General features: G+C 45.0%; 2 protein-coding genes and 1 pseudogene across 2 annotated transcripts in view; 1 reads left to right on the forward strand and 2 right to left on the reverse strand.

Moving 5' to 3' along the window:
* Nucleotides 1-4,917: 4,917 nt before the first annotated feature.
* Acer1 (alkaline ceramidase 1) lies at nt 4,918-29,979 on the reverse strand. Its single transcript, XM_004655001.1, has 6 exons — nt 29,887-29,979; nt 17,418-17,532; nt 17,197-17,338; nt 16,481-16,618; nt 8,373-8,510; nt 4,918-5,086 (listed from the first exon to the last, which is right to left on the reverse strand). Exons 1-6 carry the CDS (start codon nt 29,977-29,979, stop codon nt 4,918-4,920), a joined length of 795 nt encoding a protein of 264 aa, XP_004655058.1.
* Nucleotides 29,980-57,490: 27,511 nt separating this feature from the next.
* LOC123455043 lies at nt 57,491-63,263 on the reverse strand (annotated as a pseudogene).
* A 2,932-nt stretch (nt 63,264-66,195) lies between these two features.
* Nucleotides 66,196-71,588, forward strand: part of LOC101612344 (caseinolytic mitochondrial matrix peptidase proteolytic subunit) — a 6,293-nt gene continuing 900 nt past the window's right edge. Inside the window, exons 1-4 of the mRNA XM_004655002.2 lie at nt 66,196-66,427; nt 66,499-66,570; nt 67,735-67,831; nt 71,210-71,397. Of these exons, the coding sequence (XP_004655059.1) occupies nt 66,242-66,427; nt 66,499-66,570; nt 67,735-67,831; nt 71,210-71,397 (543 nt within the window). The 5' untranslated portion in view covers nt 66,196-66,241. The remainder of the gene's footprint in view (nt 66,428-66,498; nt 66,571-67,734; nt 67,832-71,209; nt 71,398-71,588) is intronic.

Below are 71,588 nucleotides of genomic sequence, written 5' to 3' on the forward strand. Positions count from 1 at the left end.
ACCAGTTTGCATTCCCACCGACAATGTAAAAGTGTTCATCTTTTTCTACATCCTCACAAGCATTGATTGTCATTTGTTTTCTTGATGATGGCCATTCGGACAAGAGTGAGAATCTCAAAGTAGTTTTAATTTTAATTTCTCAGATGTCTAAGGATGTAGAACATATTTTTAGATGTTTATTGGCCATCTGTAGTGTTTCTTCTTTTGAGACCTCTCTAGTTCCATAGCCCCTCTCCTTTTTTTTTGTTTGTTTTTCAAGGTAGGGTCTCACTCTAGCTCAGGCTGAGCTGGAATTCCTATGTACTCACCTGTTTGCCACATTTTTTTTTTTAGATTTATTTATTAGAGACAGTGAAAGAGTGAGACTGGGCATGCCAGGACCTCTAGCCACTGCAAACAAACTCCAGACGCATGGAGAATCGAACCTGGGTCCTTAAGCTTCATAGGCATGTGTCTTAATCACTAAGCCATCTCTCCAGCCTGTTTGTCACATTCTTTACATCTGTAGGGTTTTGCTCCACTATGAACTGCTTAGTGTGGGGTAGAGTTTGACAGGTACTTATGGGATTGCCACACCCTTTACATTGTGGTTTTTCTCCATACCATCTGGTGCTGAGTAAGGTTTGTACTTTTATTGAATTTTCTGCCACATTCTTTTTTTTTTTTTTATTTTAATGCAAGAGAGTGAGAGCATGTGTATGTGAGGGAGAGAGAGAATTGTCTTCCACATTCTTGACGTTTGTATGGCTTCTGTCTCTTACGAGTTACCTGGTGTCGAGTGAGGTTTGTAGTTCTGTTGAAAGCTTCGCCACATTCTTTGGACATGTATGGTTTGGCTCCAGTATGTATTAGTTGGTGCTTGGTTAAGGTTAAATGATATTTAAAGAGACTTCCACATTGTTTGCATACATAGGGCTTATCTCCTTCATGAGTCCTCTCATATGGTTAGGAGTTGAGCCACTGTTGAAAGTTTCTCTACATTCTTTCTTTTTGAGAGAGAGAGAACTGGCTCGCCTGGGCCTCAGCCTCAGCAATCCAACTCCAGATGCTTGCGCCACCTAGTGGACATTTGCGATCCTGCGCTTGCCTCACCTTTGTGCATCTGGCTTAAGCGGGATCTGGAGAGGGATCAGACAGGCAAGCGCCTTAACTGCTAAGTCATCTCTCCAGCCCTTCTCTACATTATTTACATTTGTAAGGCTTCTCTTGACCACAGATACCATCATGGAAGGGTGGTTTTTAACTGTTTAAAGTTTTATTTACTTGAGACAGAGAAAGAGAATGGATACGCCAGGGCCTCCAGCCGCTGCAAACGAACTCCAGATGCATGTGTCACCTGTGCATCTGGCTTACATGAGTCCTAGGGGAATTGAACCTGGGTCCTTTGGCTTTGCAGGCAAGTGCCTTAACTGCTAAGCCATCCTTCCAGCCCCAGATGCGGTACAAAGATTCTCTGGGTATGTGACTCCGCCCTCTTTACTTTTCATAATCCCAGGGTTTTCTTTGTTTTGTTTTGCTCTAGAAATGTGGCCAGCTATGGCTTACACACAGCAAGATCCAGGGAAACCGTGTTTCTGTAGTTCTCCAACATCACATCCCTATGTAAATCTCACTAAGCAGACTCTAAGTATTCCCACTCCTCTGGAGAGAAATCAGCGGACACATCCTTGGATGACAGCAGCTCTGTGGCCAGGCGCGGGTGGTCCCAGCTACCTAGCCAGGCCCGTCCCATCCGAGGGCTGCCCGGTCACTGCTGACAGGCCACAGAGGGAGGCAGAACTCCCGACAGACAGACAGACAGACTCCATCATGGTGCACCCCACACCTTTTTTTGTTATTGTTTTGTTTGTTTCTTCATGGTAGATTCTCGCTGTAGCCCAGGCTGACCTGAAATTCACTATGTAGTCTCAGGGTACCCTTAAACTCATAGTGATTTTCCTACCTCAACCTCCCAAGTGCTGGGGTAAAAGGTGTGTGCCACCACACGGGGCTAAGAAAAATATATTTTTTTAAATATTTTTTGTTCATGTTTTATTTATTTATTTGAGAGTGACAGACACAGAGAAAAAGACAGATAGAGGGAGAGCGAGAGAATGGGCGCGCCAGGGCTTCCAGCCACTGCAAACAAACTTCAGAGGTGTGCGCCCCCTTGTGCATCTGGCTAACGTGGGACCTGGGGAAACGAACCTCGAACCAGGGTCCTTAGGCTTCACAGGCGAGCGTTTAACCACTAAGCCATCTCTCCAGCCCAGAAAAATATTCTTATTTATTTATTTGACAGAGAAAATGGGAAAGAGAGATAGAAGGTGCATACCAGGGCCTCCAGTCACTGCAGACGAATTCCAAACGCATGTGCCCCCTTGTGCATCTGGCTAGCATGGGTCCTGGGGAATTGAACCTTGGTCCTTTGGCTTTGCAGGCAAACACCTTAACTGCTAAGCCATCCCTCCAGCCCTAAGAACAATATTTTTATGTATTTAAAGTGTTGTACACCAAGAAGTTAGGTAATGTGTCCAGACGTTTATATAATGTCACCAGGTTCATAGGTACAGAAACCCATCCACCTCTTACTAGCCAGACATGGTGTTAACACGTCTGACTGAGGAGACTGAGGGAGGAAGGTCCCAAGTTCCATGGCAATCTGAACTCCACAGGGAGACCCTGTGCACAAACAAAATAAACAACTAGCTAAGAAAAGACCCCTTACTATCAGTTCCCCCTCACCTCTGAGTTCTGGGCACCACTGTTGGCTTGACTTACAAGCTGGTTTCCACCCCCTGGATAGATGCTGACACCTGCTGCCCACCTCACCCCAGGTCCATGTGCTGGCTACAGGGACCAGGGAGGTTACTCCTACCTGACTACTCATTGAGGAGGCTACTTCTGCACACATGAGCCCAAAGAACAACACCGTGATGTATTTGTTTGTTTTTCAGGGCAGGCTCTCACTCTAGCCCAGGCTGGCCTGGAACTCACAGAGATCCTCCTACCTCTACCTCCCAAGTACTGGGAAAAAAGGCATGCACCATCATGCATGGCTCTTTTTCTTTTTTGTTTTTCAAGGTAGGGTCTTGCTCTATCCCAGGCTGACCTGAAATTCACTATGTGGTGCCAAGGTGGCCTTGAACTTACAATGATCCTCCTACCTCTGCCTCCTGAGTGCTGGGATTAAAGGTGTGTGCCACCACACCTGGATTTTTCTTTCTTTTTTAAAATTAAAATTTTTTAAATTCATTTTATTTACTTGAGAGAGAGATAGGTAAACAGAGAGAGGGGGAGAGAATGGGCATGCCAGGGCATTCAGCCACTGCAAATGAACCCCAGATGCATGCACCACCTTGTGTATCTGGCCTATGTGGGCCCTGGGGAATCAAACCTGGGTCCTTTGGCTTTGCAGGCAAGCACCTTAACTGCTAAACCATCCCTCCAGCCCTTAAAAAATATTTTTGCTGGGAATGGTGGCACACGCCTTTAATCCTAGCACTCAGGAGGCAGAAGTAGGAGGATCAGTATGAGTTCAAGGCCACTCTGAGACTATATAGTGAATTCCAGGTTAGCCTGAGTTAGGGTGAGATGCTACCTCAAAAAACCCAAAAAATAAAATAAAATAAAGACTAAGCTAAGACTACAGAGTGAATTCATGAATTCCAGGTCATACTGTGATAGAGTGAAACCCTACCTTGAAAAAATAAAAAAAAATTTTTTTCTTTTTTGTTTACTTGCAAGGACAGAAAGAGAGGGAGGATGGGCACACAGGGTCCCACATCACAGCAAACAGACTCCAGACACACAAACCACTTGGTGCATCTGGCTTTATGTGGGTGCTGGGAAATCGAACCCGGCCATCATGCTTTGCAAGCAAGCACCTGAACTGCTGAGTCATCTCTGTAGGGACTCTGTCTGTATGTCTTATAAAGATGCTAGTGTCTGACAGGCAGGAATGAGCCTCTCTCGTTCTCTCTCTCTCTCTCTCCATATATATGTATGTATGCATACATACACACACATATTGATATAGATATATGGATGGGTGGATGAATGGGTAGGTGGATGTTTGGATGGATGGATGATGGACAAATGGACAGATGTTTATGAACCAAATTATTCCCCCACATTAGTTTATTTTATTCAACAGAACCCCATGAAGGAATTTTATTTACAAACAAGTTGATTGAGCTTCCAAACTCAGAAACACATTGTCACAATTATACAAGTTCAAAACTGTGGAGCAGAAATTCCAGTAAGTGCCTTTAGTATAACCCAGACCCCGGAGCAGAAATTTATGCATGGTTAGTTCTGACTCCATGCTTTTAGCCACCATGAGAAGCTTCTTCTTGTCACCAGCCCTCCACTGCTCCAAGGGCCTCGAAGGGCCACCCCAGCTCCTCTCTGCACCCCAGCTCCTCTCTGCACCCCAGCTCCTCTCTGCACCCTGTGTTCCATGGTGCTCACAGTACCCAATGAAGATGTGGTTTTCCTCATCCCTCAATCTCTAACCTCTTGCTCTCCGCCAGACCCTGGCCACATGTGCCATGCTCTGAGAGCTCTCTTCCCACCTGGGGGAATACAGGACTGTTCTCTGGGGTGACCCCATATTCCAGGGACATGACCATGGCTGAAGGCAAATCTAGAGCACCAGGAAAGCTACAGATACAAGATGTCAGGCAACAGGTCATAGAGGAGGAAGTAAGGCAGGGCACATGCTGGTTGTGGAGGGACAGCATGCCAGACAGCTCCCCAGAGTCACCTCACAAGAACTCAGGGCCACGAGAAAGTCATTTCTGCATGGAGCAGGACAGGAGCCTGAGGAACAGGAATCCAGGGACCATATAGGTCTGCCAGGCTGACATCCTGGCCTTGTCTTCTGTCCTAAGAGCACAGAAGACCAAGCAGGTGGTCTGATGATGCCACCAGGGCTCAGCAGTTCTTCTCATTCTCCTGGATCTCCACGTAGGGCAGTCCCACGGGCCAAGTGTCTCGTGGCCAGTAGTGGACCTTTAGGGTTTGGCCTGGCATCTCGTAGCTGGCGTCTACCAAGGCCATGGTGACGATACCATACGGGAAGGTGATGCTGATGAGGACGTGCCTGTGGGTTGAAGGCACGGACAGTGAGGGGTCAAGGGATGGGGGGCTAGACAGCGACAGGTCTAGGGTGGGAGAGCGGGTAGTGAGTGGATCAGGGATGAGAAAGAATGTAGTGAGAGGCCAAGGGATGCGGGGGCAGATAGAGACAGACTGAAGGAGAGGGCAGTAAGAAATCCAGGAAGGAGGGAGCAGGTGGCGATAGACTGAGGGAGGCAGAGGTAGGAGGATCGCCGTGAGTTCAAGGCCACCCTGAGACTACATAGTGAATTCCAGGTCAGCCTGAGCCAGAGTGAGACCCTACCTGGAAAAATAAAAAGAAATAAATAAAAGCAACAATGGGGCTGGAGAGATGGCTTAGCGGTTAAGCGCTTGCCTGTGAAGCCTAAGGACCCCGGTTCGAGGCTCAATTCCCCAGGACCCACGTTAGCCAGATGCACAAGGGGGCGCACGCATCTGGAGTTCGTTTGCAGTGGTTGGAGGCCCTGGCGCGCCCATTCTCTCGCTCTATCTGCCTCTTTCTCTCTCTGTGTGTTGCTCTCAAATAAATAAATAAAAGTAAACAAAAAAATTTTTAAAAAAGCAACAATGATCCAATATTGAAACTTTGGTTGTGATATTTCAATGAAATAACTTTTTAAAAATGTTTTGTAGCATTTTAAGTGTAACAACTATTTAGTTTGCCTTTTCATTCATTTTAAATTTTATAATTCCTTCTTGGAAAATGTAAAATAATTTAAATAGTATACTTGTAAATTGTAATGATGTAAAATCGATGAATAGGTGTATCTGTGTATATGTACACACATAAATGGCTTTTCTTAAGCAAGGACTTTTTGTGTCTGTATAAAATGTTTTGCATAAAGGTTTACTTTCTTTTTTCTTTAATTTTTTTGTTTTTTTTTTTAATTTTTATTTAAGAGTGACAGACAGAGAGGAGAGAGAGAGAGAGAATGGGTGTGCCAGGGCCTCCAGCCACTGCAAATGAACTCCAGACGTGTGCGCCCCCTTGTGCATCTGGCTAACGTGGGTCCTGGGGAATTGAACCTTGAACCAGGGTCCTTAGGCTTCACAGGCAAGCACCTAACCGCTAAGCCATCTCTCCAGCCTACATAAAGGTTTACTTTCAATAACAGTAAGGAACAATAAAAACATGATAAGTTGTTATAAAAAAAAAAAAAGAAAGAAAGAAATCCAGGGATGAGGAAGCAGGTGGTGACAGATGGAGGGACGAGGAAGAGAGCAGTAAGAAAACCAGGGCTGAGGGAGCAGTTGGTGAGGGGACAAAGAATGAGGAATGAGGGAGAGAGTGGTGAAGGACTGAAGGATGAAGGAACAGACAGTAAGGGGTTGAGGCATGCGGGAAAGGGTGGCATAAGGCCAAGAGATGAGGGAGAAGGTGGCTAGACCTGAGAGCCTCTCCTCGGTTCTTTCATTTTAAATTTTCATTTTATTCTATTTGTGTGTGTGTGTGTGTGGATGTGAGCTCCCCATGCACATGCGTTAAGAAGCCACAGGACATCAGGTGTCCTCTCTCAGTCTTCTATGCTGTTTCCTTGAGACAGTTTCTCACTGAGCCTGGAACCGGCTGCCCCTCAGTGCTGGGATTACAGGCATGCACGGCCCTTTGCAAATGCAGGTCCTCACACTTGCAAGAGAAGCACTTTATGCACTGAACTGCCTCCTCTGCCATCTTCTTAATTGTCATTGTTGTTCTTGTTGTTGTTATGGTTTTTCAAGGTGATATCTTGTTGTACCACAGGCTGATCTGGAATTCACTATGTAGTCTCAGGGCAGCCTTGAACTCACTGTGATCCTCCTACCACTGCTTTTAAAGTGCTGGGATTAAAGGCATATGCCACCATACCTGGCTTTCTTTTTTTTTTTAATTATTTATTTATTTATTTGAGCACAGAGAGAAAGACAGATAGAGGGAGAGAGAGAGAATGGGCACGCCAGGGCTTCCAGCCTCTGCAAATGAACTCCAGACGCGTGCGCCCCCTTGTGCATCTGGCTAACATGGGACCTGGAGAACCGAGACTCGAACCGGAGTCCTTAGGCTTCACAGGCAAGTGCTTAACCGCTAAGCCATCTCTCCAGCCCCTGGCTTTCTTTTTTAAAAAACTTGATTTGCTATTTGAGAGAAAGAGAGGCAGACAGAAAGAAAGAATGGGCATGCCTGGGCCTCTAGTCACTGCACATGATCTCCAGATGCATGTTCCACCTTGTGCATCTGGTTTTACATGGGTACTGGGGAATTGAACTTGGGTCATTTGGCTTTGCAGGCAAGCACCTTAACTACTATACCATCTTTTCAGCCCCTATTTTTTTTTTTTAATTATTAAGAGAGAGACAGACAGACAGAAAGAATGGGCACACCAGGGGCCTCCAACTGCTGCAGACCGACTCCTAGTGCATGTGTCACTTTGTGTATCTGTCTTTACATGGGTACTGGGGAATTGAACCCAGGTCATTAAGCTTGCAGGCAAGCACCTTAACTGTTGTGCCATCTCTGCAGCCCCTTTATTTTATTATATTTATTTATTTATTTTGGTTTTTCAAGGTAGGGTTTCACTCTAGCCCAGGCTGACCTGGAATTCACTATGTAGCCTCAGGGTGGCCTTGAACTCACAGTCATCCTCCTACCTCTGCTTCCCAAGTGCTGGGATTAAAGGCGTGTGCCACCATGCCTGGCTAGTTTATTTATTATTATTTTCTTTTGAGGTAGGGTCTCACTCTAGCCCAAGCTGACCTGGAACTCACTATGTAGTCTCAGAGTGGCCTTGAACTCTTGGTGATTCTCCTACCTCTGCCTCCCAAGTGCTGGGATCAAAGGCATGCGCCACCACACCCGGCTCCCTTTATTTATTTATTTATTTATTTATTTATTTATTTATTTATTTATTTATTTATTTGAGATGGGGTCTCCTGTAGCCCAGGTTGGCCTTAAATGCACTATGTAGCCAAGAATAACCTTAAATCCCTGGCCCTTCTGGCTCCACCTCCTCAGTGTTAGGTTTATAGGTACGTACCACCATGCCCAGTTGCATCACTGGAGATTGAACCCAAGGCTTTATGCATGCTGGGCAAGTGGTCTACGAACTGAGCCAGCCCCAGCCTTCTCCTGAATGCTCATAAACTCTGAGTATCTAAAGGGACTTCCCTCTGCTGTCTAGTACCAGGGTTGAGATCTTGTTCCCTCTACCACCCCTATATCCCAGGCTTGACCTCGAAGCTCTGACAGCTGAACTCTGACCCCACACTCCCAGGCCTGGGAGAGGTGTTTTTACCAGATGCTGTGCAGGTAGAAGAAATGAATCCGTTGCCAGAAGTTACAGAAGAGGCGGTCGCTGATCCAGCTAGTCAGGGCAGTGGCCCAAAGGACCACAGAGACTGAGATGAGGTGCCGGAGGTCTTTATTGCTGGTCCTGGAGATGAAAGGAGATGGGTCCGGAGTCAGGCAGCAGAATCCCAGGAGGCTGATGGGAAATTCCCCCAGTCTAAGAAGAGGAAGCTCAAGGGAGCCTAGGAGAGGGACACGACAGGGATGCCATAGTTTTGAGAATCCCCTAAAGGTGCACATGTTAGATTAGTCTTGGGCTGGGGAGTTGGCCCAGTGGGCAAAGCACTTGGCATCCAAGCATGAGGACCTGCGTTTGGATGCCTGGCAGCCATCTAACTGTCAGGCATGGAATAATGCACCTGCAAGCTCAGTGCTGGGGAGGCAGAGACAAGAGGATCCCTGGGGCTTGCTGGCTAGCCAGCCTCGCCTCCGTGGTGAGCTCCAGGTTCAGTGAGAGACCTTGTCTCAGAAAGAGGTGGGTGGGGGCTGGAGAGATGGCTTAGTGGTTAAGGTGCTTGCCTGCAAAGCCTAAGGACCCAGGTTTATTCCTCAGTACCCACGCAAAGCCATCTGCACAAGGTCTGGAATTTGTTTGCAGTGGCTGGAAGCTCTGGTGCGCCCATTCTCTAGCCGCTTCTCTGTCAAATGAATGTGTGTGTGTATGCGTGTGTATATGTATGTGTGTGTGTGTGTATATATGTGTGTGTGTATATATGTGTGTGTGTATATATGTGTGTGTGTATATATGTGTGTGTGTATATATGTGTGTGTGTATATATGTGTGTGTGTGTGTGTGTTGGTTTTTTTTTTTTTTTTTTTTTTGGACGTAGGGCTTCATTCTAGCCCAGGCTGACCTGGAATTCACTACATAGTCTCAGGCTGGCCTCGAACTCACAATTATCCTCCTATCTCTGCCTCCCAAGTGCTGGGATTAAAAGTGTGCACCACCACGCCCGGCAATAAATAAAATATTTTTAAGAGGTGGATGATCCAGGCATGGTAGTACATGCCTTAGTCCCAGTACTCTACAGGCTGAGGTAGGAGGATCACTGTGAGTCTGGAGCTACAGAGTCAGTTCCAGGTCAGCCTGGGCTAGAGTGAGGCACTGCCTTAAAACCAAAAAAAAGGGGGCTGGGCGTGGTGGTGCATGCCTTTAATCCCAGCATTCGGGAGGCAGAGTAGGAGGATCGCTGTGAGTTTGAGACCACCCTGAGACTACATATTGAATTCCAAGTCAGCCTGGGATATAGTGAGACCCTACCAAAAAAAAAAAAAAAAATGGCATCTGTGGTAGTTTGATTCAGGTGTCCCCCATAAATTTAGCTATCCTGAATGCTAGTTTCTCCAGCCAACGGCAGTTGAAAAATAAAGCCACCTGGAGACAGTGTATTATTGGGGGCGGGCTTATGGGTGTTGTAGCCAGTTTCCCTATACCAGTGTTTGGCACACTCTCCTGTTCCTATTGTCCACCTTATATTGGTGAGGGGGTGATGTCCACCCTCTGCTCATGTCATCATTTTCCCCTGCCATCATGGAGCTCCCCCTCAAGTCTGTAAACCAAAATAAACCTTTTCCCCACAAGCTGCTCTTGGTCAGGTGATTTCTGCCAGCAATGCGAACCTTACTGCAACAGCATCTGATGACACCTGAACTTGTCCTTGGGCCTCCACCTGTACATGCACACACATGCATATGCACCTGCACACACACAAACACATGCATGTGCGCGCGCGCACGCGCGCGCACACACACACACACACACACACACGGTCTGGCTGTTATCCAAGCTTTCCTCAAACCCCTCAGTCTCTCAAGTAGCTGGAACTACACATGTATGTCCTGTGGGAAAACGTGGGGCCTACTGTCTCTCTTATGTGCGAATGTGTGTGTGGCATGTGTTTGTGCATATGTCATGTGTGCATGCATGTGTCCACATGTATGTGGAAGCCATAGGACAACCTTGAGTGTCTTCCTCAGGAACTCCATGTAGACCCCTCTCCTTTCTAGGACCTCATCCTATAGCCCCAGGGGATCCTCCTACCTCTGCCTCCCGAGTACTGGAATTAAAGGCTTTGGCCACCATGACCACCCAGCTGTCATGCTCTTTTAAGGCAAGACCCGTACTGGCCTGGAGCTCACCAATTAGTCTAGCCTGGCTGGCCAGCAAGTCCCAGGAATCCTCCTGTCTCCACCTCCCCAGCACTGTGGATTACAGGCGCACTCTACTATCACACCCGGTGTTTTTTTTTGTTTGTTTGTTTGTTTGGTTTTTTTTGGTTTTTGGTTTTTTGAGGTAGGGTCTTGCTCTAGCTCAGGATGACCTGGAATTCACTATGTACTTTCAGAGTGGCCTCGAACTCATGACGATCCTCCTACCTCTGCCTCACAACTACTGGGATTAAAGGCATACGCCACCACACCTGGCCACACCCAGCATTTTTATGTGGGTGTGGGGGATCCAAACTCAGGTGCTCATGCTTGCAAGACACCCTACCCACTGACCCATCTCCCTAGCCTCTAACCAACCTTATCGCTTTATGACTTGGTTGAGCTCAGGTGTTTAGTAATGCAGGAGCAGAAAGCCAGTGTCTGATGAGTGCTTACAGCAGACCCTTGTTGAGCATTTAAAGGACGCCAGGGACATGTTAGTGTGAGCCTCACAAAGACTTCATAGGTGAGTAAACTGAGTCACGGTGAGGAGTTGATGCCCCAACACAACCCAGAGTTACATAGCTAAGTAAGTGACAGGGCTGGACCCTCAGCCAAACTTGCCTGATTACATACTGCTTGTTTATTTGTTTGTTTTCGAAGCAGGGTCTCACTCCAATCCAGGCTGACTAGGAACTCACTCTGTAGCACCAGGCTGGCCTCAAACTCACGGAGTTCTTTAAACCTCAGCCTCCACTGTGTGCCACCATGCCCAGCCCATATGGCTTATTTATTATTAGTTATTTTTATTATTTTTGTTTTGTTTTCTGAGGTAGGGTCTCACTGTAATCTAAGCTGACTTGGAATTCACTATGTAGTCTCAGGGTGGCCTCAAACTCACTGTAATCCTTTTGACCTTTGCCTCCCAAATGCTGGGATTAAAGATGTGCACCACCACGTGCACCATCACGCCTGACACGCTGCTTATTGTTATTTGTGCATAAACAACAATCCATTGCCGTGCTGATATATTGGGGTTTAAGGATGGGCTAGATGTGTGTGTGTGTGTGTATGTTAGAAAAGGGGGTACATTCTCTGCAGACCCTACCTTAGGACAGTTAAAGGCCAGAATCTATATTTCCTAGCAGCAGAGCCAGGCAGGAAAAAAAAAAAAAGTGTGTTGGGAACCAATAAGAAACCAGTTGTAGCTGGGCATGGTGACACATGCCTTTAATCCCAGCACTTGGGAGGCAGAGATGGGAGGATCGCTGTAAATTCAAGGCCACCCTGAGACTACAGAGTGAATTCCAGGTTCGCCTGGGCAAAAGGAAGACCCCACCTAGGAAAGCAAAAAACCAAAAAAAAAAAAAAAAAAATATATATATATATATATATATATATATATATATATATATATATATATATATATTTGTTTATTTATTTAAAAGTACAGCCTTTAACCCTATTGCTGAAGACTCCCATACTTGGGCTGCAAGGCCACTGAGATCCTGCTGGAACTGAGCTGATAACCTCCTCCATGTAGACCAGCTGACAGAAAGCTGGAAGAAGCCATTCTACATGCAGTTCAATGGGAGAAAGAGATACCACCAGTGAAGATACTCAACAGTGGACACTGCAAGCCTTATAATTGGCCAGCCAGCCCAAATGAGCCAACAGGTGCAATAGTGGCAGATCTGTCATGGTGGAAACCAACTGCCCTCCAATTGGACCGGAGGCCCGCTCCATGGGGGGGGGGGGGAACATATCCCTGATACTGAAAAGTTAAAACAGGGGTAGTTATGAGCCCTAGGAGTGTAATATCTGCTGATGTCTGGAAAAATGTATATAGTATACTTATCAAACTGCCCAGTAAGGACTTCTCTTAATATTTATACCCTTACATTAATGCTACTCTCACTTTTGGTAGAGAATCTTCTCTTTTCAGATGGCAGTGACCTTGGGATGACTCAGAAGGTATCATAGTGCTGGAAAGAAGTGACTGGAGTACTGAGTAACATCTCGATCACACCTTCCAAGGCTCAGGGTCTAATGTGGAAGAGGTGGCGAAAAGAATGTAAGAGCCAAAGGAAGGGTAGGACTCCTTACAATGTGCTCCCTCCAGAAATAAAATGGCCTGGATATCCATGACCTCATAGTGCCTGACACTACCTACACAAGACCATCATAAGAGGAGGAAAAGATCATGATACCAAAATAAAAGAGAGACTGATTGAGATGGGGAGGGGATATGATGGAGAATGGAATTTCAAAGGGGACAGTGGGGGGAAGGGAGGGTATTACCATCGGGTATTTTTTATAATCATGGAAAATGTTAATAAAAATTGAGGGCTGGAGAGATGGCTTAGCGGTTAAACGCTTGCCTATGAAGCCTAAGGACCCCGGTTCAAGGCTCGGTTCACCAGGTCCCACGTTAGCCAGATGCACAAGGGGGCGCATGCGTCTGGAGTTCGTTTGCAGAGGCTGGAAGCTCTGGCGCGCCCATTCTCTCTCTCTCTCTCTCTCTCTCTCTCTCTATCTGTCTTTCTCTCTGTGTCTGTCGCTCTCAAATAAATAAATTAAAAATAAATAAATAAATAAATAAAATAAAAATTGAGAAAAAAACTTAAAAAGAAGAAAGTTACCTTAAATATATACTAAAATAAAATGAGAAACCAAACTGACACTTTAGGAAATATCTCTATAACACACATAAAAGTCAAAATGAAGTAATTGAAGAACAAAAATATGCAAAGAATACAGAACAAAAGAAATTATTGGAAACTGCCAGTGAACAATGACAAATTACATACAATGGCAAATTCATCAAGATTGCAAGATACCTTTGGCAAAAAAAAAAAAAAAACTCTCAAAGCCAGAAAAACATAAAATGATAAATTTCAAAAATTGAATTTAAAAAATTGTTATATTATTGATATTGATATATTATAGTATATAAGATTATTATATACAGAAAGCTATCCTTTGATGTCAATGGAGAAATAAGGACTTTCCAAGATAAAAAAAGAAAATGTTAATAAAAATTGAGAAAAATAAGATAAAATTATAGTTACCAGCCGGGCATGATGGTGCACGCCTTTAATCCCAGCACTCAGGAGGCAGAGGTAGGAGGACTGCCATGAGTTCAAGGCCACCCTGAGATGACAGAGTTAATTCCAGGTCAGCCTGGACCAGAGTGAGACCCTACCTCGAGAAACCAAAAAAAAAAAAAATTATAGTTACCAAAAAAAAAAGTGTGTACCACCCAAAAAAAAAAAAAAAAAAAAAAAGCACAGCCTTTACCCAGTTTTCTAAAGAAGTAAGTGTTAGCATCAAAATGCAAAAATGAAGTCACCCCATGGTTTCTACGTGGCTTAGCCAAGCGTTCACTTGACCAGGGGCTTCCAGTGAATTTTGGCCAGTGGTTCCCAGTTAGTCTAACCATGTTTTCCAACATAGTGAACCACCAGTGGATTGGCCAGTGGCTTCCATGGGGGTGGGCAATGTGCAATTCCAGTAGGAATCAGTTGGAGGAGGGTTCCCTAAACTCCCTATTGTCCTTGCTGCCTCCCTGTGGGCACCTCAGGCTGGCTGCATCCAGCCACTGGAGGTGGCAGGGGCTGCCGCAGGGGCATGGTCCGTGAAGGGCGTCCACTGAGAAGGCTGTGATTCTCCCACCTCGGTTCCTGAGCGCTGGGATTACAAACAAGCACCTCCCTGCCTGCTCGCTCCAGCTCTGGCAGCGGCTCCCTCCTTCCTTCCCCTTGAGGCACATTTACCTTAGGCCTGTGGCTGCTCAGAGGACCCTATCTTTATCAGCAAAAGGATTCAAGAAAAAAAAAAAAAAGTACTCTTGGGTTTGGAGAGATGGCTCAGTAGTTAAGGCGTTTGCCTGCAAAGCCAAAGGATCCTGGTTGGACTCTGCAGGATCCACGTGAGCCAGATGCACAAGAGGGCACGTTCATCTGGAGTTCATATGCAGTGGCTGGAGGCCCTGGCGCACCCATTCTCTCTCTCTCTTTCTCTCAAATAAATAACTAATATATTTTTTAAATTTTTTTTTATTTTTATTTATTTGAGAGAGACAGAGAGAGAGAGAGAGAGAGAGAGAATGGGCACGCCAGGGCCTCCAGTCACTGCAAACGAACTCCAGACGCGTGCGCCCCCTTGTGCATCTGGCTAACGTGGGACCTGGGGAACCAAGCCTCAAACCCGGGTACTTAGGCTTCACAGGCAAGGGCTTAACGGCTAAGCCATCTCTCCAGCCCTAAAATATATATTTTTTAAAAGAATCTTTCAGCTGGGCGTGGTGGCACACGCCTTTAATCCCAGCACTTGGGAGGCAGAGGTAGGAGGATCGCCGAGAGTTCGAGGCCACCCTGAGACTACAGAGTGAATTCCAGGTCAGCCTGAGCTACAGTGAGACCCTACCTCGAAAAACAAAACAGTAATCTTTCTACCCAATTCTTCTCAGTTGGCCCCATTTAATAGCCCTCTTTCTTGCTGGGAGAGACCCAGGATGGGTTAAAAAAACGTAATTATCAAATGAACTAAATCCTGAACAATTTAAGGGTGAAATTATATGATATCAGGGGATTATGTAGCATATATTTTACTTGCAAAATGTGGGTGACTCTGGTGCTGTGTAATGGTGCATGGAAATTCAGAGAATTATCTTTGCATGCATATGAAAGGGGTAAGAATTGAGCTTGTAGTGTGTGCCTATCATCCCATCACCTGAGAGGTGATACCAGAACCAGTTCAACGTCTTCCTCAGTAACACAGTGAGTTCAAGGCCAGACCAAAGAAAAGAAGAAGAAGAAAGAAAAAGGAATGAAGGAAGAAAGGCAGAAAGGAAGGAAAAGAAAATTAAAGAAAAAGAAAAGGACAAGATTTTCATTCAGAGTAGGTTTTGAATCAAGGCAAGGCCCATGTGAACTTGGGGTAAAGGTCCCCTGTGTAGCAGCTTGGAGTCAAGAACTCAGGACCTGGAACAGCAGATAAAGTGGTTAATCTGGAGATTTCAGAAGCCCCTCAGCCAGGCATCTGAGGTCCAGGTATGAAATACAGACCCCTGCAGGCTATGTGCACCAGCCACGCCCCCAGCCCTCACTGTGGGTTCTAGGCTGTCACTCTACCTCTGACCACGCCCCCAGCCTCACTGTGGGTTCTAGGCTGTCACTCTACCTCTGACCACGCCCCCAGCCTCACTGTGGGTTCTAGGCTGTCACTCTACCTCTGACCACGCCCCCAGCCTCACTGTGTGTTCTAGGCTGTCACTCTACCTCTGACCACGCCCCCAGCCTCACTGTGGGTTCTAGGCTGTCACTCTACCTCTGACCACGCCCCCAGCCCTCACTGTGGGTTCCAGGCTGTCACTCTACCTCTGACCACGCCCCCAGCCCTCACTGTGGGTTCCAGGCTGTCACTCTACCACTGACCACGCCCCCAGCCTCACTGTGGGTTCTAGGCTGTCACTCTACCTCTGACCACGCCCCCAGCCCTCACTGTGGGTTCCAGGCTGTCACTCTACCACTGACCACGCCCCCAGCCCTCACTGTGGGTTCCAGGCTGTCACTCTACCTCTGACCACGCCCCCAGCCCTCACTGTGGGTGCTAGGCTGTCACTCTACCTCTGACCACGCCCCCAGCCTCACTGTGGGTTCCAGGCTGTCACTCTACCTCTGACCACGCCCCCAGCCTCACTGTGGGTTCTAGGCTGTCACTCTACCTCTGACCACGCCCCCAGCCCTCACTGTGGGTTCTAGGCTGTCACTCTCCCTCTGACCACGCCCCCAGCCCTCACTGTGGGTTCTAGGCTGTCACTCTACCTCTGACCACGCCCCCAGCCTCACTGTGGGTTCTAGGCTGTCACTCTACTGCTGACCACGCCCCCAGGCCCTGTGTTACCTCTTGAACTCCTGGTGCACTAGGTACAGGATGTGTATGGCAACACTATTGAGAGCGTAGGCGTTGATGGTGGGCTTCAGGAAGGACAGGAAGGTGCTGATCACAGAGATGATAATGACCAGGTAGGTAAAGTGTACCCTGGGCAGAAGAGAAGGTGGATGGATTCTGGCAGCACATTCTGGAGGATGAGGTGAGATCACTGTGCGGCCCAGGGGATAAGAAGAGGGAAGGGCTCCGCAAGCCCCCTGGGCTCAGGAGCGGCTTCTAAGTCTCCCCAGGTAGACAGAGAGACAGGTCAAGGGTCCCTGGGAGCCCGAGGGCCCAGGCAGAGACTGAAGGGAACACATTCTGCATAGAATGAACACAAGGGTCCGCAAAAGCTCCAGGGCCCAGGTGAGGTCAGGAGGACACTTAGGAGTACATGATGTGCTCCAAAAAGGGATAACAGGGCTGCAGAATTGCAAAGGGTCCCTGGGACCCAGAGAAGCCTAAACTTGGGGTCCTCAGGTGGTCATCACTCCAGGTAGCTCAGAATTTGGATTAGAAGGCAAAACAGGCAGCTATCTGGAAGCCCAGGTAATTCAGGCTTGGAGTTGATCTTTGGGTGGTCAGAGGAGGGACCCCAAAGGGCCAGGGTGAGAGGAGCAGGCAAGCTCAGGTAGTGCCACAGAGGACAGGGCTCAAGCCTGCCCTGTCCTCACCGCCCGCTGCCTCACCTGCTCCCCCGCAGGAAGGAGGGGTAGTAACAGCGGGGCATCCACAGGCTGTAGCTGCTGGCCAGCAGCCAAAGGATGGAGATCTCGTCCAGTAGCTGACCCAGGAAGCTGAGTGTCATGTGGAAATACATGGAGAACAGACCTGCAGGACAGAAGCAAGGTGGTCTAGAGGGTTGCCTGTGCCCATGCCACCTGCCCACGGGCACAGACCCCCCACCTACCTATGACCATGAAGAGGAGTGAGATGTAGTAGATGCCACTGGTGTACCTCTGGGCGTAGGGATGCATTAGAAACATCATGAGGGGACCGAAGATGAAGAAGAAGATGTTGCTGAACTGGAAGAGAGAGATGGGGATCAGGTCCGATGGGAGGGAGGGCCACCTAAGCTCACCCATCAGCCAGTCAACCACCTACACCTTCTAGGCAACTAGAGAACCTATCAGGCAGCATTCTAACTGATCCTTTCCGTTTTCTTTTTTACACGTGTGAGTGTGCAGTGCATTTGCATGTAGGTGTGTTCATCTGTTGGTGGGTGCACATATGTGCGCATCGAAGGTGGAGGCCAGAGGTCAGTGTCAAGTGCTCTTAGTCTCCATCTGGTTTCTGCATGTGTCATGTGGTGCATGTGTGGGGAGAGGGATATGCACGTGTATGTGCCCAGTCAGCATCCTGTGTGCTCCTGTGTGGTGCCCCTCCATCTCTCTTCTACCCCTTCTTCAGCCAGAGTCTCTTATTAATTCTGAAGCTTGCTAGGTTTTTTTGTTTTGTTTTTGTTTTTCATGAGCCCTAGCAATTCTCTGGTCTCTGCCCCCTACAAGACTGGGTTTGCAGACATGTGTGGCTGTGCTTAGCTGTGTATTGTGGGTTCTGGAGATACAAGTGGTGTGATCTCTCAGGCCTCCTCAGGCTCTCAGGCTTGCACAGGAAGGGTTGTTAACCACTGAGCCCTCAACTTTATTATTATTTTTCAAAGTAGGGTTTCACTGTAGCTCAGGCTGACCTGGAATTCACTATGTAGTCTCAGGGTGGCCTCCAACTCATAGCAATCCTCTTACCTCTGCCTCTCAAGTGCTGTGACTAAAGGTGTATGCCACCACATCCAGCTCTTGTTTGCATTAAAAATATACATATATATTTGTAGTTGGGCAAGGTGGCACATGCCTTTAATCCCAGCAAATGGGAGGCAGAGGCAGGAGGATCATCATGAGTTCAAGGCCACCCTGAGACCTACATAGTGAATTCCAGGTCAGCCTGAGCTACAGTGAGACTTTACCTCGAAAACCAATATATATATTATACTTGTAAGTCAGTAAGAGCAGTGGAGGCGTGGTCAGCAGTAGAGTGACAGGCTAGAACCCACAGTGAGGGCTGGGGTGTGGTCAGTGATAGAGTCCCTACCTAGGGAGAATGGGGGTGTGGCTCAATGCTGAATGTTTATCTAGCGTGTTGAGGTCCTGGATGTCTCCCCAGCACTGGAAGAAAACCAAGCCTCACTGGCCTGCAGCTACCACGCTGTGCCTGTGGAGGTGGGGGGAGGAGAACCAACCTTTTGGGTCCCTGAAGTCAGTGAACATCACCTGATGCCGCCTTACCCTTTCTCCTCATCCCTGAAGCTCCAGTTCCCACCACCCACACCTGCCCTCTGTCACATATTACAAACACACCTGCTTCTATTCTGTACAGGCTCAGGGATTTGGGTTCTGGGTGGGGTACCAAGAGCCACACCAGCCACAGGACATGACTGACTTGTCCGATTTGTAAGGAGTGTGATTGTTAGCCACTCAGCACGAGATAACCTCACAGCCCTGTGGTTGAGACACACTGGGACAGGCACTTGAGTACTGGGTGACCCTGAGCAAGGAACTTAGCCTCTCTGCGTCTTTATTCCCCCTTTGGTAGAGGACGTGAGAGAATTTACTTTAGGCTGAGCACGCAGGCCCACCTATGAGCCCAGCTCTGTGGATGTTGAGGCAGAAGGATGGCAAGTTCCAGCCCAGTCTGAGTTACATAGTGAGACTCGATGTCAAAAATCAGCCTGTATGGAGCTAAATAGAGCATTCTCAAAGGAAGAAATACGAATGGCATATAAGCATCTAAAAAAATGTTCTACGTCACTAGTCATCAGGGAAATTCAGACTAAAACTACATTGAGATTCCACCTCACTCCTGTCAGATTGGCCACCATCATGAAAACAAATGATCATAAATGTTGGCAGGGATGTGGAAAAAGAGGAACCCTTCTACACTGCTGGTGGGAATGCAACCTGGTCCAGCCATTGTGGAAAACAATGTGGAGGTTCCTAAAACAGCTAAAGATTGATCTACCATATGACCCAGCTATAGCACTCCTAGGCATATATCCAAAGGACTCATCTCATTTCCTTAGAAGTACATGCTCAACCATGTTTATTGCTGCTCAATTTATAATAGCTGGGAAATGGAACCAGCCTAGATCTCCCTCAACAGATGAGTGGATAATGAAGATGTGGCACATTTATACAATGGAGTTCTACTCAGCGGTAAAGAAAATGAAGTTATGAAATTTGCAGAAAAATGGATGGACCTGGAAAGTATTATACTAAGTGAGGTAACCCAGGCCCAGAAAGCCAAGCGCCACATGTTCTCTCTCATATGTGGATCCTAGCTACAGATGATTGGGCTTCTGCGTGAGAATGAAAATACTTAGTAGCAGAGGCCAGTAAGGTAAAAAGGAGACATAAAGGGAAGAGAAAGGAAGGGAGGAAGATACTTAATAGGTTGATATTGTATATATGTAATTACAATGATTGTAATGGGGAGGTAATATGATGGAGAATGGAATTTCAAATGGGAAAGTGTGGGGGTGGGGAGGGAGGGAATTACCATGGGATATATTTTATAATCATGGAAAATGTTAATAAAAATTAAAAAAAAAATCAGCCTGGCCGGGTGTGGTGGCACACGCCTTTAATTTCAGCGCTCGGGAGGCAGAGGTAGGAAGATCACCATGAGTTTGAGGCCATCCTGAGACTACATAGTGAATTCCAGGTCAGACTGGCCTAGAGTGAGACCTTACGTCAAAAAAAAAACAAACATAAAATAAAATAATAATCCAGGGAGGGAAGCTAGGGAGTGGCTCAATGGATGAAGCACTTGCTGTGCGGGCACCGGGACCAGAGTTCAGATCTCTGGCAGCCATGTAAGATGCCAGGCATGGTGGTACACACCTGTGATCCCAGTGCTAGAGATGGAGACTGGAGGAACTCTGGGGTTCACGGTCTAGCTGAATCAGTGAGCTCCGTGTTCAGTGAGAGACACTTTCTCATAAAATAAGGTAGAGGGCTGGGGAGTTGGCTCAGCAGTGAAGGCACATGCTGGCAAAGCCAGAGAACCCAGATTCAATTCCCCAGTACTCACTTTTAGCCAGATGCACAAGGTGACACATGTGTCTGGAGTTCATTTGCAATGGCTAGAGGCCCTGGTGTTCCCATTCTCTCACTCTCTATCATCTGCCTCTCTATCTTTCAAATAAATAAATAAATAAATAAAATGTTTATATTTTTAAAAAGAAAAGAAGCCGGGCGTGGTGGCGCATGCCTTTAATCCCAGCACTCGGGAGGCAGAGGTAGGAGGATTGCCATGAGTTCAAGGCCACCCTGAGATGACAGAGTTAATTCCAGGTCAGCCTGGACCAGAGTGAGACCCTTCCTCGAAAAAAACAAACAAACAAAAAAAAGTAAAAAGAAAAGAGAGCTGGGCATGGTGGCACACGCCTTTAATCCCAGCACTTGGTAGACAGAGGTAGGAGGATGGCCATGAGTTCGAGGCCACCCTGAGACTACATAGTGAATTTCAGGTCAGCCTTGGCTAGAATGAGACCCTGCACACCACACACACATATGAATTGGGTATGACGCACCTGCCTGTCATCCCAGCACTTGGGAGGTGAAGGCAGGAGGTTCTGGAGTTCAAGGAGTTCAGCTATATGAGACCCTGTCTCAATACAAAACAAAACCATCTGTCCACTCATGGCAGAATGGATGGCTGAAGGAGTCTTGGTCTCTTAGCAAAGACCTTCTTCAGACTTCTTGTAACCTTGACTATAACAGGGTATGCATCTTCCTTTCCCAAAGAGCAGTGGAGTGCTAAGGCAGAGTTTTCTGTTTATTTTTGTTCCCTCTGTGCTCCCCTAACCCAGAACATGCCTTCCAAGCTAATGACAGGGAGATGACCTCTCGATCATTGTACTGTCGACTTGGACCCTCCATCTTCCCCAGGAGACCAAGGGTGGGAAACCACTAACCCTCGTAATTCCAAAGGAGACAAGGGGCCCAGGAGCAACCATGGCAGATGCGTCTTCAGTCATCTCTCCATGGACAGACATCATGGGGTCCCCCTCCTTGCTGCTGTGGCTGGCGGGCTGGCTGGGTGAACCCTGTATTTAATTGTATTTTCTCTGTCTAGGGATGAGAAGGAAGCCAGGAAATCCTCTGTGCTTGAGTCTTCTTCTCCCATGTGATGTAGAGTAGGTCCATCCACTGCATGCAGCCAGAGGCTCAGAGACAGCTGGCTCTCCAGCCTGGGTCACAGAGCATTTGAGAACTGCCCAGAAGTGGTCAACAGCTAATGTTTTCTGGAGGAGGGGCGGTTGAGGAGCAACTGGACTGCTAGCAGAACCAGAATTAAGACACTGGGTTCCCATACGCCCTGGGCATTAGGGAGCTTTAAAAGTTCCATCCGGGTCTAGAGAGATTTCTCAGTGGTTACAGGCACTTGTTTACAAATCCTGAAAGCCTGGGTTCAGTTCCCCAGTACCTACATAAAGCCAGATGCACAAAGTGGTGCATACGTCTAGAGTTCGTTTGCAGTGTCAGGAGGCCCTGGCATACACATTCTCTCTCTGTCTGTCTGCCTGTTTCTCTCGGTCTCTCTCTCTCGCTCGCTCTCAAATAAATGAATATGAATATTTAATTTTTTTAAAAGTTCCAAAACATATTGCTGAAGACTCCACATACTTGGGCTGCAAGGCCACTGAGAAATCCTGCTAGAACCAAGCTGATAAACTCCTCCATATAGAACAGCTGACAGAAAGCTGTAAGAAGCCATTCTACATGCAGTTCAATGGAAGAAAGAAAAATCACCAGTGAAAATACTCAACAGTGGACACTGCAAGACTTATATTTGGCCATCCAGGCCAATTGAGCCAATGGGTACAATAGTGGCACATCTGTTATGGGGAAAACCAACTGCCCTCTAATTGGACTGGAGGCTCGCTCCATGAGAGGGAATACAGCCCTGATGCTGTAAACTTAAACAGGGGTAGTCATGAGCCCTAGGTGTGTAACATCTGCTGTTGTCTGGCTAAATGTATATGCTATGCTTATCAAACTGCCCAGTAAGCACTTCTGTTAGTACTCACACCCTTATATTAATGCCACTCTCACTTTGGGTAGAGAATCTTCTCTTTTCAGATGGCAGTGACCTTGGGACGACTCTGAAGGTATCATGGTGCTGGAAAGAAGTGACTGGAGTACTGCATAATATCTCTATCACAACTTCCAAGGCTCAGGGTCTAATGCAGAAGAGGTGACAGAAAGAATGTAAGAGCCAAAGGGTAGGACTCCTTACAACATGCTTCCTCCAGACATAAAATAGCCTGCATATCCATGACCTCACCATGCCTGACACTACCTACACAAGACCATCATAAGAGGAGGAAAAGATCATGACTTGAAAATTAAAAGAGAGACTGATTGAGATGGGGAGGGGTTATGATGGAGAATGGAGTTTCAAAGGGGAAAGTGGGGGTGAGAGAGGGTATTACCATGGGTATTTTTTATAATCATGGAAGTTGTTAATAAAAATTTGGAAAGAAAAAAAAGTTCCAAACCAGGGCTGGGCGTGATGGCACACGCCTTTAATCTCAGCACTAGGGAGGCAGAGGTAGGAGGATCGCTGTGAGTTCAAGGCCACCCTGAGACACAGAGTGAATTCCAGGTCAGTCTGGAGTAGGGTGAAACCCTACCTCAAAAAAAAAAAAAAAGTTTCAACATTACAACATTCCGGGCCATTGTGGAGGCTCTTGGTTTCCCACCAGGAATAGATGGTAAGACCCTTTTGCTAAAGACTCCATATACTTGGGCTGCAGGGTCAGAGAGAAATCCTGCTAGAGTTGAGCAGAAAACCTCCTCCATGTACACCAGCTGACAGAAAGCTCGAAGAAGCTACACTGCATGTAGTTCAAAGGGATAGAGAGAAATCACCACTGGAGATACTCAACATTGGACACTGCAAGCCTTAAATTTGGCCAGCCAGGCTAAATGAGCCAATGGGTACAATAGTGGCACTTCTGTTATGGGGGAAACCAGCCACTCTCTAATTGGACTGGAGGCCCGCTCCATGAGAGGGAATACATGACTGATACTGAAAACCTACGACAGGGATAGTCATGAGTCTTAGGGGTGTAATGTCTGCTGGTGTCTGGCTAAATGTACATGCTATGCCCACCAAACTGTGTGGTAAGCACTTCTCTTAATGTTCATGCACATATATTAATATTAATGCTACTCTCACTTTTGGGTAGAGAAGCTTCTCTTTTCAGATGACAGTGACCTTGATATAACTCAGAAAGCACCATAGTGCTGAGAAGAAGTGACAGAGGAGTGCTCAGCATGGAAATATCTCTATCACATCTTCCAAGGCTCAGGGTCCACTGAAGAAGAGGTGGTGGAAAGAATGTAAGAACCAAAGGAAGGGTAGGACTCCTTACAACATGTTCCTCCAGACATAAAATGGCCTGGGTAGCCATGAACTTGCAGTGCCTGACACTACCTACACAAGACCATCATAATAGGAGGAAAAGATGATGACAGCAAAATAAAAGTCTGGGCAAGGGGTATGATAGATAGTGGAGTTGCAAAGGACAAAGTGGGAGAAGGGAATTACATGAGTTATTGTCTATACTTGTGGAAGTTTGTTAATAAAAAAAAAATTTTAGGGACTGGAGAGATGGCTTAGCGGTTAAGCACTTTCCTGTGAAGCCCAAAGACCGGGTTTGAGGGTCAATCCCCAGTACCCATGTAAGCCAGATGCACAAGGTGGCCCATGCATCTGAAGTTTGTTTGCAGTAGCTGGAGGCTCTGATGCACCCATTCATTCTCTCTCTCATTCTCTCTCTCTCTCTCTCTCTCTCTGTCTCTGTTGCTCTCAAATAAATTAATAAAAATAAACAAAAAATATTTTAAGGGGCTGGAGAGATGGCTTAGCAGTTAAGGCATTTGCCTGCAAAGCCAAAGGAACCCAGTTCAGTTCTCCAGGAACCCACATAAGCCAGATGCACAAGAGGGCATCTGGAGTTTGTTTGTAGTGGCTGGAGGCCCTGGCATGCCCATTCTCCCTCCCCCCTCTTCTCTATCTCTCTCATATAATAAAAAAAGTTCTACCTGATCCATTCAAAACTCTCCTAAGTGGTGATAAGTGGTGAGCCATCCAGAAAGGGCCACCAGGCCAGTGTAAGCAGGTGCAGATCTGTGATGTCGCCCTGTGTCCCATTGAAACCAGCCCTTCTACACCCTTGACATCTGATTCTGATTTGGATGCCCACCTGCAAAAGTCATCCAGGTGGAGGCTGGAGAGACTTCTCAGTGGTTAAAGCACTTGCCTTCAGGGCCTAACGACCCAGGTTCGGTTTCCCAGTACCCATGTGAAGCTGGATGTACAAGGTGGTACATGCATCTGGAGTTCATATGTAGAGGCTAGAGGTCCTGGCACACTCATCCTTTCTGTTTCTATCAGTCCTTGCACGTTAATAAATAAAAAATATTTTATCGCCATGAGTTGGAGGCCACCCTGAGACTATATAGTGAAGCCAGCCTGGGCTAGAATGAGACCCTACCTCGAAAAACAAATATATATATATATATATGCCTTTCTTTTTTTCTTTTCTCTTTTTTTTTTTGTTTTGCTTTGTTTTTCGAGGTAGGGTCTCACTCTGGTCCAGGCTGACCTGGAATTAACTCTGTCATCTCAGGGTGGCCTTGAACTCATGGCGATCCTCCTACAGCCTCCCGAGTGCTGGGATAAAAGGCATGCGCCACCACGCCCGGCTTTTTTTCTTTTCTTCTTTTTTATAGAGCACAGATTTTTTTTTAATGTATTTATTAGAAGGAGAGAAAGTGAGAGAATGGGCATGCCAGGACCTCTAGCCACTGCAAATAAACTCCAGACACATGTACCACCATGTGCATCTGGCTTAAGTGAGACCTGGAGAATCGAACCTGGGTCATTAGGCTTTGCAGGCAAGTGCCTTAATTGTTAAGCCATTTCTCTAGCCCTTTTCTTTTTTAAAATTTTTATTTACTTATTTACTTAAGAGAGAGAGTAAATGGGCACACCAGGGCCTGCAAATGAACTCCAAACACATGTGCCACTTTGTACATCTGGCTTATGTGGATCCTAGGGAATTGAACCTGGGTCCTTTGGCTTTACAGGCAAGCACCTAAATTGCTAAGCCATCTCTCCAGCTCATCTTTTTAGTTGTTGTTTTTGTTTTGCTTTTTTCAAAGTAGGTCTCACTCTAGTCCAGGCTGACCTGGAATTCACTATGTAGTCTCAGGGTGGCCATGAACTCTCAGCGATCCTCCTTTCTCTGCCTCCCGAGTGCTGGCATGACAGGTGTGACAGCTCTTAACAGTGGCACATGATGTCTGCAGAACGTCTCCAGCCACACACTGGGTTCCAACAGTATCTCTGCCTCCGTGTCACACTCCCATTTACTTGCTACAGTTCCAGGTGACTCAAGAGTCACTTTGCATCTAAATTTTGTTGTGTGTTGGGATAATATCTGAGGTAAAACTCTCCCAGGTGTAGTGACTCACTGAGGGGTGGAGTGCCACCTGTAAAGTCACCTCTACGCACAAATTCAAGTTCCCTGTAGAAAGCAGACATAGGCAATGTGCTCTCATCTGCCACAAATAAATTCATTGCTCTCTTTTTCTTTTGGAAACAAGGTCTCATACTGGAGCCCAGGCTAGCTTGGAACTCACTAAGTAGCCAAGGCTAGCCTCAAACTCTTGGCAATCCTCCCGCCTCAGCTTTGCAAGGGCTGAGATGGCAGGCATGAGCCATCATGCCTGATTCCCACCAATAAAGTTTTATTGGTATACAGGCTCACCCACATTAGTTTTTATCCATCACAGATAGGGCCTGAAATGCTTGCAACAGAGATGCCACATTTAGAAAGATAAACATATTTAATGGGTGGCTCTGTACAGAATAAAAGACTGCACCCCAACGCCTTGAATATGTTATTACCCAGCAGTTCTTGCAAAAGGCAGGTCTCAGAATAATGAGTTCTTCCATAACTACTTTCTAATAATTTTCCTGCTTCACTGGAGGTTTTCTCTTCTTTCTTTTTTTAAATTTTGTTTTGTTTTGTTTTTCAAGGTAGGCTCTCACTCTAGCCCAGGCTGACCTGGTATTCACTATGTAGTCTCAGGATGGTTTCAAACTCAGGGCCATCCTCCTACCTCTGCCTCCGGAGTGCTGAGATTAAAGGTATGTGCCACCACACCTGGCTATGGAGTTTTTGATTTTTACATTTTATTTTATTTACTTATTTGCAATCAGAGAGAGAGTGTGTGTGTGTATGGGTGCACCAGGGCCTCCCGCCACTGCAAACAAACTCTAGACGCATGTGCCACCTTATGTATCTGGCTTCCGTGGGCACTGGGAAATTGAACCCAGGTCATTAGGTTTTATAGGCAATCACCTTAACCGCTGACCTATTTCTCCAGCTGCTTTTTTTTTAAGCAGGCTCTCCAGCCCAGCTAACCTGGCAACTCATTCTGTAGTCCAAGCTGGCTCCTTCCACTCAGCCTCCTGTGTGCTGGGATTGAGGGTATGTGCCACCATGTCTGCTTTCAAGGTCCACACTTACAGCCAGCCTTTGGGAAGCTTATGCAGGAGGGTTGGGAGTTCAGGGCCAGCTTGGCCAAAGAGAGAACCTGTCTCAACAAAAGCAAAACAAGATTCAAGTGTATTCTCATCAGAGACATTTAAACCTTGTTTTGTGAAACAACAGATAAATATGTGGAAATGCAGGTCCTGACTGCTGAGGGTGGAAACCCTCTTTCCTAACACTTGTACCTTAGGCAAGAGACCTACACACTCCCAGTGGCTATTTGCTTTCTAGTGTGCTTCCATCAGAAATAGCTGAGGAGGGGCTGGAGAGATGGCTTAGCAGTTAAGGCACATGCCTGCGAAGCCTAAGGACCCAGGTTCGGTTCTCCAGGTCCCACATAAGCCAGATGCATCTGGAGTTTGTTTGTAGTGGCTAGAAGCCCTGATGCACCCATCCTCCCTCCCTCTCTCTCTTTCTCTCAGTCTCTCTCTCTCCTTCTCCCTGTCTGTAATAAATTTAAAAGAAAGAAAGAAATAGCTGAAGAGGAAAGGCCGGGTGTGGTGGCGCACGCCTTTAATCCCAGCACTCAGGAGGCAGAGATAGAAGGATCACCATGAGTTTGAGGCCATCCTGAGACTACATAGTGAATTCCAGGTCAGCCTGGGCTAGAGTGAGATCCTACCATGAAAAACAAACAAAAAATAGCTGAAGAGGCTGGCTATGGTGACATACAGTTTTAATCCAAGCACTTAGGAGACTGGTATAGGAGGATCACTGTGAGTTCAAGACCAGCCTAGGTCTACAGAATGAGTTCAGGTTAACCTGGGTAAGAGCAAGACTCAACCTTGGGGGGAAAAAAAGAAAGAGAGAGATAAAAAAGAAAGAAAGGAAAGAAAGGAAAGGAAAAGAAAAGAAGAAAAGAAAAGAAGAGAAATAGCTGAGGAGGGTGCTTGGTCCAGGCCTGCCTGAGCACCCAGCTGGGGCTGCAGCTGAAGGGATGCTTTTTAGTGCCTTCTATGGGGTCTTCCACCTGGGGTGGGCTGCCCACAAAACATTCTGGATCATAGAGAATTCTGGGAATGGCAGCAGAAGAAATGTAGCTCCCTCAAACATTTCAATCTCACTGAGGGGCATGTCCAGCTCATCCATTACTTAGATGAGGTAACAAGGACCATGAAGGAAACAGGGAGAAGCAACAGACTGTGAGGATCCGAGTCTCACTCACACCCCAGCTCCGGGGAAGCCACTGGGCCAGAGACAAGAGGGTCAGAGAAACTCCATGGAAGCCTGACACCAAATTCCACTTTTTTTTTTTTTTTAATAGGACTTAGTGCCTACAAAACCTAAGGACCCATGTTCAACTCTCCAGGTCCCATGTAAGCCAGACACACAAGGTGACACAAGCGTGCAAGGTCACACATGTGCACAAGATGGTGCATACCTCTGGAGTTTGATTGCTGGGTCTGGAGGCCCTGGTCTGCCGGTTCTCTCCCTGCCCCCCATAAAACGTAAAGGCCAGGTGTGGTGGCGCACATCTTTAATCCCAGCACTCAGAAGGCAGAGGTAGGATGATCCCGGTGAGTTCGAGGTCAGTCTGGGACTACATAGTGAGCATAGGCCAGTTCAGCCTGGGCCAGAGTGAGACCCTACCTCGAAAAAAAACCACACAAAAAAGAAAGAAAATGAAACTAAATATGTAGCAATTAATACTCACTAAGTTAATAAAATAGTAAGAAGCAAACAAGTAAATCTATGCATCTAGGTGTATCTATTCCTTGGACTTGCCAAGGTGAAACCGTATGCCAACAGCGGGACGATTGACACACATCACTCAAGCTCCCAGAACCCATGTTGAAAGCGACGTGAACCTCAGTTGGCGACTCCCCATGCTTTCTGTTGATGAGATGAGATTGTTGGGTAAGACCTGAAGAGTGAAACACTTGGCACCCAGGAGTCACTCAATAAAAGCCAAGATTGGGTGTGGTGACACACACTTGTCAATTCAGCATTCAGGATGCTTAGAGGCCAAAGGCTCCGAGTTGCAAGCCATCGTGGGCTATGTAGCAAGAACCTGTGTCACAAAGACAAAAGAGGGGGTAGCCAAGTGTGGTGGCGCACGCCTTTAATCCCAGCGCTCAGGGAGGCAGAGGTAGGTGGATCACGGTGAGTTTGAGGCCACTCTGAGGATACATACTGAATTCCAGGTCAGCCTGGGCTAGTAAAAGACCCTACCTCAAAAAAAGGGGGGTGCAGAGTGGGGAGACCAAAGCAAAGACTGTATGTGTCCTCCTAGGCGAAGTGGCCTTATCTCTTCCATACTGTGCCTGGCGGTAACACCCCCCGCCCCTCCCTTCGCTCTGGGTGCTGGCGCTCAGACCCAGGACCCTGCGGGCAAGGTAAGCTCTCCACTGCTGAGCCCCAGCCCGCCTCTCAGGTGTTCTTTGAAAGGAGATGATCCCAGGAAAACAGGGACATGTTGGTCATCCTTCTGTGGTGGTACAGATGAGAACAAGACAGACATGGTCACCTTCTCCAGAAAAACCTCCCGAGAGCTACCATCACTGACTCACATGCCCACTCTGGGTCTCCCTGGAGCTGCCCATGCACCCCCCACCGCAGCACCATCCCCAGGTCTATGTCCAAATAAATGAATGAAAGTTGGCACTCCTTGATGAACCAAGCCACACACAGCAAACTGCTCAAAGAAATGCCTTGGCGAGGATGTGGAAGAGCTGGGTTTTAAACTGTCATGCAGGTGAGCGAGACTTCTCCGCCCACCCACACCACCGCATCCCAAGGCAGCGCTTACCGTGTTGTAGAACTCGGCCACCAGCTCTGAGTGCTGGAAGTTGCTTTCACACCAGTCCACCTCGGAGCTCTGGTAGGCGAAGATGCTGGGCATCTTTCCGCAGTGCCGGCACACACTCCCTGTGCCTGACAGAGACAGGCCGGGAGAAGAACTGAGCTTAGCAGAGCCCGGCCCAGCTGAGGCGGGGAGAAGACTGCGGAGCGAGAGGAAAAACCTGCCTGACAGCTACCCGATTGCACCAGAGCAGCCAGGCTGATACAGTGTGGCCATCAGGGTGCCCTGGAAAGCTGTCGTGGGACGGTACTGTTTAGCTTGCACTGGGCTGGGGTTAATGGGAAAGAGGCATTGGAGAGAGTGTTCACTGTAGCTCTTACATGGGGCTGTGCTCAGTGGGTAGAGTGCTTACCTGGCATGCGTGAGGCCCTGGTTCATCCCCAGCACCACATAAACCAGTCATGGTGGTGCACACCTGTCATCCCGGCACTCAGGAAGTGGAGGCATAAGGATCAGGAGTTCGAGGCCAGCCTGAAACTACACAGTGAATTCCAGGTCAGCCTAAGCTACAGCAAAACCCTACCCAAAAAAACAAAGCAAAAACAAATTTGTGGCGGGGAGCCGGGCGTAGTGGTACAGGTCTTTGATCCCAGCATTTGGGAAGCAGAAGTAGAATTGCTGTGAGTTCAAGGCCGCACTGAGACTACATAGTGAATTCCAGGTCAGCCTAATTAATTAAGGGCTGGAGAGGTGGCTTAGGAATTAAACGCTTGCCTGTGAAGCCTAAGGACCCTGGTTCGAGGCTCGATTCCCCAGGACCCACGTTAGCCAGATGCACAAGGGGGCACATGTGTCTGGAGTTCATTTGCAGTGGCTGGAGGCCCTGGTGTACCCATTCTCTCTCTCTCTCTCTCTCCTCTTCCTCTATCTCTCTCAAATAAATAAATAAAAGTAAATTTAAAGGTGTGTGCCACCTCAGCAAGTGGAGCTCCTGCCATGTGGAGGACAGGAAGGGATAGAAAGCCCATGTGGGAGTAGGTGGGATCTTCCCTCATCGCAGGCCCAGTTTACCAGGATCTCAAGTTCAAGACCCAGCCAAGAGAGAGACTTGTACCCTGGCACACAACATGTTTGTGGTGGGTTTAGATTTTACCTTCAGGCTCAGGTGAGCCTGAAAGAGATCTGATTCATCTGGGCTAGAGGCTGGCTCAGAAAGAAGCCAGCCATGATGCCAAGTTATGGGGGCTGAACTTGACCAACCACAATGTCAGGATTCAATTCAATTCTAGGAAAAGAGACCTCCTTCCCAGGAGGGGCTCAGGTTGTTTATGGAAAAACAGATCTAGGGAACTCCTTTAGACACGAGATAAAAAGTCAGATCAAGGGGATATGATGGAGAGTGGAGTTTCAAAGGGGAGTGTGCAGGGAGTGAGGGACTTACCATGGGATATTGTTTCCAATTATGGAAGTTGTCAATAAAAATAAATAAATTAGAAGTCAGATCATCCTCTGATCTGTAGCAAAGTGGAGATTGTGAGGGCATTCCTGACTTTACTTTTGGGGCCCAGTCATCCTAAACTATCTAACAAAGCTACCTGACTCCTCCTCATTGCCCCCCCTTGAGCAGACACTCTAATTGCTATTAGAGGAAAGAGGGCAATGACTGGTCAGTCTTTAACTGCTTCCAGCTGAATGGGGTCACAGAGTAATCGCCGTTAGTCTCTTTCAGAGGAGGGACACTGAAAGTGCATTGATGAAGTACAAGATGACAGTCCTGGAAGAAAATGTTGGGAAGAAAGAATAAAAGCAAGGAGTTAAAGGGAAGTGGACACACAGCAAACTGGTCACCTTTAGGGTTGCCATTCTTGTTTTGTTTTTCGAGGTAGGGCCTCACTCTAGCTCAGGCTGACCTTTAACTCACGATGATCCTCTTACCTCTGCCTCCCGAGTGCTAGGATTAAAGGCGTGTGCCACCACACCCGGCTTAGGGTTTCCATTCTTGTAGACTTCTAGTCCTTGGGGAGCACTGGAGGGAGCCCAGTGAGGTGGAGTTGGATCATCTCAGGACCATCTCAGTGTGGCTAAGACCTTCTCCCGGAGCTGTTCACCGAATGGCACAGTAGCGTCTGACATGGTCCCAGCCTGTTCCTGTATGGCTTGTAAAGCAGATGGGACATTAGCAGATTTATCAGGAGTGCATACACAACATTTAGCCTGGGTAATGGCTAATATACCACCCTAGGCTGTGGTGAGGATGTCTAAGCCATGTGATTTTATAGTAGCTTTCCTCATCATTTGAACCTCAGTATTTAGATGTGATATTTCCCAGCTGTGTCATTTAAAGCCTTTCGAGTTATATTATGTAACATCTTTTTGGTTGTTTGCTTGTTTTTGGAGGTACTGTCTCACTCTAGCTCAGGCTGACCTGGAATTCACTATGTAGTCTCAGGGTAGCCTCGAACTCGTAGAGATCTTCTTACCTCTGCCACTCTAGTGCTGGGATTAAAGGCATGTGACACCACACCCAGCTCATGTGACATCTTCTAAGCCAATAAATGGAATAAAAACTGAGACTAATTTATCATAACCTTGAAAAATACTCGTGGTCTATCAGTATTTTAAAACTGGTGACTTGGCTGGGTGCTCTAAGGTTTTGTTTTGTTTTTGTCACCCCTGTATCAAAGGAAATCCCAGAGTGTATTTTCTAATGCATTCTAGGAGTAGCCAGAACCAAAGGTTGGTACCACAGAGTGCCACTGACTTTTGATTAAGTTTTCAGTACCAGGTAGGAACTCCCTCCCATGTTGTAGGCCTCAAATCCTATAAGAGAGCAATTGGTTTATCACCAAAACAGATCTGTCACCATTGCACAGGTTGGTACATTTGGCCCAGCATGCCAGCTGTAAAACTTGCAGGGTCCACTGCTGGTTAAGACCATTAATGACTTTTCTCCTCCCAAGGACTACATAGCTCTTTCCAACATCCTGATAGCTAGTCAACAGGTAGGAGGCTTTCGGCTCAGCTTCTCAGTGACCTTGCAGCCCAAGCATATGGAGTCTTCAGCAATAGGGTCTGACCATCTAGTTATTGGGGGCAACCAAGAGCCTTGGCAATGGACTGTAATGTTTTGGAGGAATAAGGGACCTCCATGGCCAACAACTCACTGGAAGGTATCCCAGTGCTGCCTTTGAAATTTTTCTAATAAATCAATCTATGGCTTCTAGGTACAACATTATCCAGAAGCACAGGATACTTCTGCCCAAACTCTCTTATTATTAGTATTATTAGGCTTTTGGAGGTAGGGTTTCATTATAGTCCATGCTAACCTGGAATTCACTCTGTAGTTCAGGGTGGCCTCAAACTCACAGTGACCCTCCTACCTCTGCCTCCCTAGTGCTGGAATTAAAGGTATGCACCACCACACCTGGCTCTTTTTATTATTTTTTAAAATATTTTACTTCCTTGTTTATTTGAGAGTGAAAGAGGCTGATAGAGGTAGAATGGGTGTGCCAAGGCCTCCTGCCACTGCAAAGAAACTCTGGATGTATGTGCCACCTTCTGCATCTGGCTTTACACGGGTACTGGGGAATTGATCCTAGGTCCTTTGGTTTTGCCAGCAAGTGCCTTAACCATTAAGCCATCTCTCCAGCCCCAAACTCTCTTTTAAAAAATATATATATTTATTTGTGTGCAAGAAAATTGAGAGTGAGAGAGGGAGGGAGAGGGAATGGACACTCCAGGGCCTCCAGCTGCTGCAAATGAACTCTAGATACTTGCACCATCTTGTGCATCTGGCTTTATGTGGGTACTGGAGAATTGAACCTGGGTCATTAGGCTTTGCAGGCAAATGCCTTAACTACTGAGCCATTTCTCCAGTCCCTCAAACTTTTTAAATCATATATATTATTAGCTAGCAAGGTTTCCATGTGGCATATATGTAACATCTTAAATGTTTTTTCTTCTTTTTTTTTTTTTTTCCAAGGCAGGGTCTGGCTCTACTTCAAGCTGACCTCAAATTCACTATGTAGTCTCAGAGTGGCCTTGAACTCACAGTGACCCTCCTACCTTTGCCTCCCAGTACAGGGATTAATTTTTTTTTCCAGGCATGGTAATGAACTTTATTTTTAAAATAATTTTTATTGATAACTTCCATAATTGTAAACAATATCCCATGGTAATTCTCTCCCTCCCTCAACTTTCCCCTTTGAAACTCCACTCTCCATCATATCCCCTCCACCTCTCTGTCAGTCTCTCTTTTATTTGGATGTCATGATCTTTTCTTCCTATTATGATGGTCTTGTATAGGTAGTGTCAGGCACTGTGAGATCATGGATATCCAGGCCATTTTGTGAGGAGTCCTACCCTTCCTTTGGCACTTACATTCTTTCTGCCATGTCTTCTGCAATGGACCCTGAGCCATGGGAAGTGTGATAGAGATAGTTCAGTGCTGAGCACTCCTCTATCACTTCTTCTGAGCACCATGGTGCCTTCTGAGTCATCCAAAGGTCACTGCCATCTGAAAAGAGAAACTTCTCTAGTCAAAAGTGAGAGTAGCATTAATATATGAGTGTGAACATTAGAAGTGCTTGCTGGGCAGTTTGGTGAGCATAGTATATACTTTTAGCCAGACAACAGCAGACATTACACTCCTATTGCTCATGTCTACCCCATCGTAGGTTTTCAGTATCAGGGATGCATTTCCTCCCATGGAGCAGGCCTCCAGTCAAAGTTGAGGGTGGTTGGTTTCCCCCATAGCAGACGTGCCACTATTGCAACTGTTAGCTCATTTGGCCTGGCTGGTTTGGGATTAAAATTTTAACTAACCATTCTCTTCCTCAATCCCCTGCCTCTAACTCCTAAGTGACACTACACCCAGACCAGAACAGTTGTTTAAACCCTTCAGGGCTGGGGTGGCTAGTGCTAAGACACACAGAGATGCAAAAATCTACATAGTGCTGGGTGTGGTGACAAACACCATTAACCCCAGCATTTGGGAGGCTGGGGTAGGAGGATTGAGTGCAAGGCCAGCCTGAGACTATATAGTGAATTCCAGGTCAATCTGGGTTGGAGTGAAACCCTGGAAAAAAAAAATCTGCATAGTAACTCCACATATAATTATGAACTCCTACAGCCATGGTTATTGAAGGACTCAGGAAGCCATAATAAGCCTCAGAATCATCAATAGGCCTAAGTTTCTGCTTCCCAGCAAGGTCAGTTTCCTGATAAGGGGGAATAGACTGTCTGCACCATGCATCCCTGTGGTCATAGATAAAGTTTGCTTAAAATAAGTTTGTTTAAAGTTTCTCAAATACACATAGCCAATTACAATAAAGGTATCTAATCTGCTTGGAAGCCCCCTAGCCCCCTGCCCACCAGCTTTGCCCATCAGTATCCTAAGCCTATCAGAAAAATACAAGTGCAGTTACTGCTTAAATCAACCAATCATGTAACCATTCCTCTACTTCTCCCTAATTCTTTGTTGAAATCCCTATAAAAAACCTGACCCCTGCTGCTCAGGGCTCTTGTATGGATCCACTGCATTGGTGAAGTCAAGAGCCTGAGCTTAAGCCCGAAATAAAGCTCTTTGTTTTTGCATATGTGTCAGACTCTCAGTGGTCTTTAAGGACTCTGTGATCTGGGCATAACATTTGGGGGTTCGTCTGTGATCCCCAAGACCCCTGACACGTTGAGCTGAACTGCAGGCTGGTAAGTGTCTATGTTGTCATGTTTTGTCTTTCTTTCAGTCAGCATAGAAACGAGCTTGCTCTGTAATTCTGACTTTGCCCCCGTGGTCTGGCAGATACGCTGGCAACCACCCTGCCTGGGCAGTGGGTCCTGGGTACCCCAGGCCCACCTGAAGGGGATTCAGTCCCCTTTTAGTGGATTTGTAGAGATGAAGCGGGTCACTCCCATGGCACAGGGAGTGGCTGTTATCTCACTTTCAGTTTTGCCTCCAGTGGCCAGGAGGATTTGTTCTTTTTGTTTGTGTGTGTGTGTGTGTGTGTTCATTGTGCTTGCTAGTTATGTCATGTTTATGACTGTTTGTAACTAAAGAGATGAGATGGAGGCAGGTAACACCCTGTGGTGTGAATAGAATAGATGGCCCCAATATATTCAGTTGTTTGTTTGTAGTTTGCATCTGCAGACACCTGCAGTATCACTGGGTGGATCTTAAGGTGTGGTGGTGGGTTTCAGATTTCAATCTAAAGATATGCAAAGTGTACCTAGGTGGAGTTCCTGAAGTATGCTGTGGCTTTTGGCTTTAGGCTTGTGCTTCTCTCTCTCCACCTGATCCTGTGAAGGCAGGCCAGCTTCTTCTGCCATTATGGATCTTCCCCTGGATCTGTAAGCTTCAATAAATATCCCTTCCTCCATAACTATGCCTGGTCTGGAAGTTCATCTCAGTGAACCTGAAGCTGTCTTCTACACACCCCTTTCTCTTCTAGAGAACCATTTCAAGGAAATCAAAGACTTGAGCATATAAATTAAAAAGGAAAAGTTGAATGTCTTTTGCAGGAGTGAATTCACCTGATATTTGTTCTAGGTCAACTTCACCTTACATAGAGGATTATTAAAAACAATAGAACACCCTCTGAAAAGGTAACTTATAATTTGTCAGATATTTTAAAAAAAGATTATAATGGAGCTGGAGAGATGGCTTAGTGGTTAGGCGCTTGCCTATGAAGCCTAAGGACACTGGTTCGAGGCTCGATTCCCCAGGACCCACGTTAGCCAGATTCACAAGGGAGTGCACCATAAGAATGATGGGGTGAGATGAATTGATTGAAGGAACTAGGAAGAAATTTTTCAATGTCGGGACATAGAGTGCTTGTTAAAAATGCCTTTTGAAGCTGGGTGTGGTGGCACATGCCTTTAATCCCAGCACTCAGGAGGCAGAGATAGGAGGATCACCATGAGTTCGAGGCCACCCTGAGACTCCATAGTGAATTCCAGGTCATCCTGGGCTAGAGTGAGACCCTACCTTGAAAAACCACAAAAAAAAAAAAAAAAAAAAAAAAAAAAAAAGCAGCTTTTTGCAGGCTGTAGAGATGGTTTAGCAGTTAAGCCCTTGCCTGTGAAGCCTAAGGACCCTGGCTTGAGGCTCGATTCCCCAAGACCCACGTTAGCCAGATTCACAAGGGAGTGCATGCATCTGGAGTTCCTTTGCAGTGGCTGGAGGCCCTGGCGTGCCCATTCTCTCTCTCCTCTCCCTCTCTGCCTCTTCCTCTCTCTGTCTGTTGCTCTCAAATAAATAAATAAAAATCAACAAAAAATAAAAAATGTTTTTAATGCCTTTTGAGTGGTATTTAGATCAGAATGTTAAAGTATGTAAATAAAGGTATGCGGATGTAAAAAAGAAAAGTTCAGGCTAAATCTAAACACCATGCCTAAAGTTAGAGGTTTCTAAACTGTTTACAAACTCATGGGTAAAAACATAAAATTGTTTTATGTTAATAAAAATTTCTGTGGTACATGAAATAAATAGCTATCAAGTTTAAGCCAAAATCATTGGTTGTCAAATAATGTTTTTTCTTTCAAAAAGATTTATTAAGCATTATATTAATATTTAGCTAGCTGTTTTGGCTCAGAAAAGACCAGATTCTACCCTATTATATGTAAAGTAACTGTCTTAATTTTGGCATCTTAAGTCCAGTGATTATAACAAAATTAACCCTTAAGACATATTTCCTACTTTAGGGTACAGCCTCATGCTCAAACAGTGGTCTTCATCTGAGGAAAAAAAAAAATTCAAGCTCCATGGTTCTGTTTCCAACGTTTTATGGGTAATTTGTACCCACACAGGTATCTGAACTAGTCAAAGATGTTTTCACACAGGTGCTAAGACCTTAAACTGTCTTACTTGTCCTTTTCTGATAATTTCTAGGTTAAATTAGTTAAGTTTGTAAATCAACTGGTACTGTTTTCAAGACTGGTAACAGGTTCTGCCTATATTTATAAATGTTAGATATTTAAAATGTGAGATGTACCTACTTTCAATACCTCAGATATATGGCTTATGATGTCACAGTACAACAAAAATTTTAAAGATAATACAAAATGATTTTAGAATCCCTTGTGCCATTCTTTAACTAAATCTATTTCAGTAATTAAATGTGCTCTATATGTACATACATCCAGGCTGGTGTAACTTCCTTTCTAAGTGTGTTAATCACCTATGTAGAAGCCAAAGCCAGTTGGAATCATTGGAGTAAAAAGTGTCAATATTTTGGCCTGTGCTCCTATGTCATGAGGCCACTGGAGATGATGGGACACTTCTACACTGGCCCCCTGGTAAGTCAACTGTCTTCCTGAGCAGAGAGGATATGGAGACCCAAACAAAATTGGTGTACAGTCTGAAACAGGAGAGTCACAACTGAGCAGCAATCAGTTCTCCTGACTTCCCAAAGAAGGGAAAATACTTGGCCAGCATGGCCCGGACTCATCCTAACAGGCAAAAGATACCAGTAAGTTACGGGGCTACTCCTGTGTCCCTAAAGTCTCTTTGGAGAGCCATTAATGACCTCCAAAATTAATCCTTAATTAATTTTTGGCTATCTGCATGGTCTTAAACACTCAGAGAGAAATGTATAACCAAAGATTAAAAATACCTTAAATACTCTCTCTCTCTCTCCCTCTTTCTCTCTTGGTCCATCACTCTCAAATAAATAAAAACAAACAAAAAATTAAAAAAAAAAACCTTAAATATATAAATGGCCTATTAAGTAACACAAGAGCTTTTCAAAAGGGGAAACAAACATTAAGACATCGTTTCCTCATAGTTCTAATTGTATAATAAAGAAAAACAACTATAGATGTTCAAAGGGTTATTTTCAAATCTAAAATATGTAAATAAGTTCTGAGACCAAAAACTATATTTGTACAGCCTTTAATGGCACCCAATAGCTCTTTATTATCAAGATTAAATGTTGTGTATATGTTTCTGATAACTCTGCTAACATCTCATCTGTTTTACAAGCCGTGTTAAATACTACTGTGGCATTTAATGAACAGTTCTGAAAGAAAATCTCAGCCAGCTCATCCTTAGATGGTCCTGTGATGATCCAAGCCTGTCTACCTGGATTCCCTCGACCTCCAAAATGACAAGTTTGTTGTGTGCTCACTTCTCATTAACTCTTTACTTTTATTCTTTCTCCCCAATGTTCTCTTTCAAGACTATCTTCCTACACTCTGGGGTCCATTAAAATAGTTCCCCTCTCTGGGAGAGACTCTAACTGCAACAATTCCCCACTTCATGTCCCGTTCAGCAGGAAATAGCAAATGATCTTTGACCCAGTCTCCTAAAGCAGTTTCAGTATCTTCTCATGAGAGGGAGAAATAAAAGAGGATTAGATCTACACTTCCTACAACAAGGAGGACTGTGCCAAGCCCTGGGAGAGCAATGTTGCTTTTATATAGACAATTTGGGTATTGTTAGAGATAGCTTAACTATGGTCCACAAGAAACTAGAGGAAAGGGCTAAAGCTAGACAGCAGAATCAAAATTGGTATGAATCCATGTTTGATGGTCCCCGTGGCTAACTACTTTGCTTTCAGCCTTCACTGGACCCGTGATTGTCAGGGAATGAATTAATGCAATACAACTCATGGTGCTAAGTACCCAGTACCATCCTTTACAACCTCTCTCCTAATAAGGACCCAAGATTGGGTCCTCCTAAGTTAAAAGTAGGGGGGAAATGAAGGACTCAGGAAGCCATAATAAGCCTCAGAATTATCAATAGGCCTAAGTTTCTGCTTCCCAGCAAGGTTAGTTTCCTGATAAGAGGGAATAGACTGCACCATGCATTCCTGTGGTCATAGATAAAGTTTGCTTAAAATAAGTTTGTTTAAAGTTCCTCAAATACACATAGCCAATTAAAATAAAGGTTACCTAATCTGCTTGGAATCCCCCTAGCCCCCTGCCCACCAGCTTTGCCCATTAGTATCCTAAGCCTATCAGAAAAGTACAAGTGCAGTTACTGTTTAAATCAACCAATCATGTAACCATTCTCCTACTTCTCCCTACTTCTTTGTTCAAATCCCTATAAAAAACCTGGCCCCCTGCTGCTCAGGGCTCTTGTATGGATCCACTGCATTGGTGAAGTCAAGAGCCCGAGCTTAAGCCCAAAATAAAGCTCTTTGCTGTTGCATACGTATCAGACTCTCAGTGGTCTTTAAGGACTCTGTGATCTGGGCATAACAGTTATTTCTAGAGTTGTGATCAACAGTAGAGTGACAGCCTAGAATCCACAGTAAGAGCTGAGGGCGTGGTCAGGGGTAGAGCCTAGAAGGTAACAGGGAGCCATGGAGGGTGTGGTAGTTTGAATGTATGACCCCCATTGACTCAGGTGTTCAACTTGTAACTTGGATCTCCAGCTGCCTAGCTGGAGAAGGTGTCACTGGGGGTGGATCCTCGAGTCCAGCCCTAAGGTGTCCTGGGGGCAGTTCTGATTCCAACCCAAAGGTGTAAGAGAAGTCTGTGCTCTAGTGGGCTTGCATTTGCTGGTGCTGGCATTTGCTTGCTACAGTTGTTCCTCTGTGCTTGGGTCTATGGAAGTGGCTTCTTCCATCATTGATGAAACTTCCTCCTGGATTTGTAAGCTTGAAATAAATCCCTTCCTCCCATAAACACTGTTTGGTTGGATGTTCATCCCAGCTATGTGGAGATGACTGTGACAATGGGTAATGGCGGGGGGGGGGGGACAGCGGGGGGCCAGGGAAGGTAACACGGGGACATGGAGGTTAGCAGGGGGCCATAGTGTTTGGTTGGTGGACCTCAGGGAGGCTAGGGCATGGATAAAGACACAAAGCCCCAGAGGCTCTGGCTTAGGGAGAGTTCCTGACATGGGGTTCCTGCATGACAACAGCTTGGGAACTCATCACTTCTTTGTAGGGCAGCAGCTCCAGGGCCATAAGAGAACTGGCTAGGCAGGGATACCCACCTGACTCTGCAAAAACTAAGCCAGTCCCAATTTACCTACCTCCAAAGTCTCACTGGGGTCAGTAATAATGAAAATGCATTTCAAAATCTATGTATGGTCAACCTAGCACTGAGCAGGTTGAAGCAAGAGAATCACTGAATTCCTGGTCAACCTGTGCTAGAGGGAGACCCTGCCTCGAAAATAAACATCAGGGCTGGAGAGATGTCTTACAATTAAATCACTTGTCTGCAAAGCCAAAAGACCCAGGTTCAGTTCCCCAGTACCCATGTAAACCAGATATACATGGTGGTGCATACATCTGCAGTTCATTTGCAGCAGCTGGAGGCCCATGGCATGCCCATTCTCTCCCTCCCTCTCTCTCTCTCTCTCTCTCTCTCTCTCTCTCTCTCTCTCTCTCCTGTCTCTCTCACACACACACACACAAAAGTAAATAAAAATAAAATATTTTAAAAGAAAGACTGGTGAGATAGTTTAGTGGTTAAGGCATTTGCCTGTGAAGCCAAAGGACCCAGGTTCAATTCCCCAGGACCCATGTAAGCCAGATACACAAGGTGGTGCATGTGTCTGGAGTGCATGTTTGCAGTGGCAAGAGGCCCTAATGTGCTATTCTTTCTCTTTCCTGTTCTCCCTATCTGCTTACAAGTACATACATGAAATATTTTAAAAATAAAACAAAATAAACAGAAATAAAGTACATTTTCAGACAGTTGAGCACTACCTTGGAGTCCAAATGAGTCTCCCACACTCACCAAGGTCCCCCTCCAAGCAGCCTTCTGCCCTGGAGACCTCCAAGGTCTCCTCTGAATGTCTGATTCCATAAATCTGCATCTCAATTTCTCCATGCCTCACACCACGATCCCCTCCAGGCCTGAGAGGGTATCTGTGGTACCCATGGTCAAGCTGAAGAGCCAAAGCTGGAAAGCTGGGAATGGTGGCTCACACCTAGGATCCCAGCACTTGAGAGGCTGAGGTAGGAGGACAGCCATTAATTCAAGGCCAGTCAGGACTACAGAGTGAACCCCAGCCTCAAAACAACCTAGGGCTGGAGATATAGCCCAACAGTTAAAGGCACTTGTTTGCAAAGCCTGCTGTTCAGGGTTTAATTCCCCAGAACCCATGTAAGACCAGATGCAAAAAGGGGCATATCTGTCTGGGGTTCCTTTGCAGATACACACACACACACAACACACTACATACATATTTCGGGGGGAATTGCATAGGGTCTATAGGGTCTTGACACCTCGGGTCTTTCGCTTTCTGGTCTACCATACTGTTACACCATCTTGGGACACTCCGTTTCCCACCCCCCTCTCCCTCTTCCTCCTGAGCTCTCATCTTCCACAGCCAGCAGCTTTCACCATTGGCAGCACAGTCACCCTTTTACCCACTAACAGACTAAAAAGCCAACAGTTGCAACCTGTACAGCTCCTGTTCACTCTAACGGGCCAGGGGCTCATGTTGGTGTTCTATATATATATATTTTTTTTTAATTTTTATTTTATTTTTTTATTTGAGAGCCACAGACACAGAGAGAAAGACAGATAGAGGGAGGGAGAGAGAATGGGCGCGCCAGGGCTTCCAGCCTCTGCAAACGAACTCCAGACGCGTGCGCCCCCTTGTGCATCTGGCTAACGTGGGACCTGGGGAACCGAGCCTCGAACCGGGGTCCTTAGGCTTCACAGGCGAGCGCTTAACCGCTAAGCCATCTCTCCAGCCCTCATGTTGGTGTTCTGTGTAAACCCAGCTTAAGCTCTGCTTCCTTTTCTCTCACCCTTGTTTTGCTCTTTTCCTGTCTCCTTAAGAACTTAAAGCCTCTGCGACTCTTGGATGACATCTTATCTTTCCCTGCAACTCTGCTTGGCCACAATATAAGCTGGACAATGGGTCCAAGTGGCCTGCGAATGGTACTCTTGATTTCCGAATTCTCACTGATCACCGGGCTCCGCCGGCGGGTAGTGCTGAGGAAGAGCCAGGCCCGCTGGTTCCTCCCAAGGCGTTGAGGAAGAGGGTGACGACTCAGAACCTCTCCTAATCACCGGAGAAAAACCACACTGAGTCAGGAGTCTTGCCGAAGCAGGAACTCGCTTCATTGTTGCAAGCAGTTACTTATATAATGTTGAAAATGAGGGTGGAGATTTTAGGATGGGGGGGCGGGGGTGAGGCCAATAGTAAACCGTGACCTTTGAGATGATTGGTCCCAAGTGCGCACTAGGGAATTGCAAGCCATTAGGCGTAGCTGGCCCACGGCAGATCACCCAACTTTAGCTAGGCTCGGGAAGTTCCACTAGGCCTCACGCCCAGGCCTCTCAAGGCCCAACAACTGATTTAAAAAAAAACTGCCAGGGCTGGAGGGAGGGCTTAGCGGTTAAGGCATTTGCCTGCAAAGCCAAAAGACCCAGAATTCCCCAGGATCCACGCTAGCTAGAGGCGCAAAGTGGCACATGTGTCTGGAGTTTGTTTGCAGTGGCTGGAGGCCATGGTGTGCCCATTCTCTCTCTCTCTCTCTCTCTGTCAAATAGTAAATAAATAAATAAGTATATAAATAAAAGACCTTCTGCCAGTGTACAGGCAACTGGTCCAAAATGCCCTATTTTTCACTCTGCATGCATGGCCTTTTCTCTCTGCTCCACCTGCTTTCTCACCAGGTCCTTCTGGCCACCTCACCCCAACAGCTCCTCCAGCTCCCTCAGCCTCTCCTCGCCCTGGCCCCATGACTGACAACAAGGTTTGATTTTAGTCTCTGGAGTTGTAAATAGAATAAAAATTGTAAATGGGAATACAGTACTTCTGAATAAATAAACGAATGAATGAATGTGTGAAAGTGAAATAGTTGTCTAGAATCTATATGAAAAGTGCACTTAAAATGAACGTGTGTATGAGTATGTATGTAGCTCACAGCCCTAAGGCTGCAGAATGATTTCTATTCTCTACAGTGCCATTTCATTGTGGGGGATGTTCCCACCAAGCCCACTAGATGGCATAGCCAATTTTTACTATTGAGTGTCCCCCAGAAGGAACACGAAAAGTAAATTAAAAAAAAAAAAAAAAAAAAGGCAAGATTCCCCAACACTTTTATTTTTTGGCTTAAAAATATAATTTATTTGGGCTGGAGAGATGGCTTAGCGGTTAAGCGCTTGCCTGTGAAGCCTAAGGACCCCGGTTCGAGGCTCGGTTCCCCAGGTCCCACGTTAGCCAGATGCACAAGGGGGCGCACGCGTCTGGAGTTCGTTTGCAGAGGCTGGAAGCCCTGGCGCGCCAATTCTCGCTCTCTACTCTATCTGTCTTTCTCTCTGTGTCTGTCGCTCTCAAATAAACAAATAAATTTAAAAAAATAATTTATTTGAGAGAGAGAGAGAGAGAGAGAGAGAGAGAATGAGAATGGGTGTGCCAGGGCCTCCAGTCACTGCAAATGAACTCTCCAGATAAATGCCCCCCTTTATGCATCTGGTTTACGTGGATCCTGGGGAATCAAACTGGGTCCTTTGGTTTTGCAGGAAAGCACCTTAACCACTAAGCCATCTTCTCTAGCCCTCCATCTTTTTTTTTTTTTTTAAGGTTGTTTTTGTTTTTTCTTGTTTTTGCTTTTTGGTTTTTTTTGAGGTAGGGTCTCACTCTAGCTCAGGCTAACCTGGAATTCACTATGTAGTCTCAGGCTGGCCTTGAACTCACGGTGACCTCCCAAGTGCTGGGATTAAAGGTGTGCGCCACCATGCCTGGCTCAAGTTTTGTTTTTTTTTTTAATTTATTTTTATTTATTTGAGAGCGACAAACACAGAGAGAAAGACAGATAGAGGGAGAGAGAGAGAATGGGCGCGCCAGGGCTTCCAGCCTCTGCAAACGAACTCCAGACGCGTGCGCCCCCTTGTGCATCTGGCTAACATGGGACCTGGGGAACTGAGCCTCGAACCGGGGTCCTTAGGCTTCACAGGCAAGCGCTTAACCGCTAAGCCATCTCTCCAGCCCTTTTTTTTTTTTTTTTTTTTGTTAACAACTTCCATGATTATAAAAAAAATCCCATGGTAATGCCCTCCCTTCCCCCCCCCACCTTACCCTTTGAAACTCCATTCTCCATCATATCCCCTCCCCCTCTCAATCAATCTCTCTTTTATTTTATTTTTAATTTTAATTTTTTGGTTTTCCGAGGTAGGGTCTCACTCTAGTCCAAGCTGACCTGGAATTCACTATGGAGTCTCAGGGTGGCCTCGAACTCACGGCGATCCTCCTACCTCTGCCTCCCAGGTGCTGGGATTAAAGGCATGTGCCACCACCCCCGGCCCAGGGAGAGTTTTGAACTTCCCTCAGGGCTACAAGGCAGCTTTCTGCTCCTGCCATTTTACAACTCTTTAAGAGTAGGGGATGAAAAATCATGACATTAAAATAAAAGAGAGCCGGTCGTGGTGGCGCATGCCTTTAATCCCAGAATTTGGGAGGCAGAGGTAGGAGGATTGCCAAGAGTTTAAGGCCAACCTGAGACTCCATAGTGAATTCCAGGTCAGCCTGGGCTAGAATGAGACCCTACCTCGGAAAACAAAAAACAAAAACAAAAACAAACAACAAAAAAAAAACCTCTCCCTAGGTTTTAGGAAGGAAAAGAAAAAAGACTCTTAGCTTCCCTGTCTTGCAGATCCAGGGGGCTGCAAGCACAGGGAATCTCAGGATCCTGGCCCCAGCATGATGATAGGTAAATGCCAAGTCTCTATATACAGATGGGGACTTCTTATAAGAAATTTGTTGGGGAGGGAGGGAATTACCATGGGATTTTTTTTTTTATAATCATGGAAAATGCAAATAAAAATTTAAAAAAAGAAATTTGTAACTGTTTAATGTTTACTTTATCTTCCTATGCTTCTATGGAACTACTAACAGACAACAGCCTCAAGATTTATGTTCAAATTTAGAAGAACTCAATACTGAGTTTGTAAGAAAATTTCTAATACTTTTAATAACGTTTGAATCTACTCTCATATTTTTAAGAAAAAAGTGTTTCAGGAAAGTTATAGGAAACAAAGTTCCAGCTGGGCATGGTGGCGCACGCCTTTAGGTCCAGCACTCGGGAGGCAGAGGTAGGAGGATCGTCTTGAGTTCGAGGCCACCCTGAGATTACATAGTGAATTTCAGGTCAGCCTCGGCTAGAGTGAGACCCTTCCTCAAAATAAATAAATAAATAAATAGGAAACAAAGTTCCAAAATCAATAAATTATAAAGTCTATATGTTTATTCTGGGTAAATAACATAAGTCAAATCTGGTCTACTCTTTCCAAAAAGTTATTTCAAAAGACCTTTTGAGAAAAAAAAAAAAAAACTTAAATGTTCATATTAAGATTCTTATGCTGGGGCTGGAGAGATGGCGTAGCGGTTAAGCGCTTGCCTGTGAAGCCTAAGGACCCCGGTTCAAGGCTCGGTTCCTCAGGTCCCACGTTAGCCAGATGCACAAGGGGGCGCACGCGTCTGGAGTTCGTTTGCAGAGGCTGGAAGCCCTGGCACGCCCATTCTCTCTCTCTCCCTCTATCTGTCTTTCTCTCTGTGTCTGTCGCTCTCAAATAAATAAATAAAAAATTTAAAAAAAAAAAAAAAGATTCTTATGGTAAGGAGAATAAAAGTTTTTGGTGGTAGTTATGAGATGAACTGACTGGAGAAGATAAACTGGAAAGAAAACTTTATATGTTGGATGTTAAATGTTTGATGAAAAAGGGCTGGAGAGATGGCTTAGCGGTTAAGCGCTTGCCTGTGAAGCCTAAGGACCCTGGTTCGAGGCTTGGTTCCCCAGGTCCCACGTTAGCCAGATGCACAAGGGGGCGCACGCATCTGGAGTTCGTTTGCAGAGGCTGGAAGCCCTGGCGCGCCCATTCTCTCTCTCCCCCTCTATCTGTCTTTCTCTCTGTGTCTGTTGCTCTCAAATTAAAAAAAAAAAAAAATGTTTGATGAAAAAGATGGTTACAGAGGGTTGTAAGGATTGTAAGGTAAAAGTATGTAGGTGAAGATATGAGTAAACTTAAACAGAAGGTTAAAGACAAAGTACTTAATCAGATTACAGATTTCTTGAGATGTAAAATAACTATTAGCCTAGAGCTTGCATCAGACTAACACAGTATGGCCCTGGCTGGTAGCAGGTTGCTATGGTATTTAGGTTGTAAACTTAACTCTAACTCATTGATGTTAATCTGGTCATAATAATCATCATAAAAGACTAAATTTAGAGTACCCAACCAAGTTAACTAAGTTCCTCTATTTGTCAACCTTTTAACTAAGTCTTAAGTTAAAATTGACTCATTAATATTTAATTCTCTCCTAAGGTTATTATATCTAAAACTTTGCCTCAAAAAGAAGATGGGGGGCTGCAGGGAATACTTAGCGGTTAAGGCATTTGCCTGCAAAGCCAAAGGACCCAGGTTCTATTCCCTAGGACCCACGTTAGCCAGATGCACAAACAAGGTGGTGCATGCATTTGGAGTTTGTTTGCACTACCTAGTGTCAGGATGGCCTTGAACTCATGACAATACTCCTACCTCTACCTCTTGAGTGCTGGGATTAAAGGCATGGGCCACCACGCCCGGCTCTTTTCTTTCTATTTTATAAGGCAAATTGACCACATTTGAAACATTAAACAGTATTTATCTGTCACACACTTCAAAACTATTTAATCTATGGTGAACAGTAAAAGAAAATTCTAAACAAAGTTATGTTGTGAGTTAAGATGTAATTCCTGCTAGTCGTGGTGATGCACGTCTTTAACATATATACATACATATATGTATGTATGTATGTATCCTGCATCTGATGAACTTTAAAAATTATAAAATTTTTCATGCCTTCATATTTAAGCCGAAAATTGTACTACATAATATAGATTTCTTGTTTACTTTAATTTCTGTCAGCAGATCCTTTTTTTTTTTTTTTGAAAATTTTTAAAAAATATTTATTTGTTTATTTGCAAGCACACACAGAGAGAAAATGGGAGTGCTAGGGCCTCCTGCCACCGCAAAAGCACTCCAGATGCATGTGCCACTTTGAGCATCTGGCTTCACATGGGTACTGGGAAATCAAACCTGGGCCTTGTAGGCAAGCACCTTAACTATGTCAGCAGATCTTTTGTTCATAGTTTACTCTCTATATCCTAATGTACCTTAAATATGCAAACTCTACTTTTTGTTAATATCAGACTTTTCCAGATATCAGAATATTGTAATTTGGTTTATACAAAGTCCATGATGTTTGGCTATCAATAAGCCTACATCACCATGTCTGACTAAAACTCTAATTTCAAGATGGTTCATATCTTGTTCATGCTAGTTTTGCTAGATGATTATCACTGAGATTATAAAAACTTATAAAAACTGCCCCAAGAATAGATGGTAAGACCCTATTGCTGAAGACTCCACATACTTGGGCTGCAAGGACACTGAGAAATCTTGTTGGAACTGAGCTGATAATCTCCTCCATGTAAACCATCTGACAGAAAACTGGAAGAAGCCATTCTGCATGCAGTTCAATGGGAGAAAGAGAAATCACCAGTGAACACAGTGGACACTGCAAGCCTTAAATTTGGCCAGCCAGGCCAAATGAGCCAATGGGTGCAATAGTGGCATGTCTGTCATGGTGGAAACCAACTGCCCTCTAATTGGACTGGAGGCCCGCTCCATGGGAGGGAATACATCCCTGATACTGAAAACCTACAACAGTCATGAGCTCTAGGGTTGTTAATGTCTGCTGATGTCTGGCTAAACGTATATACTATGCTTATCAAACTGCCCAGTAAACACTTCTCTTTATGTTCATACCTTTATACTAATGCTACTCTCACTTTTGGTAGAGAACCTTCTCTTTTCAGATGGCAGTGATTTTGGGATGACTCAGAAGGCATCACGGTGCTGAGAAGTGACAGAGGAGTGCTCAGGACTGCAATATCTCTATCACACCTTCCAAGGCTCAGGGTTCATTGTGGAAGAGGTGGTGGAAAGAATGTAAGAGCTGATAAAAGGGTAGGACTCCTTACAATGTGCTCCTCCAGACACAAAATGGCCTGGATATTCATGACCTCACAGTGCCTGATACTACCTACATAAGACCATCATAATAGAAAGAAAAGATCATAACATCAAAATTTAAGAGACTGATTGAGAGGAGGAGAGGATATGGTGGAGCATGGAGTTTCGAAGGGGAAAGTAGGGGGAGGGAGGGAGGGCATTACCATATGTGGTGGTTTGATTCAGGTGTCCCCCATAAACTTAGGTGTTCTGAATGCTAGGTTCCCAGCTGATGGATATTTGGGAATTAATGGCTCCTGCAGGGAGTGTATTGTTGGGGGCGGGCTTATGGGCTTTAAAGCCAGTTTCCCCTTGCCAGTGTTTGGCACACCCTTCTGTTGCTGTGGTCCATCTTATGTTGGCCAGGGGGTGATGTCCACCCTCTGCTCATGCCATCGTTTTCCCCTGCCATCGTGAAGCTTCCCCTCGAGCCTGTAAGCCAAAATAAACCTCTTTTTCCCAGAAGCTACTCTTGGTTGGGTGATTTCTACCAGCAATGTGAACCGGACTGCAACAGTAAAGTGGTACCAGAAGTGGGGTTGCTGCTAGACATCTGACTATGTGGCTTCAGCCTTTTGTAGCTGATTTTCAAGAGGAAAGTGGAAGGAGTTGAAACCTTGGCCTAAGAGATGCCTTGCAGTGCTGTAAGTACAGCTTAATGGACTATTCTGGTCTGAGCTCTAAGACCTGAATGCAGTAAGAACTATGGACTGTGAGGTTTGGCTTATGAGGGTGAGAAAGAGCTGTGCCTGGACTGGGCTAGCAGTTTGTGTGAGAAGCTTGCTCATGTGCCCATGTCCTGAGAAGTTGTGCAGGGTTGCTTAGCGTAGAAATGAACTGGTGTGTGCAGAGGGATATGGCACAGAAAAGAAAATCTTTGGGTGAACTGCTGCCCGTTCAGCTGCAACTGAGAGATAACAACCTTTGAGACTGGGCTAGCTGACCTGCGCTGGGGCAACAGGAAGAATGTCAGCTCTTTTGAAGGGTGCTCAAGGAGTGCCTTGTTCTTCAAAGTCTGCTTTATTCCCCCCTGGATTAACAAATTGGCACCTACCTGGTATTGTGGAGTATAAAATGCTGGAAAGAGGGTCATTGAGTTTGCAACACAGTCTTGTGTTTTGGAAATGGCCATGGGCAGTGTGAAGCGGGTTTGCTGGTTGCCTGCAGAGAAACCCCATGGAGCCATGAGGATGAACCGTGGATTGCAGTGGAGACCCAGTGGAGATGCCGGGACCATGAGATGGCTGCCGAGGAGCTGCCGGCCCCGATGAAGTTTTCCAAGACTGTGAGTAGCCTAGCTGGAGGGGTGGAATTGGAATGCCAGAGACTTGTTGCTGGTTAGAATTATCGGACTTGAAGATTTGTCACTGGTTAGAGTTGCCGGACTTGAAGCTACAGAGTTTGATGTTTACCCTGGTTGTTATAAATCTTGTATTGGTTGAATGTTTCTTTGCTATGCCCAATGCCATCTTTTGCAGTGTGAATATTTATTCTGTGCCGTTATGGGTTTTTTTGAGGTTATTTTTTGGTATTATGGCTCAGTTAAAAGATCTTGAACTATGGGGATGTATGAACATCATTGGAATTGATAAAAACTATGGGGACTTTTAAAGTCAGACTGAATGTATTGTATTTTACATCATGTATGGATATCAGTTTATGGGGGCCAGGGGCGGAATGTGGTGGTTTGATTCAGGTGTCCCCCATAAACTTAGGTGTTCTGAATGCTAAGTTCCCAGCTGATGGATATTTGGGAATTAATGGCTCCTGCAGGGAGTGTATTGTTGGGGGCGGGCTTATGGGCTTTAAAGCCAGTTTCCCCTTGCCAGTGTTTGGCACACCCTTCTGTTGCTGTGGTCCATCTTATGTTGGCCAGGGGGTGATGTCCACCCTCTGCTCATGCCATCGTTTTCCCCTGCCATCGTGAAGCTTCCCCTCGAGCCTGTAAGCCAAAATAAACCTCTTTTTCCCAGAAGCTACTCTTGGTTGGGTGATTTCTACCAGCAATGCGAACCGGACTGCAACACCATAGGATATTGTTTACAATCATGGAAGTTGTTAATAAATTAATTAAAAAAACTGCTGGGCATGGTGGCACACGCCTTTAATGCCAGCACTCAGGAGGGAGTGGTAGGGGGATCTCCATGAGTTTGAGGCCACCTTGACAATACAGAGTGAATTCCAGGTCAGCCTGGACTACAGTGAGACCCTACCTCGAACACCCCCCCCAAGTGACTTATTATGATTTTGTTCTCAGAAAAACTGAAAAAGCTTCCATGTCTTAGAAAAATCCACTGTATACAAACAATGTTAATACAGTTTGTCTAAGCTTCATGTAACAGTTGTAAATATTTCTTTAGTTAATCCTTAAAATTGTTCAATGATAAAAGATACTTATTTAAGAAATTACTTTGTGTCTGTCATATTGTCTCTAATGTAACTCAATAATGACCAAATTTTATTTATTTTTTTAAATATATTTTAGTTATTTATTTGAGAGAGAAAATGGTAGGGAGGGAGAGAAAGAGAATGGGCACGCCAGGGCTTCCAGCCACTGTAAACAAACTTCAGATGTATGTGGCCTCTTATGCATCTGGCGTATGTGAGTCTTGAAGAATCGAACTGTGATTCTTTGGCTTTGCAGCACCTTAACCACTAAGCCATCTCTCCAGCCTCCAAATTTTATTTTATTCTTGAACTGTGTATACCCAGTCTCAGTCAGGATTTCACTTACTTAATTGTCACATTTCTGGTATCGTAACTTCATTGCTTATAGAGATATTTATACTTAATAGATGTTTCTTGACCTAGAAAAGTAATATTTTCTTTTTCAAGGTAGGGTCTCACTCTAGCTCAGGCTTGTAAGGGTCCGAGAATCACTGAAGAAAGATTCCAGACTCAAATAGTATGTAAAAGCAAAGAGCATTTATTCTGCAGAATCAGCCAGCAAGTGGGGGTCAACCATTCATGCACAATGGCAACCCTGAGAGGAGCTCACAGGCTCCTTTAAAGCACAGCTAGAGGGATTTTGGCGGGCTTAGTCTTTTCTAACATGACTGACTAATTTGAACAGTTACTGTGCTTGTATTCTTTTGGAGTTAAAAGGCTAACCAATATTTTGGTTCCTGCTCCCGGGTCAGAAGGCCACAGGAGATGATGGGTCAGTACTAACTTCTAGTCTCTGGTAAGTTACCTGTCTTCTTGATTAGAGAGGCTATGGAGAAACTACAATATCAACAACAATTCAGACTAATAGATTCCCCTGTCTAATACTGACTTATAATACTACACTCTAACATTAACTCATGCCTTCTGCCTCTGCCTGCCCCTGATTAACTTCACCCTGACCCCAGCTCCTCCCACTTGCCTTAGCCACAATCAGAGCTATTCCTCAAGCCCCCTCCTTCCTTAGCCCCTACCATATCTTATCCAGGGACAAGTACACTGCCACCCCAATGGGCACTCTCACGCTTAAACTCTCCTGTGCTCCTACTCTTCCCTGATCTCAAAATGCCCCTCTGCCTCCTCTTCCTTGCCCCAAGCCCTCTATCCCTCGGCTCTAAATGCCCATCCTCCCTTTATGCCTGGCATTTTGATGTCATAGCTGCTGACCAGAGTAACAAGCTTTTTTTTTTTTTTTTTTTTTTTTTTTTTTTTTTTTGTGTGTGTGTGTGTGTGTTTTCAAGGTAGGGTCTCACTCTAGCCCAGGCTGACCTGCAAGCTCTTTTATTCTCCCTTTTGTCTTCTCACAGGGAGCACAGAGCCCATCTCCCTCACTTCTCTATAACAAGTGTCTGCCAGTGATTCCCTCAAACCAACTCAATGAGAGAAGTCTCTGTTTCATTCAGGACCAAGTCATAACAACATTCTACACTGGTGTTGTCGACATCACCACTCTGCCACCTCTAGCCTCCATGAAACTGCCTCCTCATCACCTGCCCTGAAGGGAGACCCATTGACCGCATTATCCAGCCTCTCCCATAAGAACTCATCCCCCTTACGGTCAGTATGAAAAAATTAACCTTCATCTCTTATCATTAACAAAAGGCTGGATGTTAGATCTAGACAGGCTCCCAAAAATGGAGTCACTGAGGACAGCAGGAGGGAGACAAAGACATAAGGTAGTGGGTCATCCACCTGCCTCAAGGAACCACCCAGCCAGTATCCCTTCCTTGCCTAACAATGCCCCAGGTCTAGGTTTCCTGCTCCCTTATCTCCCAGGTCACCAGGTCACTTCTGGCCTAACACCCTAGCTATTTGAAATGGCTAATGTAAAGAACAAAGTTCTTTTCCCTTCCTCACCTTTCTCCAACTGAAGAGCTGTATATAGGCCACTATCTGTAATCTCAAATTGACTGTACTCCACTCTTGAGAGTCAGTCCTGGCAGCTCATGCCCCCCCCCCCCATCCTAGCCGCCCCAATAAAAGTTTTCATCTTTGCCTCAGAACGGTCTCTGTGGTCTTGGTCACTCCTGAACCTTACAATAAGAAGAAAGGAAGAAGATAAGGGAGAATGAGTAGGAAGACAAACAGAATGATGAAAATTAATCTACTTCGAGGACTGCTGGAGAAAAAAATAAAAGATCCTGTTAGGTGTGGTGGTGCACACCTTTAATCCCAGCATTCAAGAGGCAGAGGTAGGAGGATCACTGAGAGTTCAAAACCACCCTGAGGCTACATAGTGAATTCTAGGTCAGCCAGGACTAAAGTGACACTCTACTTGGGGTGTGGGGTGGGGGAGGATCCTGGGAAGATGCTCAGTGATTAAAGGCACTTGCTTGCAAACCCCTGATGGCTCAGGTTCAATTCCCCAATACCCACATTAAACTAGATACACAAAGTGGCACATGCATCTGAAGTTTGCTCACAGAGGCAAGAGGCCCTGGTCCACCCATTTTCTCGCTCTGTCTCTGTGTCAAATAAGTAAATACTGAAAAGAAAAGGTGTTAACCCTTACTACAGATCTTCCTGCCTCCTCCCTTTACCTCTTCTTCTTCTTCTTCTTTTTTTTTTTTTTTTTTTTAACCTATTTACCTATTCCCTCTGAGAGAATGCCTTTTCCAAGATAACAAACTCCTACTCAGGGCTGGGCAGATGACTCAATGGTTTGCATTTGCTTACATAGCCTGCTGCCAGAGCCTGCAGGCTGAAAGGGTTTGAGCCTGAGGGGGAGTGAGGATTAAGGAAAGACAGAAGAAAGACTGAAAGCTGGGACTCCAGTCCAGGGCTGAAGCAAGGCCTCGAGCCAGGACTGAAGAGCGGTTTATTTCATAGCATTTCTTTTTATATCTCTTTACAAACAGTTTTTCCATGGACAAAGATTTTATGAGCTTTACAAGTTCCTATCAAAAAACCTTCCTGTTACAGAGTTTTTTTTTTTTAATTTTTTATTTATTTATTTATTTGAGAGCGACAGACACAGAGAGAAAGACAGATAGAGGGAGAGAGAGAGAATGGGCGCGCCAGGGCTTCCAGCCTCTGCAAACGAACTCCAGACGCGTGCGCCCCCTTGTGCATCTGGCTAACGTGGGACCTGGGGAACCGAGCCTCGAACCGGGGTCCTTAGGCTTCACAGGCAAGCGCTTAACCGCTAAGCCATCTCTCCAGCCCCGTGTTACAGAGTTTTTGCATTTCAATCACTTCTCAGTACAAAAGACCAGCCAAATGGCTGAATATACATAATCTTGCTTACTTGTAGGCTGCTATAGTTTTGCTAATGTCTTGCTACCAGAAGCCCAGAGCTATGGATACAAGTCCAGCCAAAATGGCTCCCAACAAGTCCCCCTTTTTTATTTATTTATTTATTTATTTATTTTTTTATTTTTTTAATTATTTATTTATTTATTTGAGAGGGACAGACACAGAGAGAAAGGCAGATAGAGGGAGAGAGAGAGAATGGGCGCGCCAGGGCTTCCAGCCTCTGCAAACGAACTCCAGATGCGTGCGCCCCCTTGTGCATCTGGCTAACGTGGGACCTGGGGAACCAAGCCTCGAACCTGGATCCTTAGGCTTCACAGGCAAGCGCTTAACCGCTAAGCCATCTCTCCAGCCCCTATTTATTATTTTTATGAACCACCCCCCACCGGGCTGTGGTGCAGAATGACTGTGCCTGTCTTAGCTTGTTCTCTATGACATTTAGGCCTTACCTGTCATCAGTACATGAATTCCATTATTCATGCCCTGTCTTAGGTTGACCTAACTCGAGAGAATCTTACCCATCTTTGACTACCAGCCTCTGCAGGGGCTTTAAGATAATGTCTTAGGAAACTGAGGTCAGGTCTGTAGCTATATCCCATGTATTTCTGCATGGATATCCATAATGGATCTCAAAAGGCATTTAACGAGTATGGGCAGCAGACACAGAATGAGCAAAAGACAAACACCTGTAGCAGCAAAGCTTCCTATCCAAGAAGTGAGATCATTCCATCCAGGCAAGGCAGACTTAAAAGCAGATATTAAGTCATCAGCAGCTTTAGCTGCATCAAAAGTAAGATGATTATTTTGCAAAGACAAAGTCTCCGAATGCAACTGAATCAGATCCAAGGAAATATTATCATTATGCCAAATACCTCTTAGATGCATTTTTATCTTTCCCAACACTGTTGACTGTCATATTTTTTAGAAGTAACACAGATCCATTGAAAATCTACATGACACTCCAAACGAGTTCTAACTTTCAACCCTAGTATCTCCTCACCCAAATACGTAACCTCATCATACAGAGCATCTATTTTTTCTTCCAATTTTCTATCTATATCTACTTGAGTTCCTAGAGAAATAGAAACATTTTTGGATAAATCATTAACAAAATGTGCAGTTTGAACTTCTTGTGACAAAGCAACAGCTGCAGTAGTAGCAGTAGCTAACAATGTAATAAAAGCTAGGATGAAAAAAAAAAGGGTTGTATAGTCCAGGATGTCCCAGAACACACATTAATCCTCCTGCCTCAGCTAAAGTGAAAGGCTTTAATTACATACACGTATCTTGGAGGTTTTTATCCATTTTATTATAAAAAAATACAGAATCCAAAGTTGGCTGTGATGACAGGGGCCAGGCCCCGCCGCCCGCCCCGCCGCCCCTACAAAAGCCCCTGGCCACTCTCGCCACAGGTGGCCACACACAATATATATTTACATAGAAGCTAGAAAACACAGGTCAGGAAAGGGGTAGAAATCTTAACCTGTATAAATGTATTTGTTTCCTTCCCTCAGTTGTCTGTGGCAAGTTGTTCTTTCTCTTTCTTTTCTGTATTTTTTTTTTTTTTTTGGCAGTTTTCCCCTTCCTTTTAGTTTCCTCCATCCTTTTCGTTTGTTTTTTTGTTTTATTTTGCCTTGTTTTTTTCTTAGAAACATTACTAGGTCACAAGGTCAAGGGAGGGAAGGGTCCAGACAAACCAAAAAAAAGCTTATTGCGAAGTGTTGATTCTATCCTAAAAAGCCCCCCACCACCACCAAAATAAAGGACCTCCTGGCAAAAAAAAAAAAAAAAAAAAGCTAGGATGCCTGCGATTACTAATCCTATCACTCTTTTTGGTCTACTTAAAGTATTCTTTACTTCTTGTAACACCTGTATTCCCTTGTCAGAATACCAAGGTCTTGTTACATTAACAGGAATCATAACAAATGCTGGTTGTTTAAAAATCATAACTCTATCAGAGGACAATTCTGAAACACAATTAGACAAAGTACAATTGTTACATGTAACATTGAACATTTCCTCAGCCCATGTAATATTTATGTCTCCCATTAACATAGCATAGGGTGGAGTAACACAAGCCATGACCCTTCCCTTTGGGAGGGAAGAACTATCATTCCTGGGGGAGGTGACGCTCACTCCTCCCATGGCTGCAGCAACTTTCCATAAGTAAGTCTGTTGGAAGCCCTCATCAGACCACCAAAGTCCAGCAGAGAGTCCACCAGTCCAGTCATTGTTCCATTTACCACTCCCTTCTGCTCCAGGATTTCCTGACCAGTCCTTAATATGCCTTTTAGTTCCAGAGATGTTACACATGATGTAAGCAGTCCCAACACACCTTTTCCAATGCAAAGACCTATTATACCAAGGTGATGGTCCCTCTGGGGCAAAAGCATCTGGTGACTAGGCTCCTCTGACTTGATTCCATGAGGGGAGCCAAATAGAGACTTGTGAAATATATCCGTGACTTGCCTTTTTCCCTTTATCTGCTGAATGCTTTACAATCACATTCCTTGGTTGAATTTTTAAACATCCAGTTACTTCTGTTTTAGTTAGGCATATAGGAATACCAGTGACATGACCGGTATAATTGACTCCAAATTTCTGATGAGCCTGCATATTCCTACTGGATGGCGTGCCTAGTAAACGAGTATTTTTTTTTTTTGAGGCACATACCTTTTATTCCCTATAAGCATAGGTTTAGCTGTTCCATGACAAATATTCAAAGATTACTTTCTCCAAAAGATCACCAAGCCAAACATTTGGCCATACTTCTATTTCTACATATACTATAAACATACAATACATGCTACAAAAAAACACATTTCTTTAAAATTTAACTGTCAAGAAAGTGTATAGTGTTATAATACAATGGTAAATGTTCATATTTTATTTCAAATTGGTTTGCTTATCACCCATTTCAAACCATTAATAGTGAAATGTAACTTGTGGATAATTAAAATCTATTTGCTTTATTAATAAACAATTCCAACAAATTAATAAGAATTAACCATGTCAAATATTAGTATCCAAAAAATGGACTTTTGCAGAAATGATTATATAAAATATAGCAGCCAATTTTCAGTTTACTTTGCTCTGTGACAATGTACATATGCATTTGAATAGGATTCTAGCATTTGCTTTTTTTGGAAGATATTTATAAAAAGTCCTTTGATTTCTTGAGGTCCAGTAACTGCTTCACCCAGCCAAATGCAACCCAACAGTTCGTGTAATGGCTCTGGACACTAAGTCACTGAGCAATTCTTATGATTTGGGTAGAGATGCCTATTCCACTAATATTACACACAATGAGGAGATATCACAAGCTAATATCAAAGTCAAAGGCAAAATAAAAAACAAACATTCTGATCAGTTGTGACAAGGATCTTCTTCAAATATTTTGGGTGTCATACTTCCAGGAAGAAAAGACCGAATGTGTATTTGGATTTTATAGTTATCTATGCTAACTGAAAATTCAACATAGTAGTAGATGGAATTATTTTGAGTATTGCAAATCTGTCCATCCAACATTATTGAGCATCCACTGTGCATAGCACTGTGCTAACATTTTAAAAATTGAGTGTTTACATTTTTGTCAAGCATTACTTTAGTGTGAGGTCAAAATGTATTAAATTAGCATCAACTCATTAGTTTGCCTATAATAATGTACATATTCTGGTGCCACCTGACTTCCCTATGTCATGTCACACGCTTCTGCGCTCTGCTCATTCTCTCATACACAACACCTGCACATGGCTGTGCTAAGCTATGTGCTGATCCCTGCAATGCCATGATTTGGTGCATGTCCAAAGAATGCAGACTGATCATATGTTATGAACCTATTCAGGACTAGAAAGGTAGACAATTTTCTAAAATGAGGTCAAGGGAAAGTAGAAGGTGTTTCTATTGGTCACACCACACCAGAGACCACTAAGTGCTTTCACTGACTGGAAACTAACTTTGAAAGTTCCATGTTATAGTCTTAACAAGAGCCAGATCATTTTTGGTTTCATAGGTCTATTCTTTGGAGCACCTGACCCCATATAAACCATTCTATATTTGTAAACTAACCTGGACATAAAAAAATGAAAGGTATTTGTAATGTAATGTACTTCAAGCACTATTCTGGTCATGTAAAATGAGTAATACATAAGTAATTTATGACCGCTTCACACATTTTTCAAAGTATTAACCCTCTCTATCTCAAAGTCAAAACTGCCTTTTTTTTTTTTTTAAACAAGTTGCACATGATGCAGAGGGCAGTATTTGGCCCTAAAACCTTCCATGGAATATGGTAAGTGATTGGTCCTTCCACTCCATCTAGAATCTGAGAATTCCAAGTGTCCAGTTAGCACTTGGGAGAGACAGCCCTGCTGGAACCCCACTATCAGCCAGGAGTGTCTTTAGCTGCTGTAGCTGTGTGCAACTACTGTCCCCTTGGGGCAAAATAGGGAACTTGGAGTTTGACTGTCCACTGAGTGAATCCAATACTTGCTTAAAGCTATGCACTGAATAAAGTGCTCTGCACATCCTGCTTCTCGTTTGGAATGAAAATATACACTCTTCTAATAATTAGTGCCTGGGGGAAGAGAATGACAAGGATTGAAAGAATACAAGAGAATGTGTGAAGCACTGACTGAGAAGGAAGACAAATGCCTCTACTAGTGTTCTCAGAGTGCTCAGGATTTGAAATGTCAGAATGAGTCACACACTGGTCATGTTCCATAAATGAAAACAGGATCCCAATGGGGACTGTTCACATGGTGCATGGTTACTTCATGGGGAGGAAGGGCGCAGTCTACTACATTTGATAGTGCGGTTTGAGAATGAAAACAGAGCCCCTCAGTCAGGGTAAGCAGTGCCTAAAGCTCTTGCTGTTCATCAGTTCTCCACAGGTTGATGTGCACTGCCTGAGAGAAAGGCGGCCAGACATGCATCCTTCTCATGCGGCATGCCCACCACAACCTCAAATTGCCAAATCAGAAGTCAACCACAAAGCCCTCCAGTTTCATACCCTGAATAAGGTATATAAGACTAGAAATGGAGTAGTTCACTCTAAAAAAGTATTACAGGTAACAGAATGCTTATATAAACTAGACTGCTTTTGACACCTGTAAGAAAATTGTATAGATGGCAATTGGGAAGGAAAAAAAAAGATTGTTCCCATCTGTCAGCAAAACCGTTGAGCTATACTCAGCTGAAGTCCTCATCAGGATTCTGTTGATCCAGTAGACGGACATGTGTGAATGGGAAGTGACCTCGTTTGCCATTACACTCCCCTTCCCACTGACCACTCACATTAATCTTTGTAACCTTTACCAGCTCACCGACCTCCAATCAGAGCCAATATTGAGGCGGGGGCAGGTCTATACTTCTCCAAGTAAGGGACTGGAATCATCCCCCTCTTTTCTTCGCTGTCCTCTGCATTCCACCATTGCTCTTCAGGCTTATCCCAGATTTTCAGGATGTCTCCTTTCTTAAAGGGAAGATCTTCTTCATCATTCCCATTAAAGTCAAAGAGGGCTTGGACATATTCTGTCTCCTCCTGCCTGAGAATCACTCCACCCTGCCTAGATCTGGAAACCGGTTCTATCAATGTTGTAGTGTCCAAATAATGTATTTTGTAGAATTCCAGTAAAGCAGGCAATGAACCAAATTCTTGATCTCCTATTCAGAGTCTGGAGGGACTCACCCCAGCTACTCCGCTCCTCCGAGTCGAAGTTGCCCGCCATGGCCGCCTCCGCGCCTTCACGCTGGGCGCCGCCGCCACGCGCGCCCCTCCAGCCCTGGCGCCCGCCACCCAGTGGACCGGCTCCCGGTGTCAGCCTCACAGCAGCGCCCGAAATGGCGGCCGTAAACAAGTATTGTTTACCAAGACTATAATTTCTCTATCTTTCCAAGTTGCTGGATGTAAGATGAGTGGGTCAGGAACATAAGCCCAATACAGCTCACTGTGGAGCATCGGGAGTTGAATCCACGTCATCAGGAGCAGAGGCATCACTCTTCTGATGTTCAGCCCCTGCGAACTGGACCAACCTCTCTGGCAGCCACCTGGCATTGTCAGCGTCCTGTGGGAAAACACAAACATGCCCTCTTCCCCATATTAATACCGTGTCGGGGCCATGCCATTGTCCATCAATGGGGTCCTTCCATCTAACCTGAGCATAACTGTCCAATGTTCTAGGATGCCATAATCTGTCTGCAGCAGATGCATCCACATTTAAAAAATTTAAAATGAAGAGTACATGATTTAAAGCATTCTGTGGTGGCCAAGGATATAACTCCCCCTTTTTTATTTTTTGTAATTGATTTTTTAAAGTTCCATGGGCACGTTCAACAATTCCTTGTCCCTGAGCGTTATAAGGTATGCCTGTTTTATGAATAATTGATAATTGAGTACAAAAGCGCTGAAAAGATTGACTACTGTAACCTGTACCATTATCTGTCTTTATAATTAATTAATTAATTAATTAACTGCTACAGCAAACCATTTGATGCAATGTGCTATGACATGTGTAGTAGCTTCCCCAGTCTGTGCTGTAGCCATCAGAAATCCTGAGTAAGTATCAATGGATACATGAACATAATTTAATTTTCCAAATTCAGGAATATGAGTTACATCCATCTGCCACAGATGATTTGGTTTTAATCCTCTAGGGTTTATTCCATACTGAGGAATTGAGTGATATTCAGGACAGGTATTACATTGTCGCACAATTTGCCTAGCAGCTTCTCTAGTAATTTGAAACTGCTTTCTTAAACTTTGACTATTTTGATGATGTAAATTATGAGATTTTTGAGCTAATTCCAATTGAGATATACCTATGATCTCTGTGGCCTTATCTGCCATATCATTTCCCAATGCTTAAAGACCTGGAAGGCCTGAATGAGCTCGTATGTGACCCACAAAACAAGGATGAGAGCGAGCATGCATGCATCTTTGTATTTGACTAAACAAATCTTGCCCTTGAGTATTAGCAGTTTCAATACAAGTCACAGTTTCAAGTACCTGTAAAGCTCTAGCAATATATTGACTATCAGTATACAAATTAAATGGAGTTGCAGCTAAAACATTAAATACTGTAGCTACAGCTCTAAGTTCCACTATTTGAGCTGACGCTGGGGGAGTAAAAAATGAATGACTATTCTTGAATAACATATGCTGCTTTGCCATTAGAGGATCCATCTGTAAACACAACTAAAGCATCTTCAATAGGCTCTGCCCTGACTGTGCGGGGGGGGGGGGGGGATGAAGGAATGAGAATTTACAAATTGCAACAACTTGTCTTTAGGGAAATGATTATCTATAACACCAGGATAATGTGCAAAAGCAATAGCCCAAGAGTCCACATTTTGAAATAGCCAATCTACTTGTTGTTTTGTAAAAGGAACCCCTATAATAGCTGGTTCCTTACCAAAATATTTTCTAGAGTTTACTTGAGCAATTTGAATCAAACAAGCTACTGCTTCATAATAAGGAGTCAACACTCTAGCAGGAGAAACAGGTAAATGTAGCCACAATAGAGGTCCTTCTTGCCATAAAACTGCAGTTGGAGTGTGTTCAGTGGCCAGAACATATGCAGCCCATCCCTGAGAATAATCTATATATTGAATTTGTTGTTTTTCAATAGCTTGTTCTACTAAGTCTAATGCCTTACGTCCCTCATCTGTTAACTGATGAACAGACTTTGGATTTGGATCTCCTTTTAAAATGTCATATGACCCAGCTATAGCACTCCTAGGCATATATGCAAAGGACTCATCTCATTTCCTTAGAAGTACATGCTCAACCATGTTTATTGCTGCTCAATTTATAATAGCTGGGAAATGGAACCAGCCTAGATGTCCCTCAACAGATGAGTGGATAATGAAGGTGTGGCACATTTATACAATGGAGTTCTACTCAGCGGTAAAGGAAAATGAAGTTATGAAATTTGCAGAAAAATGGATGGACCTGGAAAGTATTATACTAAGTGAGGTAACCCAGGCCCAGAAAGCCAAGCGCCACATGTTCTCTCTCATATGTGGATCCTAGCTACAGATGATTGGGCTTCTGCGTGAGAATGAAAATACTTAGTAGCAGAGGCCAGTAAGGTAAAAAGGGGACATAAAGGGTAGAGAAAGGAAGGGAGGAGGATAATTAATAGGTTGATATTGTATATATGTAATTACAATGATTGTAATGGGGAGGTAATATGATGGAGAATGGAATTTCAAATGGGAAAGTGTGGGGGTGGGGAGGGAGGGAATTACCATGGGATATATTTTATAATCATGGAAAATGTTAATAAAAATTAAAAATAAATAAATAAATTAAATTAAAAATATATATATATATATAAATGTCAAAGAGAGGCTTTAATTCTCCAGTACTAATTCTTAAGTGAGGTCTAAACCAATTAATATCTCCCAAAAGCTTTTGAAAATCATTTAAGTTCATAACCCATCTTTCTTGAGTTGAATTTTTTTGTGGGAATATGGTTTTTGGATATAATCTGTGTCCTAAATATGAATATGGTTTGAACCTTATTTGGAGCTATAATTAATCCTTTCTTTTTTAAGGCTCCCTGTAAATGTGAGTAAGCTGTTAATAATAATCCCTCTTGTTTGAACACCAGGAGAATATCATCCATATAATGAATAATATATACCTGAGGATAGGCCTGTCTAGTCTTTGTTACAGCTTGAGCCACAAACTTTCGACACAAGGTGGGGCTGTTAGCCATACCCTGGGGCAATACTTTCCAATGATGTCTTTTCATAGGCTCCTTAAAATTGATAGACAGCACACTAAAGGCAAATCTTTTACAATCTTGAGGAGCAACAGGAATAGTATAAAAACAATATTTTAAATCCAATATTATTTTATAAGTATCTTTAGGAATAGCAGAAGGCATAGGCAATCCTGGTTGCAAAGGTCCCATCAATTCCATTGTTTCATTTACCTTTCTAAGATCCTGTAATAACCTCCATTTTCCAGACTTCTTTTTTATAACAAAAATTGGAGAATTCCAAGGTGAATTTGAAGAAGTTTTGATATAATTCATCAGGTCCTTGCCTAATTTTTATTTATTTTTTGTTGTTTATTTATTTACTTGAGAGCAACAGACAGAAAGAGGCAGACAGACAGAGAGAGAATGGGCATGCCAGGGCCTCCAGCAACTGCAAAGAACTCCAGACGCGTGCACCCCCTTGTGCATCTGGCTAACGTGGGTCCTGGGAAGTTGAGCCATGAACCGGCGTCCTTAGGCTTCACAGGCAAGTGCTTAACAGCTAAGCCATCTCTCCAGCCCCCTTGCCTAATTTTTGACAAATCTTCAGTCCCCCTCCCAATAGATGGAAGTTTACACCAAGCCTTTTTAGCTTGTGCATTAACCTGAGCATAAACGTCTACATCAAACTTCAATTGATTCTCAAGTTCCCAATATGGTCCTTCTCCTGCCAGCATATCAAAAGTAATAGGTACCCCCTGAGCCTTCTGCTATTCCTAAAGATACTTATAAAATTATATATAAGCCAAAGAACCATGGTTCGATTCTCCAGGACCCACATAAGCCAGATGCAGAAAGTGCCACATGCATCTGGAGTTTGTTTACAGTGGCTGGAGACCCTGGTATAGCCATTCAATCTCTCTTTCACACACACATGTGCCTCTCAAAAATAAATAAATAAACAAACAACAAAGAAAAGAGATGCTGAAGTGCATAGAGCTGGATGAGCGGCCGAAGGCCATGGACCAGGAGAGCACAGTGAACCCCCAGTTTGTGCAAAAGAGCATGGGTTCACAAGAAGATGATTCAGAAAACATGCCCTCCAGTTATTCCTGAAACTAATGCTCATCCTGAGTTAACAAAACTGTCACCTTGAGCACAGCAAGCATGAAGAGGGGCAGCGGAGAGTTTCATGATGGTTCCACCTGGATATTCAGAAGTTCAGTTTTGTTTTGACAGCTTCAGCCCTACGTGCTTTCAGAAAACCATTATCTCTGTGAAGAAAGGGAAAAATAACGTTGATTTGTTGTGGACTTATTTATCCTAGATCATTGGTATTATTGCATTAAATTTACCTTAAAAAAAAAAAGATTTATTTTTTTGAGAGGGACAGACAGAGAAAGAAGCAGAGAAAGAGAGACAATGGGCACACCAGGGCCTCCAGCCACTGCAAATGAACTCCAGATGCATGTGCCACCTTGTGCATCTGATTTACTGGGGAATTGAGCCTCAAACCGGGGTCCATAGGCTTCACAGGCAATGGCTTAACTGCTAAGCCATCTCTTTGGCCCTAAATTTACCTTTTTGTTTTAAAAAAATAAAAAGGAAATTAAAGAAAAGGAAAACAAACAAAAAGAAGAAAAAAACCTAGTAGGTGGCTCATGCTTTTTTTTTAATTGACAACTTCCATGATTATAAACAATATTCCATGGTGTAACTCCCCCCCCAATTTCCCCTTTGAAACTCCACTGTCCATTATATCCCCTCCCCCTCTCAATCAGTCTTATTTTGATGTCATGATCTTTTCCTCCTATTATGGTGGTCTTGTGTAGGTAGTGTCAGGAGGTCGTGGATATCCAGGCCATGTTGTGTCTGGAGGAGCATGTTGTAAGGAGTCCCACTCTTGTACATTCTTTCGACCACCTCTTCCACAATATTTTTTGGTTTTTCAAGATAGGGATTTGCTCTAGCCCAGGCTGACCTGGAATTCACTACATAGTCTGACTGGCCTTGAACTCATGGGATCCTCCTACATCTGCCTCCCCAGTGCTGGTTTTAAAGGCATGTACAACCACGCCAGGCTTGGCTCATGCTTTTAATCCCAGCACTCAAGAGGTTGAGGCAAGAGGCTGACCATGAGTTAAAGGTCTGGACTCCAGAATGAGTTCCATTTCAACCTGGGCTAGAAAGAGACCCAGTCTCAGAAACAAAGCCTTGTAAGCTTTGGAGATTGATCTCTAGGCAGAGTCCACAGTACTCTAAGCCAGGGGACAAAACATGGATGGGAAAGTCGTTCTGAGTGGGAGTCAGTTCTAGCAAGTACAGACCCCCCCAAACTCAAGGTTCTCTGAGATATCACTTCCAAAATAAATTGTGAACACGTTACATCTGATTAAAAAAAAAGGGGGGGTGCTGCTGGAGTGACGGCTTACCTGCAAAGCCAAAAAACCTAGGTTCAATTCCCCAGGACCCACATAAGCCAGATGCACAAAGTAGTACATGCTTCTGGAGCTCATTTGCACAGCTGCAGGGCCTGGGGTGCCCATTCTATCTGCCTCTCCCTCTCTCAACTAAATAAATTAATTAAAAAACAGAAAACAAGCCGGGCATGGTGGCCCACACCTTTAATCCCAGTACTCAGGAGGCAGAGGTAGGAGGAGCACCGTGAGTTCGAGGCCACCCTGAGACTACTTAGTGACTTCCAGGTCAGCCTGCGCTAAAGTGAGACCCTACCTCGGAAAACCAAAGGAAAAAAAAAAGAAAACGATGAGGAATGGGCCGTGATAGGTTCCAACTTGTGATTTTAAGCGTTCTCTAGCATTTTCAGGCTCCACCTCAGCCTTTAGCCCCACCCTCATACTCGCCCCGCCCCCTCAGTAGGGCCCTCCTAGTTTCCCCAGAAGTGGGCGGGTTTGTGAGCGTACTGGGTCGCGGCCGCAAAGCTTGTCGGGAGTTGTAGTCGTAGCCGGAAGCCGATACAGACGCGCGGCGGCATGTGGCTCCGAGTGTTGCTGGGGGAGGCCCGCGTGGTGGCTGGAGGATGCCGTGCGCTGGGTTCTCGTCGATGCTTTCGTTTCTCCCCGCAATGGACACCTGAGAGCAGCCTGGACCTCCGGCGGAGCCTACATGCAACGGCGAGGAGAGCTTTCCCGCTCATCCCCATTGTGGTGGAACAGACGGTACGGCGGCTCGGCGGGGACACGCTTGTGCGGGGCTAGGCTGCGCGGAACTCTCACTTCTTTCTCTGCAGGGTCGCGGCGAACGTGCCTATGACATCTATTCGCGGCTGCTGCGGGAGCGCATTGTGTGCGTCATGGGCCCGGTGAGCGTCCACCACACCCTTCTGACCTCCCTGATCCCTAACTGCCTCCCTGTCTCGGCCCTTGAAGCCAAACACTTAAGGCCTCTCCTGAAGCGCAGGCCGGCCCCTAACCTGCGGTTCTTCTGTCTCAACTCCAGTGCTGTGATGACCTGCATGAGTCACCACGCTTGGCTGTACCAAGTGTCTGTCAGTCAGCTATCACTCATCTGTCATCTGTATTCCCTCTCACATTACTATGTTTCTAGGTTTTTCATTAGCAACAACTTTGCAGTTTTATTATTATTATGACTATTATTTGAAAGAGAGAGAACACATGCACCAGTGTGCATTTTACTTTTATTACATGGGTACTGTGGAACTGAACCGGGTCAGCAGGGGTTGCAAACAAGTGCCTTTAACCTCTTGTTTTTATTTTTGAGGCAGGGTCTCACTCTAGTCCAGGCTGACCTGGACTTTGTAACTACCCTTCCTCAGCCTACTGAGTGCTGAGATTAAGGTGTGAGCCACCTCACTTGTGCTCACCTTTCTTTTGAGACAGGGTCTTTGTGGCCTGGAGCTCAGGAATTTGGCCAGACCGCCTGGCCAGCCACCCCCAGGCAGCTTCTTTTCTCTACCTCGCATTACCGATGGTTGACACCATATCCAGCTTTTGTTGTCCTCTGTGTGTGTGGGGTGGGGAAGGGCGGGATGCGCAGATGTGCACCCCATGCACACGTGTGAAGGAAAGAAGCATGTTGGGTGCCCTGCTCTATCACTCTTCTGCCTTATTTCCTCGAGGCAGTCTCACTGAACCTGGAGCTCCCCATTTCCGGTTAGGCTGGCAGACAATAAGCCCAGTGATCTAGAGTTACAAGCATCACCCGCCTTTTTCTGTGGGTGCTCGGGATGGGTCTGAGGTCTGCTGGCTTGCAAGGCATGCACTTTACCCAGTACCTTCCAACCCCAAAGCTACTCTGATTTCTTTCTGGTGCCCACCTGACCATCCCCTCCTGTGTTCTGAACTTTCTGGATCCTGACACGCGCCTCTCCCTCCGACACACAGCCGGAATTCTGACTGACTCCCCTTACTCGGTTCCACTCTTCACTTTCTGGTTCTCAGGCCTGGGTCTTAAACTTACTATGTGCCACCTCCAACCTGAGGACACCTCCACCCTCTCCCTACAGATCGATGACAACGTTGCCAGCCTAGTCATCGCCCAGCTACTCTTCCTGCAGTCCGAGAGTAACAAGAAGCCCATCCACATGTATATCAACAGCCCAGGTGAGTGGTGGCCCCCTGTGCTTGGGGGAGCAGGTGTGGAGCTTCTGCCAGAATCCCACAGGGTCTGAAAACCTTCAAAAGATTGCTGAGCCTGGCTTTCTTTCTTTTTATTTATTTATTAACTTTTAATTATATGATTGTAATTATACAATTACATAAGATTTTCAAATGTAACAATATGTATCAAAAGCTACATATGTGTGCAAAATTTATAGGCCATTATGAAGCTTTATCTTAATACTTCAGGAAAATAAAACATTCAATTAGTTCTCTCAGCTTTATAAATATACATTTTAATAAAATATCAAGAGATCAGATACTGATTGGTCAGTTCTGAGTCTGGCTTTCTTTTCTTTTCTGTTCTTTTTTGTTTTTGGTTTTTCGAGGTAGGGTCTCACTCTAGCCCTGGCTGACCTGGAACTCACTATGGAGTCTCAGGGCGGCCTTGAGCTCACGGTGATTCTCCCATCTCTGCCTCCTGAGTGCTGGGATTAAAGGTGTGAGCCACCACGCCCAGCATGAGTCTGGCTTTCTTATATAGCCCAGGCTGCCCTGGGGCTCATTGTGAGCCAAGGATGACCTTGATCTCCTGATCTTCTGTCTTAGCCTCCCAAGTGTTAGGGATGACAAGTGTGTGCCAACATGCCCAGATTCACACATAGTTTGTTTTTTATTTTTTATTTTTATTTTTATTTTTTTTTTGTTTTTTTGAGGTAGGGTCTCACTCTGGCTCAGGCTGACCTGGAATTAAGTATGTAGTCTCAGGGTGGCCTCGAACTCATAGTGATCCTCCTACCTCTGCCTCCTGAGTGCTAGGATTAAAGGCATGCGCCACCACGCCCGGCTTCACATATAGTATTTTATCACCTTTGTCTGCATTTTATTCATTAGTTCATTCATTTTATTTTATTTCATTTGAAAGAGAAACATAAAGAGGCAGATACACAGAGAGACAATGTGCACACCAGGGCCTCTAGCTACTGCAAACAAACTCCAGATGCATGTGCCCCCTGGCTTTGCATGGGTACTGGGGAATCTAGCCTGGGTTCTTTCACTAAGCCATCTCTCCAGCCTTTTTTTTTTTTTTTGTTTGTTTTTGTTTTTTTGAGATAGTGTCTGCTCTGGCCCAAGATGGCCTGGAATTCACTGTATACTATCAGGCTGGCTTTGAACTCATGGTAGTCCTCCTCAGTGCTGGGTTTAAAGATGTGCACCACTATGTCTGGCTAGTTTGTTCGTCTTTATTTTTTGTATATTTGTATTTTTTGTATATATTTGGAATGCTGGGATTATAGACATAAGCCACTGCTCCCAGCTGACTTTGAACTCCTGGTCCTCCTGTCTCTACTTTTCAAGTGCTGGATGACAGGCATGGCATACCAGGTGTATGTGGTGTTGGGGACTGAATCCAAGGCTTTGTGCATGCTAAGCAAGCACTCTGACCACTGAGCCCCAGCCCCCTACTACCAAAAATGAGGACAACCTATTTTTTTAACTTTTTTATTTATTTATTTATTTATTTATTTGAGAGCGACAGACACAGAGAGAAAGACAGATAAAGGGAGAGAGAGAGAATGGGCGCGCCAGGGCTTCCAGCCTCTGCAAACGAACTCCAGACGCATGCGCCCCCTTGTGCATCTGGCTAACGTGGGACCTGGGGAACCGAGCCTCGAACCTGGGTCCTTAGGCTTCACAGGCAAGCGCTTAACCGCTAAGCCATCTCTCCAGCCCTGTTTTTGTTTTTTTTTAAACATATTTATTTATTCATTTATTTGAGAAAGGGTCAGAGATAGAAAGAGAAAGAATGGCACGCCAGGGCCTCCAGCCACTGTAAATGAACTCCAGTTGCATGTTCCCCCTTGTGCATATGGCTTATGTGGGTCCTGGAGAATCGATCCTTTGGCTTTGCAGGCAAAGGCCTTATCTGCTAAGCCATCTCTCCAGCCCTTGTTTTTCTTTTGAGGCAGGGTCTCTCACTGTAGCCTAGGCTTACCTGGAATCCGCTCTTTAGCCTAAGGTGATCTTAAACTCACAGTGATATTCCTACCTCAGCCTCCCGGTGCTGGGGTTAAAGGTGTGAGCCACTGTACCTGCTTGTTTGTGCTGTTTTGTTTTGTTTTGTTTTTTAGATCTAGCCTGAAATTCACTTGCTGGGATTAAAGTGTGGGCTATCACACCCGGCTCTGTTTTTGCTTTTCAGTGTCTCACTCTTTCTTTAGCCTAAGCCCTGTCTGGGACTTTCACCAGTCCTCCCACTGTAGCCTCCTGAGCTGGACTGATGGAACAGGAGCCATCACATGCAGCAAGAATGGCCATTTTCATTGAGCACTTACTGTACCAGGCACTTATCACAGAACTGGGTTCAGTGTGCTTTCTCTTTGTCCTCACTGGAAGCCCTAGTGTTAGGTGAGGACATGCACTTACCTCCAATTTCTGTAGGGAGTCTGTCTCAGAGAGGCTGAGTAACTTGGCCTAGGTCACACAGATAAACTGCCCATCCAAAATTAAAGTTCATACCTGGGCAAGTTGGTGAGAGACCCCTTTCCTTGTAGCCACCACTCTCTTCCCCTTGGAAAGGTAAACTGTAGGGTCCCTTTGGTCTCAAGTATGTGTGTAACCAGAGTCAGCCAACTTGGAAGTGAGAACTCTGCTCACTTGTGTCACCTTTCGTACTTGTAGGTTTTAATTAATTAATTTAAAAAATTTTTATTTATTTGAGAACGAGAGAGAATGGGTGCGCCAGGGCCTCCAGCCACTGCAAACGAACTTCAGATGCCAGACGTATGTGCCCCGTTGTGCATCTGGCTAACGTGGGTCCTGGGGAATTGAACCTGAGTCCTTTGGCTTAGTAGAAAAACGCTTTAACTGCTAGGCCATCCCTCCAGCCCTCATTAGTTTATAAGCAGAGAGAGAGATAGAAGACAGAGACAAAGAGAGAATGGGTACACCAAGGCATCTAGCCACTGCAAATGAACTCCAGGTGCAGGCATCACTTTGCATCTGGCTTATATGGGTACTGGGGAATTGAACCCAGGCAAGTGCCTTTAACTGCTGAGCCATCTCTCCAACCCCTCATGCCTGTGTTTTGTTTTTTTTATTTATTTATTTATTTATTTATTTATTTATTTATTTAATTCATTTATTTGAGAGAGATACAGAGACAGGTGGGAGGGTCAGAAAATGGGCACACCAGGACCTTCAGCCATTGCAAATGAACTCTAGATGCATGTGTCACCCTATTCATCTAGCTTATATGGGGGATTAAACCTGGGTCCTGGGCTTCACAGGCAAGAACCTTAACCACTAAGCCATCTCTCCAGCCCTCATGCCTGTGTTTTAAAGGACTGGCTTGATTCTTTATTTGCTCCCTGCCCACAGGTGGTGTGGTGACCTCAGGCCTGGCCATCTATGACACAATGCAGTACATCCTGAACCCCATCTGTACATGGTGCGTGGGCCAGGCTGCCAGCATGGGCTCCCTGCTTCTAGCCGCTGGCAGCCCTGGCATGCGTCACTCCCTCCCCAATTCCCGCATCATGATCCACCAACCCTCTGGGGGCGCCCGGGTGAGTACCAGGTCTCTTGGGGTGCAAGAGAGGGTGGAAATCAGATGTGGGTGACACTTTTTTTTTCAAATGTCTGTTGGAGTTACAGTGCAGTGGTGTGTGCTTGTGTAATATGACCAAGGTTCTGGGTTCTGTCTCTAGCACTGCAAATAATAATACTAGTAATAATAAATGAACACATAGACTAGAAG

Source organism: Jaculus jaculus, chromosome 15 (assembly GCF_020740685.1).
Source record: "Jaculus jaculus isolate mJacJac1 chromosome 15, mJacJac1.mat.Y.cur, whole genome shotgun sequence".
Taxonomy (NCBI): Eukaryota; Metazoa; Chordata; class Mammalia; order Rodentia; family Dipodidae; genus Jaculus; species Jaculus jaculus.

What these genes read in the sequence shown, in the direction of transcription:
- Acer1 (XM_004655001.1), bottom strand. Translation starts at nt 29,979, where the DNA reads ATGCCCAGCATCTTCGCCTACCAGAGCTCCGAGGTGGACTGGTGTGAA. An exon ending in TCCTTCCTGCGGGGGAGCAG is followed by an intron (nt 16,619 to 17,196) that starts GTGAGGCAGCGG and finishes TCTTCTGCCCAG; the next exon opens with GGTACACTTTACCTACCTGG. An exon ending in GTGCACCAGGAGTTCAAGAG is followed by an intron (nt 8,511 to 16,480) that starts GTAACACAGGGC and finishes TTTCATCTCCAG; the next exon opens with GACCAGCAATAAAGACCTCC.